This window comes from Ammodytes marinus (assembly GCF_949987685.1).
Source record: "Ammodytes marinus genome assembly, chromosome: 23".
NCBI classification, from domain to species: Eukaryota; Metazoa; Chordata; class Actinopteri; order Uranoscopiformes; family Ammodytidae; genus Ammodytes; species Ammodytes marinus.
This window is the reverse complement of record NC_137227.1, coordinates 14,553,505-14,625,593: the sequence shown is the minus strand read 5'-3', so window position 1 is coordinate 14,625,593 and position 72,089 is coordinate 14,553,505. Positions and strand designations below refer to the sequence as shown.

At 39.6% G+C, this 72,089-nt stretch overlaps 2 protein-coding genes across 5 annotated transcripts; both read right to left on the bottom strand.

Annotated features, from left to right (window-relative positions):
* Positions 1-4,510: 4,510 nt before the first annotated feature.
* vax2 (ventral anterior homeobox 2) lies at positions 4,511-24,928 on the bottom strand (the record flags this gene model as incomplete). Its single annotated transcript, XM_080051757.1, has 3 exons — positions 4,511-4,984; positions 19,893-20,080; positions 24,688-24,928. The coding sequence occupies 3 exons, from the start codon at positions 24,926-24,928 to the stop codon at positions 4,511-4,513; spliced, it is 903 nt and encodes a 300-aa protein (XP_079907883.1).
* An 8,334-nt stretch (positions 24,929-33,262) lies between these two features.
* adisspb (adipose secreted signaling protein b) lies at positions 33,263-71,876 on the bottom strand. 4 transcript variants are annotated; one of them, XM_080052513.1, is made up of 6 exons: positions 71,760-71,876; positions 62,357-62,460; positions 51,792-51,931; positions 41,183-41,321; positions 38,396-38,521; positions 33,263-35,652 (listed from the first exon to the last, which is right to left on the bottom strand). In XM_080052513.1, the coding sequence occupies exons 2-6, from the start codon at positions 62,373-62,375 to the stop codon at positions 35,552-35,554; spliced, it is 525 nt and encodes a 174-aa protein (XP_079908639.1). In that variant the 5' UTR covers positions 62,376-62,460; positions 71,760-71,876; the 3' UTR covers positions 33,263-35,551. The 4 variants fall into 4 exon arrangements, with proteins under 4 accessions (XP_079908639.1, XP_079908636.1, XP_079908638.1 ...); XM_080052510.1 differs by lacking the exon at positions 71,760-71,876 and adding an exon at positions 70,915-71,218; XM_080052512.1 differs by lacking the exon at positions 71,760-71,876 and adding an exon at positions 70,920-71,218.
* Positions 71,877-72,089: the final 213 nt, after the last annotated feature.

Sequence of the window (72,089 nt, the reverse complement as noted above, 5' to 3'; positions counted from 1 at the left end):
TTGGATACATTGTTGCATTTTACAAAGGGCAACATCAAAACTTTGAACTTTGAATGAATATTGTTTTGAGTTGCCAAAGACTGTCTCCACACTCACTTTTCTAAATTCAAAGTGTCTGTTCAGAAATGAGGCCTCAAACTATAGGATCACTTTTAAGTCTTTTCCACTACAGGTGCGCATTAAACACAACATCTGGAATATGTACAACTATTTAATTTAAGAGACAAAAGAAGAAACTGATGACTTTATATGGAGTGAATTCAACTAGTATTTCCTCCAGCAGACCTTTATTTTTAAAATAAAAAATGTGTCAAATATGTATTCCATGAAAATGCCTGATTTATTTCTTATAAAGAGAGAGCACAATGGTCTGGTTCATTCCACAGTTTGTGAAGTATATTCTCATATTTTCTTCCAATTTATGCCCCAAGGGCGCGTCAATTCAATCTGTGTGCGCCACCATACAAATCAAAAAAGAATTTAAAAATGGCAAGGAATTTTTAAAAGGCACCACCTCCACGGAAAGACCTGAAAAGGTGAAATGTCGACTGCCTTGATGTTATTTTGCCACAATGATGGGAACAAAGCAGCCAAGGTTTTTGAATAAAGCAACAAGCGAGCGAACTTACCGCCCCAAAACCCTCAGAGTGAATACAGAGAGCTCAGATATGCAGATGTCAGTCATGCTTGTGGACTTTTGTTGACTGAATACAAAAATCCATTAATTTTTAGTGAATAGTCCATCTGAAAGGAGATTTCTTTTCAAACTTGCTTTTCTCAAATAGTTTTCTGAATCATATTAAACACATACATTTTAATATATTTTCTTAGTCTAGAAAAAATCTCAAGTTTGAGTTCCTGTGGCCTTGAAGAAGGGGAGGAAATGAAGAACACAGGAGGCAAATTACATAGACATATATTTATATGCATATGAATAAAAATACATATACATATTGTACAATATCTCGGCCGAGCGTGAAAACAGCTCTGTCAGCCCAGACACAGAAGTAAGCCTCTTTAAATAAGTGCAAAATGTTAATGAGACAAAGAATTGTAAAGCATATATAAAGTCTTTTTTCTGTATTTTTCCTCTCGCATTTTGTTTTTTCCTGTTGGAATTACACGGAGCATACATGGAGACTTGTGCAAAGACCCATTTATATATATTCATATATAAATTTATATACATGTACATAGAGTTTTGTTCATCATAAGTAGTAGCTGGTGCCATTAGCTTGGACATTAAGTAAGTTTTTACTGCCTGGAAAGAAAAGAGGTTATGGTCTCTGCAGGACCTTGGCTGTGCATAAAGACAGAAAGAAAAATTCATTTTCAAAATAAAGGAGCATTTCCACACAATCTCAAAAGGACTTTTTTACCCATCAGAAAAATCACAATGCAGTAGCTTCTGAGACGGTGGTGACCTAGACAAGTGCAAGATGTCACAGATTGCACACAACAAAAAGCAACACTTTTTCCACTCAGGGAAGAGAAGAAAACTGCCTGAAAAAAACTGCAGAACCAGAAAGAAGAAAAAAATAAAAGGCTTTGTTCATCTGATGCAAGGCTTTACAAAGGTTATTTCTGTTGCCTGCAGGAGAAGTGGCATCTCCCCTTGAAGCGTAAAACGTTCATCTAGTAGCTGCTTGTCCTGGCGGAGCGTACAATACAGTGACTGCAGATTTACATTACAAAACACCACCGTACAGTGACAGAATATGGATTCAGTGCAGATTCTGAATGTCCAGGGAAATGTGGAGTGCGAGAAGATTTTTTTTTGTCTTTCTTAAATGCCTTTTCATGTCTACACTGGCTGGCAAATAACTCAAATCAAGATCAATTCAGAGTTTTAAGAGCATTTTTAAGAGCTCTATTTTAATATTTCAACTAACAACGAAAGGGGAACAGAAACTATTTAGCTTACAACGCAGCAGGAAAGCAACTTAGCAAAGAAAAGGAAAAACGACCGTGTTGTAGTAAAGAAAAAAAAGTGGGGGTTTCTGAAAGGACACAACAGGCCTCACACGATAAAGCTTGCGTCCTGACCTCTCAGCTCCATCTCTCTGCTCAATATTTGATGTCAGCGGCGTGTGAATTATGTATGGTGCTTATAGAAAATAATACAGTGTTCAACAACAGCACGGGTGCACTGCTGCAAAGAGCCATGAATGTATAACAGGGTTTTTTTTTTTTTTTTACTCTGAACACAACAAAACAACATTAAATCACCTGCTGCCAAACGGCGCTACATGGGTGCAAAAAGGCCTGGCGAGCCGACAGACTGGGTGCTGAGGTCTGAACCTTTCCACTAGGAATGTATCTGCAGTTGAAAACCTGCTTGGCTGACTTAAGACGTAGCCTGGCCTTAACTCTTGAGCAGCTTATTTTTATAGCCTTATTTTCTTAATAGATCTGGAGTCACCTTTGAGCAAGTGTGAGAGGGAAAAAAAGGGTTAGGTAAAAATGTATTCAACTTCACAATGAAATGAAAAAACCTAGGATGATTGGATATGCAGAGGAAATAGAGGTGGAAATGGGAAGCGGCGTATACGGATGAGTGACGGAAGTTATGAATAGGAGGCGATAACGCATCTGACACCAACAAATTGAGGGCAAATTGCAAGTTCTCGCTGTTGAGTTCTGATTCAAGGAAACCTGGACAAATGGCTTCATAAATGGGGAGGGGGAGATAAAAATGGAAAATACTGTACTACAGCTGGTGCTTTTTTATCTTCCATCCTTCAACCAGTCCTGCGTGAATTTTAAGTATGTTATGTCTCAAACTGGGCAAATTTTCTGATCTTGAGGTCAATTTAAGCTCAAATCCATTTCAAATGTAGCTGAAACAAATAAGTAAAGGGGGTATTTCTGACTTTCATTTTAAAAATAACCATACTAGGATAGGATAAGGATAACAGGGGAGAATGGATTCAAAAGCAAAGAAACTGGAGGAAGTGTAAAAACCTACAAACATAAAGTGCTTTCAACGAGGGGCTAGCAGAAGTCTTTCAGTTTGAGACGAGCCAAGCTACAGTGTCACAGGAGGGCGACACCAACGAGGGAAACATGGAGCAAAACACAAAAACAGTTTTTAGAGAAAAATAAAATATCCTGAAAAAGACAAACTGTCTGCGGCTTATTGCATCCTAAGCACGTTCACACACTGAACAGTTCCCTGTGTTACAATACATTACGGTTTCCTGTGATTATGGATATGACCTGATAAAAACAGTACTTCTGATAGTTATGACATTGTTAAAAATCTTCAAAAAAATCGCAAAAGGTAAACAAGAATGAAAATGACAGCAGCGACTTCTACAGGTGACGTCTGTTAAACCCTTGGGTCTTAATGACAAAGAAAAACAGCAAAATGGTTACGTACGGAACCAGACTATGTTTGGTATTTATGCTGGACAAAAAATTATTATTGTAGATTAACTTTGACTAATGGTTGCAGCTCTAGTACGAACACACCGATAAACTAAATGCAAGACAGTAATAATCTCTGGATTGAGTGTTGACTCACGGACTCCTCCTGCACACATTTGGTTCTGTAAATGAAAAACAATTTTTTTTCCCCCAAAACTGTCAGATGTTTAACTTTAAATGTTGTGTTTCAGAACTATTTCATTGAGTTGTATGTAACTTTCTCAAAGACGGAAACTGCAATATCATTGGGAAGTGAATGGCGGGTTCAGAAGGCCATCTCTGTGTCTGTGTGTGTGACCCTTGGCTGGCTTCAGTGAAAGGAGGACACAGGCCTCCAAAGCTTAATCCATAAATGCTTTGGCAGAGTCCAATCAGCTCTCTCACGCAACTCTTCTTCTTTGTTATTTTTATATTAAACTATCAGATCTAGATATGTGACGTTTTTTCACCATTTCTCCAGATCCTACCACAGATTATTTCATACACAAACACAACCAAATAAAGAATTAACAAAAAAAAAAACTACTGCTGGACACCAAAAACAGACTGATATTAAAATGCTACAATTCTTTTTTTTTGTTGTGTTTTCTTCCATATTGTGATTGAACATTAACTAAAATCAAACATGACTTCTTATTCAGACGCTGATTCAGTCTGACTACCCATGTCAAGTATTTTTTTCTTTTCTTCTGAAGGCCTGAAATATAGAGAGAAACCACACACACACAAACTCACTGGACACAAAAGTCACTTTAAACCACTGCGAAGAGAGTGGCGATAAAAACGTCTGCCTGTCAGGGTTCACGCAACATACACACATGGCATTTTTTCAAAAATTCACAAGTTTTTTTGTTTTTTTTTATGTGGGAATGTCTCCGTCACTTTATGTCCTTTTCACCATTTTGTGTCAGGGTGCCCAAGGTGTGTGGCACAAAATGGTGCCGCGGGGCAAACGACCTGGTCTCTTTCTTTAACACATTTCTCACCATCCAGAGGGCTTTCTACCAAATGTCAAAACAGATGGACGACTGAGGAGAAAGGACAGGTCCCCCGGTTGTCCGAAAAGAGGGGACACCTAACTTTAAGAAACTGTCTTCTTCCCTCCATGATCTGCCTCCTTCCTGTCCAGCCGCATGTACGGCTCAAAAGCTGAGGAGCCGCAGCCGTAGGCGGATGTCAGTTCATGGTGAGCGCCCCCCAGCAGCGGCATGGAGAAGCACAGGGAGTGTGGTGGAGGGATGCCCAGCCGAGGTGAGGGAGGGGTGCCTCCCAGTGAGGGCAGCGACAGCCCGAACGGCCCCCCTGCGAGGGAGTTAGGAGGGGTGCTGCTGCTGATGCCAGAGGAGCACCCACCCGGGCTGCTGAGTAGGGAGCCGTTTGGGCCTAGGAGGGAGTTAGACGGTGGGACAGGGCCCGACAGCAGGCGGCCCTGCTCCAGGAGACGCAGGATGTTGCACGTGGCCAGGGACTCGTTGGAGGAGGACGAGCGCTTGTCTGAATCCTTGGTGGTGTCCTTCTTCTGTTTGGTCCGGCGGTTTTGGAACCACACCTTGACCTGTAACAACACAATCAAGAAGAAACACTTTTAGCCCCTGTAACCCGAATCCACAAAATCCTTCTCACTATGTTATTCGGAGAGTTAGTTGCACGATAGTAAGCATGTGAAAAGAGGTAGGCATATTAATCAATCCAAATATGTTGTCATTTAAGTTTGATAAACTTTACAGAAGTTTGGTTTAGATGAGGTGGGCTATACCTATGCTCTGGTTGTTATGACTCATAAGAACACAGTGACACTTATGTCATAAATCAACTGAATCCTTCTGATTCTACCAGTATGCGTCTGTAATAACCCACAAAACCTCTTCAAACATCAACTCACCCTGCAGAAAAAGTTGAACCTATGTGTGACTGACTTCTCTGTGACCTCGGCTCTATGCATATCCATGCCATAGCATGTTCTGTGCCTAGTGTTTGCGAGCGGTGAGAGCACGCAACACCTTAGCGGTACACCAGCCCACACACGCAGAAATCCGTGCAGAACAAGTGGAGATGCTGTAATCCCCTGGCACCAGCCATTGGATCAACTCTGTTGTTATCCTGCGCACATTTGATCATGGTTGGTCCCATGCACTTTAGCTTCCTCTCACACTTCAACACGCTAACAGGCTGCAAATGCACATATGGGAACGGCCAGTGATATCAAAGCGCAGTGTGAATATTAGCTCAAGCACAGAAAAATACAGAAAAAAGAATAATACTTATATCCATATGTGCAAAGGTCTAAATATAGCTTTAGAAAATGGAGAGCAGATTGGACAAAGTATGCAAATGCACCCAAACTAAGCTGTCGTACAGATTTAACGGGCTCTACAGGGAAAATAAAATGTTGAATTTAAAAAAACAAAAATTATAATCGTTGCCATCGCCATCTGCACCGCCATCTCTCTCTCACGGCAGCTGAATTTTCGCCACATGCGCCATCACGCCACCCGCAGCCGCTCGAGAGAAGCTCGCTGAACTCTGACTGTCCTTGTCCGCCATGTTTAATTGATGGAGCGCAGCGCAGCTTTAATGTATAGCGTGTGGAAAAGTTGGCGCTGATTGGGGGCCACGGTGGGGTCACAGGAGATACAAGCACGGAGAGAGAGAAAGAAAGAGAGAGAGAGAGAGAGAGAGAGAGAGAGGGGAATCACACACATTAAAAATGTAGAAGATCCTCCTGACCGAGCTACAACACACACTCAGTGTGACATGCAGGGTGGTGGATAATATTCTACATCATTATAATGTTGCGATGAACCTATTGTCACCCAAACCTACAGCTACCTTTGGCTTTACACATTCGACTGAGGAGGTTGATTTCTGCGAAAAAGCCAAAACACACAAAGTGGGTAACAACCTGGTGAACATGGTGGAGCATTTAGAATCTAAGGAGCCAGATTTCTTCCTGAAAATAAATATTTTCTTATTTAATTGAACTAATTACTCTAGGGAACTCTCCCTAGGATAAAGGCATCTTCTATGTTCAACTATTCTAAAGCTCCCGAGTGATTCTTCTTATCTCTTCTAGTCTGTGACGTGTTACCATTAGATACCAGCTGGCACCAGTTAGCATTGGTCTTCTAAATCACAAAGTCTAAATGTCCAAACTGGTCGGCATGAGTTCTTAGCTAAGTGTATAGTGGTGGATGTTGTGGAGGCTGGTGTTAACTACAGTATCACTCCACTCACCAGGCAGCCGGGTCAAATGATATTACAGTTTCAGCTACTGACCACGACACAAATAATGGGATCGGAGAGGATCCCTCGGCTCAGAGGGACACACTTACACCAGCACGTCTTACTGTAAAGACCCAACGGAGAAGGGACAGAGGGAAGAGAGGAGATCAGAGCAGGGAGGGAGGGATAAGCAGAAGAAATGATCTCTGCGTAGTTCCTTGCAAGTCTTTTTTTAGTTTAGCTCACACACTGCCTCTCTAAGATCCCTTTAGATTTACGTCTTCTGCGCAACCTGCTGCTATCAAACCACTGATGAAAGTACTAGCCAATACCTCCGTTCTATTACCAATACTTCGCTGCTATTTAGTATGGTAGAAAAATATGTCCCGGATGTCCTAATACATTCGGTCGGGATTTTTAGTGTGGAAATCAGCAGCTTTTTGGGCAATTGTGACTCACATCTCAACCAGTGATTATGACGGAGCTGTAGTATGTAGAATAGTAAACAAACAAAAAAAAAGCATGCTATTTGGAACGCAGCCATTCTCTCTGCCTTATGCCCATGCTGTGGGCGTGGCCTAGTCTACTGTTCACATCGCAGTCCTAATATCCATCGCTGGGAAAGAAGGGGATAATAAAAAAAGAAAAAAGGAAAAGAAAAGCTTTCTGGTATTTTACATTAGAGTGAGAGAATGATGAGAAGCTTTCAGTACATCTACACTATTGGATGTAAATCCTTTTTAATGGGATCCCGGGTTCAGAGCTGGGGCAGAGATTACCGAGGGAGATCTGGATCTAACGTGACCTGCGTTTGCCCCGGCCGTGCCCTCTGCACCGGGCCAATGCACTCCGGCCCACGGGGCGCAGGAGGTGAGGAGGTTAAGGTGGCAAAACCAAGACCGGACAGAAACAGGAAGTCTGTCAGCATGGATGTGTTAATAGGCCGGTTAAAGGGACTGAAAAATTACAAAAGATTCAAGAAAAAAAGTCAAGAAAAATCATAGGCATACTACATATCAAAATAACACATTTTTGAAAAACAAAAAAACTCTCAATTCTACACCTAAAAAGAAGAAGAATCACTTCATCTGATTCGATTATTCTGTAAAAAAAAAATCCCTCCCATCGTGTTTCCCTGTATATGGCCCTATTACCAGGAAATACATCACGATCAGGAAGTAAGACGCAGCTGTAGCGCTTACTGTACAGAGCACCAGACCGGAAAGTTGTGATGTCACTGGAGTAGATGAAGGCAAAGGGATCAAAACCAAAAGGATGGGAGTTAATGTAGCCGGGCGGGGTAAACTCAAGGTCAGGCAGAGATGATCCGGCCGCTATGCATGACTACACAGGCCAGTCGAGCAGAGGTCAGCCAATAGGAGGCCTGCGCTGTAGACTCCAGACAGCTGTATAATAGAGAACGGCAAGTAAACTGGGCTAGAGGTAGAAAGGTTAAGCCAGATCAAGACCCTGTATACAGATCAACTACGTATCCATATGTGTACGTTCCATAAAGCGGCTAAGCTCTGCCGTTTACAAAACGTGCACCTTGTGAAAGACCAGAAAATCGCAATTAAGTTAAGTAAAAAAGTGTTTGTTTATGTTTTTATTTTTTATCAGAATGGTCTCATTTGTTCCAACTCATTTCTCCTGATTATATATGTATCTGCTTTTAATCACTTGACTGGTGTTAGCTTTAGCCACCTGAGCTGTACGGCGATTGGGCAGCATAACCATAAAGGTCCACGTGATTAACCACTCTCTCTATAATGCCCATAATGCAAAGAGAAAATACAGGATTTTTTTTCCAGAGTAAAGTCTTTAAGAAGGTCGGTAGGTGATTGTCTTTCACACTTTGCGTGACCCCTGCCTCAGCCCGGTGCTCCCAGCCTGACCTTACTGATCCCAGGCATGTGATGATCCACCGCAGAACACAATGAAAACACAGTTTCCACGGAGACTGTACCAGGCGGTCCAGCGGCCATTCAACTGTACATAACACAAATGTATGGAATGAAATGGACCAATGGCAGCTTACTACTCAGCTCTACTGTATATGAGGCAGTAGAGAGTTAAAAATTATTAAATGATACCAGAAGCAAATTAAAATGAATGGGTTTTAGAATGAAAACTGCTTGGAAAAAATGCTAGTCTTGCTGGTCTCCAGAGAAGTTTGTTTGGGTGGTGTGTCGGCACAGTGGGAATTTGGACTCTGTGTTTCTAAAACCACTGGCTACAGTCCAACCTAAATCCCTACTTAATTATATCATGGCTATGACGCTACAACCAAACCAAACAAGATTTGCAGACGGTTAAAAAAACAACGGCATTAATCTATTCTGAATAGTGGTAAAGTCGTGTGTTATTTCAAAAGGGAATCTATGGCAAACACTTCTCTCAGGGAAGTTTTTCTGCATAGCAGTAAAAAAAATAAAAAATAATGTTGACGTCGGCATTTAGATAACAAAGTCATGGTTTAAAAAAGCACCCACTGGCCCATCTTTGACTTCAACTTCATCTTAATTTATACAGCCCATTTAAAAACAACCACAGAGTGCTCTACAATCTCAAAAACAAAATGCATAAAGTACACATACAAGTCAAGACAAACAGCAAGAGGACAGGTGTCGGAATGAGAACAGGTGGGTCTTTAGCAATGACTTGAAAGTGTCGGGGGCCTGAGCAGTTCTAATTTGTAAATAAGGTTAAACTATTCCACAGATTAGGAGCAACTTCTGAAAAGGCTCGGTCACCTTTATTTTTTAGTCTGGATCTAGGAACATCCAGGAACAGTCTGACTTGACAACCTTTAAGTGGAGTGTGAACATGTAAAAGCTCAAATAAACAAGCAGGCGCAGACAGCGACCCACACAAAACCTTAAAAAGAATCCTAAAGCAGACAGGAAGCCAGTGGAGCAAGTCTTAAACTGGAGCAATGTGCTCACGCCTTCTAGTCCCAGTTAAGGACATAAGTAAGTGTATTTGTCATTGTATTGCTACTACAACATTTGTGTTGGCACTCTCATAAGAACATCAATACACAAACAGTTGGAAGCCGAGCTGCTGCATTCTGCATTCCTCCATCACGCTGACCTCACATCTTACGCTGCACCCTTCAAACCTGCGACAACATCATCACCACCACCAATCACATTTTACCTGACCCCGCCCCCTCTACACACACACACACACACACAGAATCACCTAACACATGTCTAGCCAGGTTCAGCCAGGGGTTAACCCCGTTTTACAGAATCGCTGGTAGATATGGCTGCCTAATCCTCCTTAGCCTGAAAGCACTTGGGATTGTTCTGAGGCCCACATCTCTCTCTCTCTCTGCCCCTCCCTTCTTCCCGTCCTCTGTCCATTCACTGTACTCTCTCCCCCCCACCAGGTTTAGAGAGCAGTTGCTACCTCCTCCCTTCACATCCTGTAATGTTAGAGATGAGCTTCACTCATTGGCCAAAGGAACCAGCGGGCGTTTGAATGTGGTCCATGACTTCTCTTGCATGTCACCCCGCAGTCACTAGAATCATTGTCTGCATTGTAGGTGGTTTCTGTTTCCTAAATCATATTAAATGTTTTTGTGGCAGCTGCCAAAAAGCAAGACACAGGGAGTTTACAGCAGGGGACAGTTTCACAATTTAGCCGCCTCATGGATGTCACTCTTTTATCCTTAAAGAGATCCTATTATACTACTTTTCTGGTCTTAATTTCTTGTTAAAAACTGCTATAGAGCAACCTGACACAAATCACATCACAAAAAACTATGTAGATTTTCGGGACACTCTTCCTCTTACCGTTGCCAGCACAGCAGTCTCTCTCTACACACTGCTTTGAGCTTCTCCGCCCCTCCCCCCCTGCTGCAAACCCCACTCCGTTGTGATTGGTTACCTTCCTTCCAGCAGCGAGAGATTTTCAGGAAGGTGGGGGCATGCAGCCGGAGCTTGCCTGAGCAGCATTACCATATATGGAAACATCCGGGAGCGTGACAGAAACTACCCGGAAATTTGAACAAGTTATTTCTCGACCGGCTGCCATAGTGTTTTGTGCTCTGCATAGCCACCCCAGACGGTCAGCAGGGAATACGTCAAAATGCATGTACGTAATTATTTGATATGCTAGTATGGTTAAACATGACTATAAATCATTATAACAACGTTTATAGGCCATAAAAGTCGAAAAGTATCATAGGTCCTCTTTAATTTATGTCTGTCCTCAGGACATCCATTGCATGTGTGACAGTCATGAAACAGGGATCCCTACTCTGTTGATCTTTATGACATTTTTTTTATGAGTTATTCCTTAAATAAAGGACAGATGTTGTATGCTACACAGATTGTTAACACCCTTAGAGACAGTAGGCCTATAAGAGATTTTAGTATTATTATTTCCTGAAAGTGTATACTTCTAAATTTACATTCAATTTCAAATAGAAATACCATATTTTTTGAACCACTGACTGAATTTATCTGGCAGTTATAGTTTTTTTTCAGATTAGAATGAGTTTATAAAACATTTGGTTAATAAGTTAAACTACAAATCAAATAGCTCCTTCACAACCCAGTAACATATAAAGAGCTTACCCTCTGGAGTCCGTCTATTCATCTGTGAAAGATTTGAATATTTTATTGATTTCAATTTCATGCTTGTATTATGTAAATACTAGGGCTGTCAAATTAACGCGTTAATTTCGATCACAGAAAAATTAACGCGATTAAAAAAATTAACGCAGATTAATCGCACTTCTATAGTGCCCTTTGACCCGGTGCAAAAGTGTTGCGCAGCTCGGTGAGCTGCACCGAGCTGCACCTGTAGCTTGTGGACACGGCCCGCACGGGTGAAAGGGAGAAAAGTGAAGAGAGAAGCAGAGGAAAGGGCGGGGCCCAGGGCTCTATGGACGGTTTATGGGATGCTTTGGGCAAATAAGCATGAAGGTAGGAAGACATCTTACTTTATTCTCCGCAGTGTCTGTGCATTATTGATTTAGTGGGTGCAACAATATAGGTTCAAATCAGTATCTCTCAATCTTCCTCCGTGTATGAATTTTGTTTGCTAGCTGTCTCGTCTCCCGCGTAAACGGACACCCGCCCCGTGTGTGTGTGTGTGTATGTGTGTGTGTGTGTGTGTGTGTGTGTGTGTGTGTGTGTGTGTGTGTGTGTGTGTGTGTCAATATTTTTGCCTATGAGTACGACGATGGTGAGTGAATCGGCATAGGCATCTGTGGAAGTGCAGCGCTGTCTGTTGTGGAGACAGAAGTTGAGAGAGAGAGAGAGAGAGAGAGAGAGAGAGAGAGAGAGAGAGAGAGAGAGAGAAACAAACTGTAGCAGGCTATACAGCTGTTTATAAACAGGTATAAAAGTGTCATAAAAGTATGCGATTAATTTAGATTAATTAATCACAGAGCCTGTAATTAATTAGATTAATTGTTTTAATCGCTTGACAGCCCTAGTAAATACATTTGCGTTACATTTGTGTGTATGAAAAGTGCTATATAAATTAAGTTTGATTTGATTTAATTTAAAGTGCAATTGGGATATTTGAGGTAAATGTAGCTAAAAATACTACTAGTATATATTTACTTTCACGGTACGGTACATGTTGATTTGTGAACACGTGGTTGGGATTGGGCATTCCCTTTCTCCTGGCAGGTGTCTGTAAACTCTATCGCAGGTAATCTGGCCGACTAATTGCACCCCACGGTTACCTGGCGAATGATACAAAAAGATTGCACGGACGACCTTTGACCGTGTTGACTGCTCTAATTCTTGGTATTCAGATTTGAGGCACTCAGTGTGTGTGTGTGTGTGTGCCTCCAATTTAGCTGATTTTCCTTTTTTAACATCAGTTGAAAGAATCCTCCATATGTTTGGACAATTGCACAGACACACACACACGCTGATGAGACAAGTCAATTCAATCTGCTATAAAGGACAGAGGCAAATAGGACTTAATTGCTAGGTTCAGCTGATTATCTAATCAGCTGATTAGATAATCAGCGGGTTGAGGGTTTCTTGCTGACCATCAGTGTGACAGACAAATTCTTTACGTCAGTACAAAGTTAAAGAAGAACACACAGCGTAAATATTTGAACTGAAAGCACAAAGGCAGCAAGTGTCCGTCTGTGTGTCTGTCTGCGTCCCCTTCCTATCTCTTTCTCTATTCTAAAGTGTTGGGACAATCCCTGTACTGTGCGCCCGTCTCTGGGCTACATCTGCGCGGCTGTAACGTCATGGCCGGCTCCTCGACGCTCCAGACAAGTGGCCGGACACCCGTCTGTCTGGGTCGTCATGGAGAACAATACACACAACGAGCACATTCACTCAACGCAGACGCACAGACAAGACTAGTCATCTTGTCCCTAGCTCGCCTTGGCCTGCACAGGGAAACACAGATGGATGGATCTAGGAGATTTTTTATAGTTTTTACTTCTTTAACTAGTAACCACAGGTATGAATAAAGCAACTTGAATTTGAACTTGTAGTATTTGGAACTCCATCAAGAGTCTTAAAGTCTTTGAGATAACAAAAAACAGAAATGACAGTAGTCATACCAACAATGCCTGAATATTGATAGTTTTCTCTTATACTATTAAAAGAACGCTTGTAGATGTTTTTCAAAGACCAGTTGCATGAGCAGGTACAACATTAGATCTAGGCCTGCCAGGTTTCACAAGAGGTCACACTAAAGGTCACTTTGTTTTTTAAGTGCTGCCTCTCTAAAGTTCTACACCCCTGCCAACGTGCTCATGATGATAATAATAATAATAATAAAAATAATTATGTTATGTTATTTATAGGTTGCTTTCCAGGAACTGTTAAAAAAGTTCCTAAATTAACTACATATACATTGAGGGTGTGAGGAGCTCCAGAGGGACTGCACTGTGGCCAGCAGTGACCTCTGACCTCCCTAACAGAGCCACAAGGCAAAAATACAAAGACAGCACCAAGAAGCATCATCTAAAAAAAAATGTAAATAAAGTTTTCACAGCCATCACTAAACTGTGCTCGGGGCAGTTTGATATTGAAGAATTGTCCGTGTGAGAGAACAGACAGCAGCCGGCAGAGGATGAGAGGGAGTGTGACACTGACCTCACATGACTAACACACCTGTCAGGGGGTCGGGTGCTTCACGTTGAGGTAGGTGCTGCTGCTTTAAATCATACCTGGTATTTGATACACAACCTAAAAACAGTAAAGCTCATCCGCAAATTACAACAATGTGTAAACTTTGGGACAGTAACAATATTCCAATAAAATGTCAAAACAGCAGATACATCATGTTCAGTTTACTATTTCTTCAATCAGACACTGAAACTAACATCTTTTTAACCAGAGTTTATGTCGAATGAACTTTAAATGTTAGGGATTGGGATCTAAACTCAACTTTTCCACATCCACCTGTAAATAGATCTAGAATAACCTGAAAGCCTAGAAAGGTGGTGTTGGGAGAAAAGTGTAAAAGCCTATTATGTGTTCATCTCCACCAGAGTCTGAAACAACTAAAGGTGGATGTCAAAGACACATCTTTAACCAACCGTGGGAGCAAACACACACACACACACACACACACACACACACACACACACACACACACACACACACACACAAACCTCCAAGCTGTAAATGCAGGTTGATGCACTCTGTGAAAGTATGTGTCTTGTATGCTTCCACAATATGTTGTCTTAATCACAATCAGAGAAACACTTCCTCATATGTTTCAGAAATTCTAATTATTTGTGAAAAATGCATTAAAATAAATAAAAAATTACCAATTTTCTTTAACAAATTTCCTAAATGACCATCTTTTTATAATAAATAATTACAGTGTATTTATAAACTCACATTATGTTGCAAGATCATTTTACGTCCTAGTTAGATCCAGTAGGTACAGTATGAATAAAACAAAAATATTAATAGAAATCTGTCTCCACTTATCACCGTGTCACAATTTTTAGACAACAAAATGACAACAAGGTTGAGGTTTTCAATTCCGAAAAACACCTATGCTGGCTGAATTATTTTATTCTACACATTTTTACATGAGTGACAGCTAAAATAGTTCACGTGAGGCGTTTTTGACATTTTAAAACACATTTAAACTGTCCTTCCTATATTACACTCTGCCCAGACATCCACTTTACGTCAAATCAAAATCCAGTTTGTGACCAAGACATGGAAAACAAATGCAAATATTTGCCCGTCAGCACATCTGTGCTTTGTTCATCCAGCTTTTACATTAAAGATTAAACATGATTCCATCAGTGAGCTCACTGCCATTTGCTGCAGGATTAGACCATTTTAAAGCAGCGCAGAGACCATTAAATCCATAGCTTCTCCACGGTCGGCCTGCCCATAACAATGGACTGATACAATGGCGTTGGCCTGTACGTCAGCTGCACTCAACTCTGGAGGAATGAGGAAGAGCTTAAAGTGACCACACGGCATGGGGTCCCAAAATAAACTCCTCAAGTCACACTGTCACAACCAGCTGGAGCAGGCAGGACAAGGAGAAGAATGTGGCAAGATTGTATCTCCCTCATGCAAAAAAGTAAATACAAAAATTAGTTTGCAGAAAGTGTAGTTAAGACGACCAAGAAGGTTTGGTCTGTGTAATTGAGGTAAATGTGAACAAAAGACTCTAAAATGGTCATATAATGATTTTAAGATACATTTTAAGAGTCATATAGAGCTTAAAAAATAATAAATTTCAAAGTATATTTTATTTTGTTTCTTTTTGTTGTTAGTCCTCTTCTTCCACATTCACAGGACTCAAAAAAACGGAACATTACAATAAAAGCATCCCTGAAGAGAGGACCATATAATCTGAGATCATCCATGAGTAAACGATCATAAAAAGATAACTAGGTTTTCCATGTTTTTTGTTTTTGAAAGAGTCTGTGGTACACACCCTCTCACTCTCTCTTAGCCACACACACACACACACACACACACACACACACACACACACACACACACACACACACCGGGATGATGGCAGACTCTACGAACGAATTACTCGGTAACGCGTTACAGCAATGCGGAGTTTCCTCTGACGATGCTGCAGCTTCTTTGAATTTCTGAACACGAGCGGACGCAACACATATTTAACCAGAAGCCGCAATTCCTTCCAGACAAATTTAAATTGGATTTGAAGTATGATGAAGAAAAGTGGCCGTTTTTCTTTTTCTCCACAGGTGGAACCACTTTGAAATATGTGGGTTTTGCTCGAGAAAATTCGAGAATATTAAAGTTGAATAAGAATTCTGTGCCGTTTTGGAAGATGAACAAGAAAAGTAAAGACCTACAGGCTCACGTCGACTAATGTTGTTAATGTTCGTGTTAGTTCTGAAGCAGATAATCAGCAGTAGATCGATGTTTTTCCACAACAGCTGCACTGCCTTCGATACCATGCTCCACTCGGTGACATGCTTTTATTATGGTAAATTATTTAATGGGATTGGATTTCGTTTTTCGGACGAAAATTTCCCAAGAAAAATGTTTTTGGAGAAGAAATGGTGCGCAATGCTTAGCGTTCCAGTGCAGTAAGAGAACCACTTGTTTGTCAAGTTTGAGACGAAAATAACAAATACAAATTACCTCTAAATGGTCAGAAATACATTTAAAGGCCGAGATTTAAAACTAGTTTTTAAATAACTTTTGAAACTTTTTCAGAGTTTTATAACTAATCCAAGTGCGCACTGGAGAAATTGGACAAATCTAAACATTTAAATAATCGTAAAATTGTGTGTGTGTGTGTGTGTGTGTGTGTGTGTGTGTGTGTGTGTGTGTGTGTGTGTGTGTGTGTGTGTGTGTGTGTGTGTGTGTGTGTGTGTGTGTGTGTGTGTGTGTGTGTGTGTGTGTGTGTGTGTGTGTGTGTGTGTGTGTGTGTGGCCTTGTTGCGTGATCAGTATGAATACCTGAACAAACTAATTGGAGTTACTCCATGGCTCAATGACCAAATCCCTAAACATTGTTTAAAAAAACACCAGGATCCAACCTCCTATATTACCGTAATTAGTAGACTATGTGTGTTTCAGCCAAGCATGTTGCGTATAAAATGTAGGCTACAAAAAAGGGTAAAGCGTAATATCTAAATAAATAAAAAAGAAGTAAGCTAGTGATTTATGTCGAACATAATTTCCTGCTAGAATCCGATATAAAACTAAAAAATTCAGCAAGTAACATTTTCGATTAAAAACGAAGTTTCCTCAAAAAATGTAAAAAATGTATGCTCGAAGAAAGATAACACTCTTTAAAAAAAAGCTCAAATCTCGATTTGTGGTGAGCCTAAAGACACAGCTTCTTTCAAGTTATTCGGAGAACAGGAGCGGAAGGCATGTGGAGCATGAATAATGGAAAGGTTATCAATAAAAACACTTTAAGAACTAAATAGATAAATAAAATAGATAGATAGATAGATAGATAGATAGATAGATAGATAGATAGATAGATAGATAGATAGATAGATAGATAGATAGATAGATAGATAGATAGATAGATAGATAGATAGATAGATAGATAGATAGATAGATAGATAGATAGATAGATAGATAGATAGATAGATAGATAGATAGATAGATAGATAGACCAACTTTAGGAGCTTCCATCACGGGAAAAATAAAGTTCTTTGAATTGAATTGTGATTTTACAAGATTAGCCTTGAATGGTGCAATTGCTTAAAAGTAGGCCTATGCAAACGCAACGGACAGTAATAATCAAAGAATACGTCACTAATGCCAACTAAAAGCCTTTCGATCACGTGTAAAAGCTGCTTCAATGGCACAAAGCATTAAGGAAATTCAATGCAATGGGGTTAATATTCCACAGACACTTTTTATTATCTACATTTTGTTCTCGTTTGAAGGTCAGGCAGTTTTTTCAGACGGTTTTCGTTCCAGCCAATCAGGTGCTGCCCCATCGTCTCCTCAGCAGCAGCAGGACGCTAAGGCCCCGCCCATTAACACCCCGAGTGTCAGCACTAATGAGGGACACAGTGGCTGCTCTGTCTGTGTTCACACACACACACACACACACACACACACACACACACACACACACACACACACACACACACACACACACACACACACACACACACACACACACACACACACACACACACACACACACACACACACACACACACACACACACACACACACACCTCTATGTTTGAGAGCGTTTCGTTTTGTCTGGTTAGATATTAATGTGCAAAGTCTAGATGCGTAAAGCTCCTGCAACAAGTGAATTATTATTTTATTTATTTTTTATATACACATTACTGGATTTAAAGTCCTCGACCACAACAGAGCCTTGGTGTTAATTCTCCACAGATCTAAAATAAATATGCTACATTTTAAGCATACTTCAATTTCATTTTATTATATTTTATTTCGTGGAGTCGTTTTCGAGTTTTTTTTCGTTGTGAACACTCTCACCATCTCCAATAATCCATTCTCACACATGTTTTCGTTTATTTTTCGTTGTCCATAACCTCCCCTTTACATTTTACGTTTTATTTTGAGACTTATCGATTTTGAGGGTTCTTTACTGATGGGAAGAGTGCCCGCATAGGCCCATCCAGTGCAGGACGCAGACGTTAATGAGCCGTTAACTTTGATTATTTAAGACAACGGCAACAATAGCAGAAGGTGAACTGTCGATAACAAGAGTTCAGGGGATTGTGCATAACAAATTGGATAAAATGTGATCATATCACAATTAATTTCGCAAGATTTGTGTTTTCTGCCTAAATCAGCCTAATCTGAATTTGGAGGATACAACACTAACCCGCATAGGGCTATCTACAAACCTACAGTGTGGTAAAATTAAAAATTAAAACATTAAATAAGCCATTTTTTGGGAAGTGGCATCCTAAAAAACATTACTTTGTTGACTTGTTGGTTAATAATAAAAAATATTACAGTTTGTCCAGAAACAATCCATTCTGCTAAATAAGAAAGAAAACGCAGTGTTGCAGTTCCCTAGGCTATGTGTGCATGTTTGTGTGTTTGAGTCAGTGGTGATGCCTATGATAAACACACACAGGGGGGTTGGGCTTTGTGGCGATGCAGGGACATTTGAATGTAGCGCGCGGCGGTCACTGAACCGAATGTAATGAAATGTGTGCAGTGTTCAGAGGAGCCCAGATGAAACGAGAGCAGCGACAATATATTGACCGATTTATTTTTTCTTTTTTTTCTTTTTACGTTACAGACAAACACAAAGCAGCAAAAAGCGACATATGATTCTAATTTTCAAAACAAACCACACGTTTTTATTTGTATTTCTCTGTGAAGCCAGATTAGTGAATAGCTTATTGATGAGTAAAATGAGTTTTTCTATTCGGGATTTGCAACGAAATCAGACGCAGCCATTATCTGCATGAAGAGGGCTCCTTCTGTCACACACATGGACGCTATTTAATCCCATAGTGCTCTAATGAAAACTTCATTTTTCATTGCTCTGGAAATGCTCTTGTGTCGCGATGTGCCGTCTAGTTTTGAAGATTTGTTGTTGCATTTATAAATTATAACAGTCGTTGAATTTTTTATGCAAATCTGGAAAAACATTTATATCTAAAAATAAAATGTCATGCTACATAAATTACCAGGCATATTTAAAGATACACAGACGACTATCAGGCTTATCATTTCGCTGCATATAAGCTTCATGCTCATTAAAGGCCTTCATTGGCGCGTGCACACATCCCCTGGGGCCTATTTAGGGATGACTTTCTGGTCTGTTTGTGTCAAACTATAGGCTAGTTCATCTGAATTAAATCTATAGTGCCTTATAAGAAGCCCAGCCTGACAGGGTTGTGGGCGGGGCAGCACTTCTACTCCTCCCCTTTTGATTGGCCACGAACCAATTAAATGGCATAGTTTTAAATATCAAGTTAATTTCTAACAAAATGACCTGAAACATTGACTTTGGCCATAATAATAAATCAAATAAATTTATAAGATACAGATAGCCTACTCTATTAGCATAATAAAATGTGCTTCAGGCTATGCTAAGGCCTTTACAAGCAGGTGGCTAGGCTGCTAGCTTAGCCAAACAAATAGGCAGGCATTGTTTTGTCTATTTAAAAAAAATATATATTTATCAAACAGTCAGTTTAATTAAGACTCTTATTCCCACAAAATCATGTTTTCCCACCGTTTTTTCGCCGAACATTCGCATTTCCGTACTTGTTTTAGCTACCTTTAGAATGTAGGCCTAAATAAAAGTTCTTACCTGTGTTTCGGAGAGGTTGAGCTGCCTGGCGAGCTCGGTGCGCTCGCGGCCCACCACGTACTGGCAGCGCTGGAACTCTAGCTCAAGCCGGTACAGCTGCTCGGCCGTGAAGGAGGTGCGCGTGCGCTTGGGCCGGTCCAAGTCCAGGCCCTTCGGCAGCACGATCTCCCGGATGGTGCCTTTGGCGTCTGTCCAGAAAATAAAGAAAAAAACACAGCGAAAAAGAGTTTAGTATCAGATATTATTATATTGTCAAATCTAGCAGACATTTTTAGTAGTTTTCAGATAAAAACAACAACTACATGTTAACAACTTTAACTAAGGCTGGAGTGCATCTACAGGACAAAGTGTAATATTCATGAGTAGAGTTTTAGGCTAATGGCTTTATAGAATGAGAATATAAATGGAGGGGCGTCTGGGAGTAAAAAAAAGCAAGAGAGTGTTATTAACACACTGTCGTGCTCTGTGAAGAGTGGACCGATTAAAATGTGTGCAGGCTATAGCATAGAATTTATCTGAGGTCAGGTGTTTTGAAAAATAACAGCAAACACTTTCTTGTGCTTAAGGATAGTCTTTTGTGCGAGTGCTCATAATAACAGCACAGTGACCTTGCACACCGCGGTCTATAGGCTACTATATTAAGTCATTATATGTTAGGAGAGGTCAAGGTTTGACGATGGAGATTTTCCTCGTGAATTTATGTCCACAACTCAAACGTGTAAATCTCCCTCTGCTTGTAATGTCAGTCCAGGCCACTTCTGTTTTGCCTGCCTTAAAATAAAAACGGTAGTAGCCTACTGTGCTTTTTATTTACTTTGAAATCAGTTTCATACCCATCACGTCGAAATGTTTGCAGAAAAAAAATGGCCTGCTCCATTCTAGACTTTATCACAAATAAATGGGTGACGAAAATACCCCACACGCATCGTGAAATACTCAGTTCGTGTACATCAGAAGAAGCATGCCTGACTATGAGCAGTGAGTATCTGCCCTGATTATAAAGAGTGGGCTGTTAAGTGTTTTCAAAAGTAGACATTGTTTTTTTCCCTCTGCGTCCAGAGAGGTAGAGATAACCAAAAGCGTCACCCCCACCTGTTTACACGTAGACTGTGAGTCTTGGAACATTCTTGAAAAAAATGATATTTATATAGCCCTATAATATTGTCTGGCTTATTATTATATTTTTGGTTGAGTCGTTTGTTCCACCTAATTGACATTGATGATTTATTTATGGCTGCGTAGATATTTACACCTGGTGTTATTGCCAGAGATTGTCTTCAGAAGTGGAACTATTTGAAATACAAGAGAAAAAATATTGAAATAACAACCAACCTATACTCAAAAAAGGTAATTTATAGTTAATAAATAAATAGTAAACTGATGTCCTGGTAGAAAAGGCTGAGTCAGTGAGACATTGGCTACACCCCGTACGGACACCAGATGCCTTCAATATATATTGTACAATGTTTCAAAAATAAAAATATGTATTTTTATTTTTATTTAAAAAAATTAAATAAACCACAATGAGTAACTTTAGCTTTGCTGTAAATTAAAAACCTGGGAAGTTTTAAAGACCCTCCCACAGTAAATCCTTGTATATTCGTCTGTAGCCGGGAATATTTGTTAGTATGGGAATATGTGTTAGTATTTATCACATTCAATGGAAGCACAGGCCAGACAAGACCCTCTCTTTGTCCAGGGGTTTTGAAATCATTAAATATGCAATCCAATAAAATATGAAAAGCCTTGAATTAAATATGATACAAACTGATTGAACCGGGCTTCCATAGTATTCCTATAGCAAGGACAGCGGCCAGAGCAACCAAATACCAAGAATAGAAACTTAAGTTTAATTATTTTTATCATTAAAATCTATTTATTTTTCAGTTTTAAAGGCAAATTTTTACTTCCTGTAAATGCGTATTGCATTTGAATGAACGTAATCTAAAACGCGGTAATAAAGTGTAGAACAACAAAAAATATGGGTAAATTAAAAACGGCATCTGTGTTGGAAAAGCAGAAGACTTAAATAAGTTGAGAATGAAACATAGTAAATACGTCATTTATGGGCGTCCTGATCTGTTTATGTCAATCATACTGTTGTAGGCGGATATTCTGAAGTGCTTGGTTAGCCTACAGGCCCATAGCTATGCAACAAGCCTGAGAGGTCAGGTCACCATCTTTACGCACGCGTAATGACTTTGCGTAAAGTGTCTCCAGGCAAATTAGACCCGGCACCAGAGACGCTGCAAACCCTCCTAAGATATTGACACACAGGGGCAAACATTTACGCATTTGATTTTCGGGCCCCAGAGCCAAAAACAGCAGCAGCAGCCCACGCTGTGATGGAAACGCTAGTGAACAGAGGATGGGGAAACCAGAGGCATTACGCTACGCAGACGTGCTGACCTCATCGTGACCCCGGCCGAGATCTGTGCGGAAAACGGGAGCGTCCAGAAAAACACATCCTGACACTGCAGGCAACGTTTGCCCAGCGCGAACATGTACAAACCCCCCACCCACCCCACAGCCCTACTGCAGGCCACTTCCTCCTCCGATGGACACCGTTAACCAGCAACACACGCACACACACACACACACACACACACACACACACACACACACGACTGTATGTTGAACTGAGTACTGAGGTTTCGCCGGCTTTAACACAGAATATGAACACAAACATAAGGAGGCTACTATGACCGGTAGTGAAGTGCAATACAAAATGCTACATGACAGTTTATTATTAGTATATTATCTATATTTTTAAATGGGTAAAAAATAGAACAGCAGACGCTGCTCTGAAGAAGCATAATGCTTGAATTTTATTTATTTATATATATATATTTATTAATTTATTTATTTATTTGCATCCATGTCCTGAATTTCTCCTTATTTGTCCATTTTCCCTCCTGTCGCCTTAGCGGTGTCGTTTTACTATTTTGAATGTCTCGTCGACTCGTTACTACAATATTTGCACTATTCTCGAGCTAAACAAGCTGCTACTGCACGACCAGGCGTTCAATAAGAAAAAACTAGCCATCCGGCAAACATAACACACACAAGCATTCGCCTGTAACCGAGAGCTGATAGGCCGACATGTTGAGTCTGTTCACAGCACACGGTCACACGCCACTGCACACACACACGCACACAGACGAGAAAAGAAAAAAGAAAGAACTGGCAGCAAAATACCGGTAGCAAAATCATTCTGAATGCAAGCAACCGTGCAATCTGCAGACTTCTTCTTGCAAGGCATTTGAAAAATAAAAATATCCAACATGCAGGAAACTTCACTGTTTATTTTATATTGCTCACATATGCTATAATAATATATCTAACTTCCTCCTTCGGGGTTATAGCAGTATTTTTGTTTACATGGTGAAATCATAATTTTAAATGGCCCTCAATGCAAATTCACATCAACGATATACATGTCTACAGATATAGAGGTTGAGTTGTTATTGTTTTGATTGGAGCCTGGTGCCCTTTAAGCTTCCCCCCAAAGCATTATGACATTTACATAGGCCTACTGTACAGTTTTATTTTTACATTATTCAATGTGCAAAAATAAATGAAATACAAATGTTCTGGGCTATATACTAAAACTTAAAATAGTATTATAAAACCACATTTAAATTAAACAATATTTTGGTGTGTGTTTGCTGGCTGCAGTGATTTTGTCGTCATTGTTTAAACTGATTTATATATTATTTAAGTTTTTCTATTAGAGGCTGCTGGCCTGCTATAGCCTGCAGGAGGGCGTGGACACTTGAATCAAATATTAGTCTGATGTTCATTAACTTAACGTTGGCACACAAAGGCGATCAACGAGACACAGACACACAAACACAAACACACAGTCAGATAGAGATAGAGAACTTTATAATGGTTGTTGATTTTTTTTAAACTATAAGTCCTTCCTTGATGAAAGCAACACAATAGCCCCCAGGAATGAATTTCACCTAAATATCCTAGACCATTTCCTCCTACTTTTCTTTCTATTATTTTATTCTATTTTTGTGGAAACGAGTTAAAGACCATTATGTACTAGGGAAAATAATTAGGCAAAACATTCAAATAAGTCCTTGTTATGACTATTGATCACACCCAAAACAATTGGTATATTTTCAAAATGAACAAAAGCACTTGACATGGGGTTTTATTTTACATGTTGTATTGTGCTACAATCATTTTGGTATCCTGGAATTGAATTTGGCCTTGTGGTAAAACTCTGCATTATTGTTGACCACTTTGTTTAGAAAATGAAAGTCCTTTCTTTGAGCATTAGCCCATAGTTTAAGACACACATTTTCATTTAAATTGACTTGCATCTGCGCTCTTTCTTTTGCACCACTTGAACTTAATACAACTGTTGTATATGTATATAATTAATGTATAAAATCGTTTATAACTGCTGTTTACAAGCCCACATAATTTCTTTGCAATGTATACTTGTTGTAATGACAATAAGGTGAATCTAATATTTCCATTCGTGATATTTTACAGTGACATTATTAACTAGAGAAGCACAAAACAACATCAACATTTAGGTCGGATTTTTAATAATAGTTTGGCCCAATACGTTTTAGACCATTATTTATTTATTTTAATGTTGTAGCCTTATTGCTGTCACTATCCTTGTTCTATGTTTGAGGATACATAGTCTGGAGTGAAGCCTATGATTGCTGTACATTCCAAAATTGTGTAAAATAATACTTGTATCTACGTCTGTATGCACGTTTTACGCACAAAATATACATGTGTTTATTTGGTGTTGTCGTCCACTCACCTCTAACTAATATCCTCCGGCAGTAGTCAGGGTCCACTCCCAAAAGTTTGTCGTGTCCGTCTTCGCTGGAGGACGTCGGGGTGGACGCTGACGTGCCCGGTGTGTCAGTAGAGCTCTGCACCGGGGACCGGCTCCCAATCTCGGCGCGGCACTTCGTCGACTCCATCCGGTCCGGACACAGCGGGTTGGGTCCACAACGGTGGTTCCCATCGCCCATAGTCGCCGTGGCCTGATCGAACATCTAAAGTAAAGTCACGTAAAGTCACCTTCTTTAAGACGACCTCTCCTTACGTCTGTCTAGCGCTGCTGTTCACCCTCTTTCTACTTCTCCTCTTTGCAAGTGTTCTCCAGAGACGAAGGGGATAGCATGCCCTCAAATCACTCCAACAAATACAAAAAAAGTAGATCCAGTTACAAGGGAACCATGCGGTCCTGCAACGGAACCGGTGTGTCCTTAAGGTGCAGCGGCATGACGCGCAGGTCCACAGTCCAGAAACCAAAGGCAGGGAGAGAGGGATCCCGCACTAAACTATAGCAGCCACAAGAAATGCATGGTGCAGCCCTATGAGGTACAAGGGGGCAACCAGATCTATGGAGGAGCGGGGAGGTGCCACACACACACACGAACACAAGTACACACTGCTCACCCACGTAGAAATAAAGTAAGAGGACACACACATATAGACACAAAAGAAAAGCCACACAGCAGCGGTCACAGTTCAGCGTGCACAAGCTCAAGGAAGAGGAAAGTTTTCTGCTGTTTTTTCTCCAAAGCAGCGACAGCCTGTTACTTCAGCCCACGGCCACATCAACTGCGTATCCTTGATTGAAATGTTGTTGGATGGATGGCCACGTAAAAAAGGGGGTCGGTGGTCTTCGGAAAGCCCCACACGGAAAAGATGTCTGTGTTGAGAGAGACCCTGCAGGAGGGGGGAAGTGTCTGGAAAATGGGAAAATGGTTCACAATTTGATCACACAACTAAAGCCTCATGTCAGATTGGTTATAATTCGCTTTGCAGCTAAAACATCACGTCCGCGCGCGGGCGGCTTGCTGGTTGCACCCTGCCTATACTGACAGAGGAGAGATGTTGGTGTGTGGATAATATTTGTGGTGACACGGTACACTTTACAGAGGCAGTAACCCCGCGCGTCACTTCCTGCCCACGCAAGGGCGTCGCTGATTGGTCGGTTGGGCAAGGGCACGTCTGAGCGACGCTGCAGACCAGGATCAGGCGCAGGAGACATGAGACGATGGAAAGAGCCAAACGCAGCGCTGATCCCGGCCGGGCTTCCCCCGCTGTACTCTGTCTCACTCTCACATTGTTTGTGTTTCCCGGTTAGAACTCTCTGTGTATGGAGCTGGGCAGGAAAAAAACTATGTGAGTGTTAAAAGTGGCGCTATTCCAAGAGGCAGAAATATAGGCTTTATTTGTGACCTAGTGAGGTAAAACTTCAATTACATTTAAAATAAGCTATAACACAGTTTACGTAGGATAGATCTCACACACGCACGGGCCTCACTATTCCAAACATGAAAATAGGATCTTATAAACTGAATTTATAATAATGATAATTACAAACTTTATTTGTATAACATTTGTATATCACTTTTCATATATTTACAGTATAGAAAATGCATGCATGCATTACAAAAGTGCTTTAGGCCAACATTGAAACAGAAATGGAATGAACATTAAACAGGAATATATACCATGAAAATAAAAATTAGATCCAAATGAAAACGCACTTGATAAAAAAAGCAAATAAGAACAATAACATTAAATAAAGTTTAGAAAAAATAAAAACATTAGGTAAAATAATGTAAGAAGTATCACTTTTTCTGGTAATTACTTTCACTTCAGTATCTTCAATGTAATAAATATGCAAAGCCCTTATAGGCCTGTATAGACTATTTATATACACACGTAAATGCCTTTATATCAAGGTCAGTATTTTATTTAATATTGTATAAACATGTCAGTTGATCCAAACAGAAAGCCTGCATGCAGTCACATTTAATTGTTTTTTACAGCCTCATTAAGTGTTTCTCTAAATGTATTCAGTGTTCAAATGCTGATGTAACACAGGGTTTACTTTTTCTAATATGAAACAAGGGTCTACAACAGCCTGTGATGGTGACGAGTCATATTACACATTGAAGTAGTAGTATTGCACATGTCAGTGACTATAATATCTTCTTCATAATACTTAACGTTATACTGAAGTTAAAAGTAGCTACTAATTGTTGCACATAGTAATAACAAACTAAATATTGTACATGAAATTAAAGGACATTATCCTAATATGAACCTAATATTGCACATGACAGTGACCAGTATATCTCCTACATAGTATAAACCATGATATTGAAGTTAAAAGTACTGATTGCACATAGCAATGAATGTAATGCTGCTTCAGAGGCCCATTCAACCTTTTGGATAAACATCTAAATAAGTCATCATTTAGGAGAAGGAAGTAAATTTATATATAGTTTTATAGTCAATGTTTAAAAAGAGAAATAAGATATAACCCTTCAACAACCCATGTTGGTCACACAGACATCATATTATATATTCTGCGGGCGGAAGATACACACACACACACACACACACACACACACACACACACACACACACACACACACACACACACACAAACAAATAAAATCACAAACATAAGGCTGAAAATGTTCAAATAGTGGAATCTAGACACAAGTTATTGGATTCAACAGGTCTTATTTTATCCACCCCGTCTCCTTCACAACCAGATAAGCTTTTAACACCTGATCTGTCAGAAGAAGCCCTGGTCTGCATGGTGAAATGCACATGGAGTGAGGTTACTATTTGTTTTCCCCCTCATTTGCAGTCATTTACAGTATCTATGCGGAGACATCTGTACACAACCACTGGGCCATTTTCTTGTGCCAGCTTGATGTTGATGTTGCAGCCTGTAGTTTGTTGTGATTGTGAGATAATTTCGGTCGCAGGAATGACTGAAACACTGGGCTGGAATTTCCTCTTTACAGGTGAAAAAACACATAAAAAAATGGAAGAAAGAAAATAGATTTTTTTCTTTTTGTTGGGATTATATAATTATAGTTTTGCCTTGTGTGTTTTTTCTTATTTTTCCTATCCGAGGCCGTAATTACTGCTCACAGCCATGGGTCGTTACTCCTTTCAGCTGGCCTAATCTCACACAGGATGAATAGAAACTGTCAATCAGACGCTGCACTCAGCAGCGAGACAAGAGGGGACTGATTGCTGCTGCTGTGCTCTGAAACACACACACACACACACACACGCACACACGCACACACACACACACACACACACACACACACACACACACACACACACACACAGACAGACAGACAGACAGACACACACACACACACACGCACCTCCTTCTCTCCAGTGTTTTCACCCTATCTACCTTCACTGATGCACAACCAAAAAAAAGAACTCCAAAAATCATATTTATTTTTATTATACTGTTTGACTTCACTGAAAACGCTTCATATTTTCATGATTATTTTAAAGGATCGTAGGGACACTTTTGGCTGCTCTTTTTACTAGGGAATATTTCATACAGGATGTTTGCTGCACGGACTGACACACCATCTAATTTAGTCTGTGTATCAATTTAACATACCTGAAATGATTGATAGATAGATAGATAGATAGATAGATAGATAGATAGATAGATAGATAGATAGATAGATAGATAGATAGATAGATAGATAGATAGATAGATAGATAGATAGATAGATAGATAGATAGATAGATAGATAGATAGATAGATAGATATTATACAATATACTTGCCAGAATTAAACTTCCATTAAATAAGTGGTATGTCAAGTATACTGCATTGAAGCAGTATTTGTTTGAGCATTACCATACTGTGCGTTTTACTCCACTATATTGAATTCATTATTATTGTGTGTTGTCCAGAAGATTCCCCACTGTTCATGAGTGTACACAATTAAACATTGGACAGTAAAAAGTATATATAATAAACAATATATAGATAAAAAACATTGGGACAAATGTCTGATTCAATCACTTTGAATTTATGACCTGAAGATAACTTTGTTGTCTTGTTTTTATTGTTTTCTATATAGTGTATACTGATGTGGCCTGTGTGTATAAAATAAAGTTGAAATGAATTGAATTGAATGTAATAAAATAAAAGTTTAAAATAAGAGAATGAGATGTTTATAATCATTAAACCATATTGATACTGTATATTTTATTTGCATAAAAAGCGGTGCATTGCTATGGATTTTACCCAACAGTAAATGTAGTAAAATTAGCTACAACATTAAAATATGCATCAACACTCCTGCATGAATACTACTGATATTATTTGCTGATAATACTTCTGTCATAGCCTGGTCCAACCAGACCATCGTACTTCATTTGAAGGGAAAATGAAATTTGGCCGGATGTAGGTAGGCGGGCGGAGCCAGGCTACTTCTGTCATGCAATAACATTTAAAAACAGGAGTTTTACTTATTACACATTATTGTATTATTGTTTTTACTTCATTAAATAAAATGACATCATATTTATCACTTCTCATTAATCCCATGTCATGTTTCTTTTCAAATAACTTGTCTAAATAACCATGTTTCTCTTCCTTAGGAAAAGTTATGTACAATGATGCCCCCAGGAGATTTCTTTACAGTGTAATCATTGCATTATTGTATGGGCATATGGATGCACTTCCAGTTTGTAACTAATGCAATCACCAATCAGGGGTCTGCATATGTCTTTTTCCCAGCGATTAAGGCGATCAAATCTCAATTCATTTCTCTCAAACTTCTAACCCTGATTGTATTAGAATCAGATTTCTGCGATATACTCAAAATCCCAATTACAGTGCACGGCATTGGCTCGCAGATGCGGGCGCTGCATATTTCCTGGCACATGATCCTGATGCCTATAAAACCTCCCCGCCTGTGTATGTATGCCCACGGGCGAGCAGGAAAAGGGGTTGAGTGGGAGAGGGGGGGAGAAAGAAAGATTGTTTATTTGCACCACGCACCGACTGGCTCATCTGCAACCCCCCCCCCCCCCCCCCCCCCCTCGTGTGCGGCTGGATTGCGGCCTCGTGGGGATGAATCTGATCAATCAGATCAATCAACAGAGATTACTGTAATCCCGGAGGTCAGAGCGAGGGCACCGGGCCACTCAGAGTTCACACTCCACAAGCAGCACAAGGTCTCCGGGCAAATCTCTGCAGGAATGGCAGACATTTGGCCCCGCGCGAGAAGAAACTGCGTTTTTTTTAATGTGTCGCCTAAATAGATATTCATCAGTGCTTCTGCTAGCGATTCTATCACGAGAAATCCATATTCTAAATGTTTTCACAAGTCTTTATAAGAAGCAGAAATCATTCAAGTGCCTCGGAAAAGTCTGTAATGTGTCCGTTTTAATAAATGGAGCATGTAAAGCATTTTGGAGGGTTCGTGCGTAAAATAAGATGTTGTTGGAAACGCGCAGTTTAGCAGCTGGACGCAGCCACTGCAAGGTTATTTGTTGGACACTGGAGATAAATAAATAAATAATAAAAATTAATAAATAATGAGCCATGATGTCGGAGCGTTCATGGAACTTTGGAAGGAGTGGAGAAAATGTGGCGCAGAAGTGACCGTTAATGCAGCCCTTTACGCACTATTTATACGAGTTTATAGCCACAATAAGACTGGCCTCGGCGTTATGGTTTATGATACAATCTCAGTGGCTGAAGTCAAGTCAGAATTTAACCTCTTTAAAGGAAGATCAATAAAAATATATTTTTTTCTCGGTCTCTGGTTTGTTCACTTCTCTCTCGGAAGGTCATTCACTTTTATTTCTTTTTTTGGGCCATGTGGTCAAGGAATGACACCTAGAGTGGTTGTTGAAGTCTTACTAATGTTGCACAATTCACGCACAGTTGATTGTGTTACACGGAAGAAAAAAATAAACGAGTTCGAAAACTTCAGAACCTGTTGAATGAATCTATCTGTTCGTTCATAAACAGAGTTGCGCAGAAGGTTAATTTGAACGAAATTTCGGCCCCTTTTTAACACATGTCATTGTTAGAATATTAAAGATAAGTTGATACTAAAAATATAGCTTTGTTTTTTGTTTTTTAAAGCGTAGGCCTACCTACTAAATCTGACAATAATAATAAAGACTCGATTATAGTGTTGTTTTTACATTGGGTGACTGTCATTAAAGTCTTCCATTTAATGATTTATTATTCCATTAACAAAAATTAAACTAGTTATTAAACACTTTTTGACACTTTTAATTCTTAAGTATGAAAAGTAATTAAATAATATAAAGTAATGTTAAAATATGCAGCTAGGGCAGACATGTTGCATGCATTAGTTTTCTGCGCATGGAAGGGACTGGTTTCAGATTATGGTGGAATTTAAATTGTAAAATAAAGTTTAATTCATATGTATAAGAAATAAAATCTGCATAGACTTTAAACGACGTTTATTACCTACATGTAGCTTATGGACACGTGAACCATTTAGACGCACACCAACACTAACACTAGCCCTTAAAACATTTGTTTTTGGCTTATTATAGACTACAAAAAATCCTTTAAAATCACAAATATTTGAAATGGATTTTTGTAAATGCACACATTCTGTTGTTCGAATAAAATCTCACACATTAATATAAAGCAAAAGCTAGACTTCACGTGTTCATAATAAGAATGAGAAAAATGACAAATTTAACAGCATTTCTCCTTCTTTTCCAACTAAACTGTCTCCCTGCACCTTTATTTGCCCCGTTCCCAGCCTCTTCTATAAATGGTCACATCTGCCTCCGTTTGGAGTTCTTTTGATCCTGTTTTCTGTCCTAAAAAATTGGGTTCGTGCAGCAGCCGCAGCGGTGCTCCTGTTGCCCGGGGTTTGACTCGGGACACTCTCTGTCCCACAGGAGAACCAAGGATCGCTCTGTAATCAAGTGAACACGCTCCAAACACGTTCGGTCAGTCTCGTGCTTAAATCTTTCCAAATCTACGTCGAAAAAACTAAAATCTTATTACTATATAAAAGTGTAATGGAGGCAATTTAGAACTCATTCAAAATTAAACAAGGCGTAAGTTTAGAGTTACTGATGAATAATAAAGGATATGTGCCAGCCGCACTGCAGCATTGAATGTTTCATTTGCATTTTACAGTATTAACAGCCATTTTCATTGGGTATAATGGAAAACGCTTGTTTTTTTGTTTTACATTTTTTGTAATAGGCCTATAATTTGTTGGTCATGTAACTGAAGTTTTACACAAGTCTTTGCAAGCCAAATGCAGCACAGCACGAACTGTAAAACCTCCTGTTGCACTTTCTTTGGCCCAAAATATTCATGGTCATTTTTATAATGCGGGACATCTCGAATTGATCTCAACTCACTCCTTATCAGAGGAAAAATGAGACCGTTTCAGAAATATTTAAAAGTTCCTTAATATCTGCGCTTATACACATGGAAAGAGCAATTTTGAATTGTGGTTTTAGTGGAAATAAAATGGACTTTGAGTGTGTCGTTGCACGGTGTTCAGTTATGAGGCTGTTGTAAGGTCATAGTTTTGTACCAGTTTAAATAAAAATCGACAGATTTCAGCGATTCATTTTCTGTATGTTCTGATGTTAGACATCATAGGCTACTGGAAGCCCTTTGAATTCCTCTAAATCAATAGTTGCGACTACATTTTTAAAAGTGTACATATTATATAAGGTATCTTATAAGCCTTTGATGCAATTATTCACATGAAGTATTTCTTAATCATTTTAGATTAACAGATAAAAGAAAATTATGCAATACATCCAGATATTTGAAGCGAAACAAAGACTTTGACAGGCTGATAGACTTGGACTTAAATGGTCAAGCTCTAAGTATCACGTTTATTATTTTCTTTTATGTGAATCAATCTCTAAAAGTATTAAGCACCAAAGGAAAAATCTAGAAATTAGAAGAAAATGTAAAAACAAAAAAATAGATTTCTATCTCTGATATTTGTTGTAAGCTAACAAGATTTTTTTTAGTTAAAGTGATTTCAAATAAGGTTTGTATTTTGGGTGATATTTCTGATTTAATAATAAAAAGTAACAAGCTAAAAAAATAGACTTGTTATATTATCTCAATCGGGTACAGGGACTGAAAAGTAGTTTTAGGAAACAAAAGTGCTATAGTCTTAAAACTACATGTTGAATATTAAAAACTGTTTTATTTTCACATCTCTTGAGGCTTTTGGTCTAGTTAAGAATGCATGACAGGTGAAATACAGTTTTTCCAACATTTACATTAAGATTTTGCTTTTTAAACACAAAACGACTTCATATTCTTGAGGTAAAACTACACAAACACGTCATCCTGTAATAAATCCTAAATTAGACTTTCTGAAATGTTAATGTATATACTTTAAAGGAAACCCATTCATCCAAATATTTTTTTAAATGTCTGCATTATTGAAAAACAATATATTTAGTGTAACAAAGGTGAGATGAGTGTAGCGGTGCAGACTGCCACCATGTGTTCCTCCAGTGAAGGACAGTTACAAAACTCAGACATAATCACACATTTTTTATTTTATTTGTTTGTTGACATGACAAATTACAAACCACATGCACAGGGAGCAGATGCTGTAACATTCTTGAAACAGAAAAGTATTGAGCACTTCAGTTTCACGCTAAGAAGAAAAAAAACAGAGTTTGACCTATATTACATGCAAGCAAACATTGAATAAATCTGTTTAGTCTGTACTACACCAAATGGCTGTGAAATTAGACACAGAATAGTTTCCTTTAAGGCTGATGCATTGATAAGGGTGTGGCAAGAACACAACAAACAAACAAAAAATGGTGGAAACACAAAGAGGGGTCGTATAGGGAGAGTACACTTAAGCCAGATGGTAGAACTTGCTCCAAAAGCGCAAATGTCAATGAAGCAGAGATGATTGACGCCTGTCACCCTATAGTGTGACTAGAGTTATAGGGCTGATACACCTGTTTGAGGGAAGACGGTGGGAGAAGTAGGATTTAAAGGTGGAATCAGTGATTCCGAGATCGCGGACTCCACCTTTAACACTGTAAGGACGACAAACAGGCATCCGTTAACGTCCAGTGTGCAAGCGGCGAAATACACAAATGAATGAGAAACAGGACGGTTCAATGAAAGGCACTTGTGTCGCATGCGTGTTTGAAGACTTAAGTTCAAAATAAAGGAAATTAAACCTTCCCGAACTCTTCTGGACTCTGGACTGGCTACAGGAGGCTTTTATTAAAGAAAAAATCCATTAAAACACTACAATGTTATTTACATTGTTGATATATTTAATGATTCTTTTTATTAATTAGTGGATGGACAGTTTGGTATATTCAATGAAACTTGTCTTTGGGAATTGGAAATCTTCCCAGAGCCCGAGGTGACCTAACTAAAAGGTTGTGTTTTAAAAGTCCAAAACCTTAGGATAATGAATTAAATGTTGAATGGATAAATACTATTTTCAAAGCTGGAATCAGAGAATCTTTGGCTTTTCTGCTAACAAAATCTGTTGATTAACTAATTTAAGCGATTAATTTTGTCCACTGTATTTAATAACCTTAAACACAACGAGGCAAAACGTAACACCATGTGGAAATATTAGCAGCTAAATAACAAATGTTTGGAAGCAGAAAAATGTTTTAAAGATCAAAAACACAAGCACCGGGGCGCTCTGTAGCCTAGTGGGTACCTTATTCGCTCAGGCCTTGTCGAAGTGGTAGCAGGTTCGAATTCGGTCCGCAGACCTTCACTGTTTTTTGGGTGTCAATTCCTCATAATAATAAAAAAAAAATCATAATCAGGTAGGGAGATCATTCACAAAAAAAAAAAAAACTCAATTGAAAAATGCCAAATAGCTTGAAAGCCTGTTTTACCTTGTTAAATTTTCACGGATTTTGGGAGATTTCCTAGGATAATGCAACAAAAAAAAACTTTGGTTGTAGCCGTCGGGGCAGGGTTGAGAACAGAAAATTAAATTGGACATTTATGAATTGCATTGAACCTCAGATATGTTTGAAGTGTATATAGATAGATTTTACCTTTAAAAGTAGAAATTAATGTATGCACACTGTTAGTCCAAAAAACCTTCAGATTGGAGGAGTATTACATACAGTGGTCTGCACTGCCCCCTTGTGGTTGAACAGAGACATTACAAGCTAAGCAATATATCAGTTCAACTTTCTCATGAAAACGTTCTTAGTTTCTTAACCATTCGTTAGTTATTATAGGTCAGTTTCAAGCAACTTAATCAATAAAATAGCCCTTGTCAGCTCCCTCAATTATAAATCCACGTGGGATACCGTTTGTACATGTTTCGCATCAGGAAGAGAGTAAACTGGAGCACAAGAGGCCGTGAATATGGGGCAAGAAAGGCTGCAATGACTAGTGGAGCGCTGCTGCCCTTTAGGGGATGAGAAAGGAAGACACATGTTAACAGAATACACCGTGATGAACGATAGGGGAGTAGAGGGAGTTGCAGAAAAACGAAGCAAATTGACAAACTGTCCGTTCAGATGCTGCTGCTGTAGTGGAGAGGCAGCAGTCAGTTTTTGTGAGTATATGTCCTCTGAGTCCAAAACAGAACACTGATTCGCCGCTCAAAATGCTAAACAGTATGTGGCACCAAGTAATGTATTATATGTGTACACTTTTTCTACTTGGGGAAATGGCTTGTGTGTGTTCAGTTTGGTAAGGATGGCAAGTGGGTGTGTGTGTGTGTGTGTGTGTGTGTGTGCGTGCGTGCGTGCGTGCGTGTGTGTGTGTGTGTGTGTGTGTGTGTGTGTGTACTTCAAGAGGAATGAGGAGCAGAAGCTAAAGCTTTAGTCGAATCCCTGCCAGTCGCTCTGTTCAGAGTCGTACTCTAACTCCACCCCGACACAACGCACCCCCTCTAGCAGCATGGGGGTGCCGTGGTGACGATCTAGAAAAGAGAGAGAAGAGAAAGTATTTACAGTCAAATGCCTTATCATCTGTGTGATAATGTGTGTATATGCATGTATAATGAATGTATTATTCTATTAGAAGAACCTAATAGTCATTCTGATTGTTCATGTTATTATCTGTAATCTCTCTTTTTTTAATATAATAACTATAATCTTTTTTGAATTGAATTGAGAAATACAAATCCCGGGAGGATTTCATAATGTTACGCTCAGTTCTTCAGATAAACAGTCAAATAAATATTTGTGTGGAGAATGAAATAGGAGAGCTAAGTAGAGAGGAATGAAAACCCAAACTAGTCCTAGGTTAAAGTCAAATATCAGCTCCAAACTGTGAGAATGTGACCCATGCACACAACGTGAGAGAGAGAGAGCGAGATGACTCAAAAGCTCTGTTTACGGCAGCCCTTCCCCCTCAACCCCCCCTCCTTAGAGAAGTGTCTGCTTTGCATGCGGCTCAAGGCTCAATACCCTCCCCATGTGGGCCACGCAGGAAATGATTTATGACATGAATCACTGAATTTAACACATAACATGAGGTTTTCTTAACCAAATTTTAAAGGAAATTTAAGTGTAAACGTATATTTAAATATAAACAATTAGAATTATAGAAAAAAAAAACACGTTTTAAATTGACTCTCTTGGAACTCAGCTCCCCCAAAACAACTACCATAGAGAATGAATGGTAAAAATTAAGGGCGCTAGCAGGGGAAACAGCGCCCCCAATCCAGCCTGTGGCCAAAAATATATTACATCCGTAGTGGTTTAGCACTACCATAGGGAATGAATGGGAAACGGTTTAGGGAGTTTTATTTTAAGAATACATGAGTGCCAAGATTCCCGGATTCAAGGCAAATGCAAAATCCACCCCTATATTGTGTTCAGGGGAAAACTCTGTGGACATTTGCATTTTGTAACAGTGTATGAACCTACATTTTAATAAAATAAAAACAAAAAGAGAGATAATCAAATGTTTTTTTTTTTTTTTACTCTTTAAACCTCAACAATGCATTCCTGGACCACAAGGAAAACCGGAGAGCGTAGGGGTTCAGGACAGCTAAGCATTGGTGGTTCAGTGGTAGAATTCTCGCCTGCCACGCGGGAGGCCCGGGTTCGATTCCCGGCCAATGCAAGCTCCCTTTTTGTTTCTCATCCCCCTGTCATGTCGCATGAGTCATTCTGATGAATTAAAAGCATTTCTTATAATTACATCTATAACAATTTATTTAGGCATTATTTTTCGATTTTATCTTTAATCTTTGATGTGTCAAATTTAATCTCCTTTTACAATTTCCCAGGTCTGGAACCGGCAAAACACATACATTTCCATTCCTGCCTTGATGAAGGACTTGAACGCACTGCCATATTGCATTTCACTTAATATGTGACTGATCTAAAAGCAGCAGTAAAGCTAAGACTAACAGCAGAGGAAGAGCTTAATCCTTTGATCTCATCCAGGCCTCAGTTACACACAGACATCTGGACAGATGTTCATGCCGCGCTTTGAGAGTAAAAATAGACCCCAACCAAAACATCTCCACTCAATCCTCAAACACACTAATGCGACATAGAAACAGATAAACACACACTAGCTGTACTAATTTACACATTTGATGCAAGGGCACATATGGCGCCTTTACCTCATTGTACATCTGTTGACATGAATTACAGTGTCTAACTCCGCCTCACTGATTAAATTGGAGAAAGGAGATTCAGTACAGGCTCTTTGTTGCCACGGAGAGTCCAGAACAATTTTGATACAGTGTAAGAGAGCCGTTTTGTTATTTTAATTTCATGAACTCTACTCTAAGGATTTGATACTCCCCATGGTGTATTAAAGAAATTGTCCACTCAGTATATATTCTTAAGATTTTAAAAACACACTTTTAACATGTAGTTCTATTGTAAAAACCAGATGTAAACCACATTTGGATTCCTGTTTTAAAATGTTTTAAGGTTTTCAGGTTAAAGTGACGCTGATGCAGAGCGCAGAGTCACCAGCAGGGGGCAGCAGCAGCACACAGTAAAACTAATGACAGATCAACCTTCTTTTTATCTGTCAACTTCCAATTTAAAACCAAAAGTGAAATAAATAAGAGACTGGGTTAGGAGTCAGTAAACTAGATGGGATTCAAAATGCTGATTTTAGTCACACATGATTAGTCAGTTCACAGAATATATATAGGCAGCTATTTCCATTTGGCAATACATTGTTCAATAATTTTTTCAAGAAAATGTGACAACCATTTTCTCGTTCCAACTTCTCATTAGGATTTTGGATGGTCAGTTGTATATATTATAGATTTTGTGGTTTCACAGAAAGCGTCTTTGGGATTTCTCCTGATCACTTAGTAGGTTTTACAAGTAGACATTCTAGATAAACTAATCAGCGTAACCTCTGTAGGTATATTCCAAACAAATAATGTTTTTCTAATAGGTTCTCTGAGGAAAAGATAAACAGTCTGAGAGATAAAGGATCATCAGTCCAGGGAGTTGCTGATATCAATACACCAAGTTCTCAACCTCAACCAAGAGTAAAGATTTTGTTTTGCAATATTTCCACTTTTCTTTTCAAACTGTGGCATTTCCAGTCAGGTTTTTAATATGTAACCTGAACATACATATAAAAACCAGGTGGATATTAACTTTCAGTTCCTCTACTGTCAAACAAACGAGTGTGTTGTCAGAGTGACCTACAGTACAGTGTGTGGAGAGTGACCTCACCCATGACTCTGGCGTGGACTTTGACTTTCACACACACGTCCTCGTTGGTCTCGCTCAGCAGAAGCACCTCCTCACACAGGACGCCCTCCTGCTGGGCCATGTACTCACAGGTCACCTTCAGTCCGCCTGGAGAGAGGGAGAGAGGTAGGGAGAGAGAGAGAGAAAGGAAAGGAAAGGAGAGAAAAGGGTGATTATATTCAGTGGTAAAACTCTTGCTTGCAAAAAGACAGCAAGTCGTCTATAGTAGTAGTAATTAAGATTAAATATCTAGACCAGGTTCGAATCCCAGTTCGGACAAAATATATAATTTAGGACCTTAGAATAAATAACTCAAATTCAGTGAGTGGACAAAAAATACTAAACCCAAACTACACTTGACATTTAAACCTGCAGTGTGTAGAATTTTGGGTTTTATTTCCTAGCAGATTTTGTAGAAAGTAATTATAATATCCATAAGTACATTTAATTTAGTGCACAATAGCTGAAAAAAATGTTTTGAATTATTTTTTTTTCCCTTAGAAAGGGTCTCATATGTCCATATTTCTGCATATTTTGGACCAAGGCCTAGTGCCGCCATCTTGAAAGTATCATAGCTGGAATGTCATCAGGTGCATCTTTTAAAATGTAGAATTGTTCTTGTCAATTACAAGATGATTCAAGCACTAAGTAAATGCATTGAACAAATCAATGACTGGATGTGCCAAAACTTTCTTCAATTAAACAGCGACAAAACTGAAGTAATTGTCTTTGGTGCCAGGGATGAACAATCAAAAGTCAGCGCACAGCTTAAATCTGTTATGTTAGAAAGCACACACCAAGCTAGAAATCTTGGAGTAGTGATAGATTCCGACTTGAATTTCAAAAAACACATTAAATCAATTACTAAGTCAGCCTACTACCACCTTAAAAATATATCGAGAATTAAAGGGCTAATATCTCAGCAGGACTTAGAAAAACTTGTCCATGCATTTATTTTTAGTAGACTTGACTACTGTAATAGTGTCTTTGAAGGCCTTCCTAAAAAATCAATCAGACAGCTTCAGCTAATTCAGAACGCTGCTGCTCGAGTCCTCACTAGGACCAAAAAAGTAGATCACATTACCCCAGTTCTTAGGTCTTTACACTGGCTTCCTGTCACTCAAAGAATTGATTTTAAAATATCGATGATGGTCTACAAAGCCTTAAATGGTTTAGGGCCAAAATACATTACTGATCTGCTGATACGTTATGAGCCGCCCAGAGCCCTTAGGTCGTCTGGGACAGGTCTTTTAAAAGTCCCCAGAGCTAGGACTAAACAGGGAGAGGCGGCATTCAGCGTTTATGCGCCCAATGTCTGGAACGGACTGCCAGAGAGTCTGAGGTCCGCTGAGACTCTCAGCTCTTTTAAATCGGGTCTCAAAACGTTCTTGTTTCCCTTTTAACCTGTAATTTTTTTTTTTTTTTTTTTGGTAAAATGTTTTAATTCTTTTATTTAAATGTTGTATTTTTATCCATGTTTTAAATTTGTTCATTTTTTTTTTTTTTGTATTTGTATTCTTTATTTGATTTTAACCCTGTGAAGCACCTTGAGTGACCCTGTGCCTGAAATGTGCTCTATAAATAAAATTGCCTTGCCTTGCCTTGCCTTGTCCTTGAAGGCCACTGTAGCTTCTGTTATTATTCTAAAGGGTTGGGGTTACCCAGGGAGCGTTGCATTCTAGAACTTTCTAGAACTTTCTTGATGATGTCATATTACACACTGCACCTTTAATTGCAGCATTACATCAAGGCTATTAACCTATAATATTACAAACCTTTCATTTTCAGTGAAACATGTTTAAAATACAGCTACTTTTTTACAAACCAATGCATTTAATGATCCGTAAACATTATTCACTTATTAAAATGACACATAGACATTAATGGATCAAATTTGTTGTTTATTAAATAATCTTCACAACAATGACAGCTGGATATTCAACGAACACAGAGTCACACAATAAAAAATATAAATTGAGAGAGTAGAGCTGAGCTCCCCCAAAACAACTACCATAGACCATGAATGGTAAAAGTTAAGGAAGATAGCGGGGGAATCAGCGCCCCCAATCCAGTTTGTGGCCAAAAGTATATTACATCCGTAGTGGTTTAGTACTACTTTAGGGAATGAATGGGAAACGGTTTAGGGAGTTTTAGCTAAAGAATACATGAGGGCCAAGATTCCCGGATTCAAGGCAAATGCAAAATCCACCCCTATATTGTGTTCAGGGGAAAACTCTGTGGACATTTGCATTTTGTAACAATGTGTGAACTTAAATTTAAATAAAATAAAATAAAAAGAGAGAAAATCATAAATCTTTTTTTTTTACTCTTTAAACCTCAACAATGCATTCCTGGACCACGAGGAAAACCGGAGAGCGTAGTGATTCAGGACAGCTAAGCATTGGTGGTTCAGTGGTAGAATTCTCGCCTGCCACGCGGGAGGCCCGGGTTCGATTCCCGGCCAATGCAAGCTCCCTTTTCGTTTTTCTTCTCCCCTTCCATTTCCTTCATGTGCAACACACACACACTAGTACTTCTAATAAATTAAAACTATGTATTATCTATGTATTATCATTAAAACTGCAAAAAAAGGGATTATTTCAGTATTATTTGCATAATCTTCTGGGTTCGATTCCCGGGCCAATGCAGAATCCTTTACTGCCCCATTTTCTATGGTATAATATCAGTATTTCTTGTCTTCAACAACTATGCAGACAAACCCAAGTGTTTCTGATGTACATAATACAAATATGCCTCTTATGGTCTTACCCTCTGTTGCCGGGGTGATATCAGTGATCCGGAGGTGTGGACTGGGGACCGGTGCGGGACACACATCCTTCCCCAGAGCCGGGACGTCCGGTAAGGTGAACACTATTTCATACCGGTGCTGCGTCTTTAGGAAGCCAACCTACAACATGGCAGAGATATATTCAGTTAGATAGATTGTGTTTGACATGGACATCACAATACCATTAGATGAACCAAATGCATTGTTTAACTGCAATTAGCATACATGCTAGTAGAGTTGTTAGGCAAAGAGTCAAAAGTGACGAAAACGAAAAACAATGGCTGTCTTTTTCTCCCACAAACTTTGGACTAATCTGACCGTCACATGGGGAGAGAATGGTTGGCAAAGAAGAGAATCATGTAGAGAGGGATTTTGACGGCTTTGTCTTGGGCTAACATTGCAAATTATAAATCCATTACAGCTCAATTTATTTTTACGAGTAACGATAAGTCATTCTCATAAGCACTACAGTTTTGGCCTGGGTTTTCCTTGAGGCAGTCCTCTAATAATTGAAATCATTAGTATTGCTCCGGCGATCTTAATACCTCTCAACTCTGCCAGATTAGCACATTTTAGCCTGATGGGAAATAAAACTGAATCAGCTTCTGGATTTCAGTCAACTCCAAAATCTTCCATCAATATTAAGCCCATTTGAATAGATTTGGCAGTAATTCAAGCCTAATCTGTTCCTTTGTTACACCTTCCAGCTCAGTTCGGAGCCTTGGAAGGTTTGAGCGCCTAAATGTGAAGGTCAACAAAGGAAGGTTTCTTTAAAAGATAGCAATACTTTAGTTTTTTAATAAAATTTAAAATTTTAATTTAAAAAAAATGTTCTGTGTGACATCAAACAATAAGTTGAGTATCACTGACCTTTGCCCATTTTTAGCCTTGACAGAGTTACAGTTATGATTAAAGCAATGAAAGCTGAAGATTCAACGATTTTAGCTTCTCCAGTTTAATAATTGTATGCTATACTCTGCATTATATCATTATAACCCGATAGCTTTAGGTCTGGGACTGTTGCTCTGACAAAACAGTAAATTTGAAGATATCAAAAGAGCGTGATGGACATTTTTATTGTTGCATGCATAACTCATGAAACAGAACGCTCACATGTGCCACTCCGTTTTGTCTCCTGTCGCTGCTATATAAAAATTTCCACATTTTTAATTCATACATTTACATTTTACTTTCTGTTTATTTTAGCAGATAAAAGCGTTAATTATTTTTAACAACACCAGCGCCCGAGCGTGTGCCGGCGACGTGTGCATTTGTGTAGGAAGCAAGTTAATACGTCCATGAAGAGAGACAGCAGATGTGATGTGATGAGGTAATGTATTTATATGTGACTATTACATTTTTAAATTTGGTACTTGATGAAGGTGATGCAGATTAAACTTTGATTAAGTACCATTCATGAATCATAGGCTGTTCCAGTCCGTGTGCCGTAAATCGTTCCCTGGGAACATTCGACCCTTGCAAATGCATAAATAAAAACTCTATAAAAATAGCGTTTTTATGGCTAATGGTCTAGTTTACTGTTGCAGGTCATTTACGGTCAACAGACAAAAAATAAGACTGTTTGATTAACATTTTGAAAGCTCTATGTAGGAGGTTTGAATAAGGGGGTATACGGTGGTAGAGAGAGGGGAGTGATGCGGAGGAAGCGACCTGATATAAAGCAAAGAGAAAAATTCATGAGGGAATATTCCCTGAGTGAAGAGAGAGCCTCACTGAAGAGACGAGACGGGTACAAAGAGAGAGAGACAGAGCGAGATGGAGAGAGACAGAGAGAGATGGAGAGAGAGAGAGATGGAGATGGAGAGAGAGAGAGATAGAGGTCCGCAGGGAAGTGCAGGCAAGGAGAGATACGCCTAAAGCCCTGGCAGCTAAAGCAGCAAACGGCGGCTACAACCCAACACGACCCCTGGTTAAAGCAGAGACTGCAAACAGCATGCAGTGAGAGAGGGAACCGTGAAGGAGCACAATCATCTTATTCTATGAGTATGGTACCAACCATTGCCTACAGACTGAACTGGGTCTGAAAAATGGATTTAGTTCGAATTTTATGCCGCAGGTTTGGACAAAAAGGAGAGGTTGTAGAATGATGGAGGTCAAAAACATTTCTAGTGGTATGTACAGCATGCACTACTTAGGGAGGATAATAACATGTCACTTGTAAAGACGTACTATAAAGTGTGAAACAATAGGAGTTGGACACAGCCCAAGACACAAACGACCCACGTTCATATAAAACAATGGTGCAATTCTTAAGTGAAATCGAAGGCGAATACCACATATTTTATGAACTTGCATGCCCAGTTCTTTGAGATAATTCAGTCAGTATCTATGAACATAAAAGCTGTTTTACTCACAAAAAACTGGAGATCCTCAAAGAAAGAACTAACAATCTTCTTCCACAGGCAGTGAATAAGGTTTATTTGTGTGCTATTTAAAAATATTGTTTACAGCTTTTGGCAATGCTAGAATATAAAATTATTTATGGTGTGACTCAATACGCTCACTCAGTATAGTTATTTTAATTTATCTAGAGTGCTGGCATGCAGGTTGAGCAGTCTATCGGACTTGAATCAAAGCAATGAGCAGGGTAAGCATAACGTGAAAACTAAACTTCACACACATTTATTGTGGTGTGTAAATGTTTCAGTCTGTTAACACAACACAGTATAGTCCCTTGATTAGGGATGCACCGATGCACTATTTTTAGTTCCGATCCGATTCTGATATCTGGGTTTTGGATATCGGCCGATACCGATACTGTCCGATACGATATCATAATTGTTATACATTTTTTTGTTGGTGGTGATGTTATGTATTAGGCTAGGAAGGCTTAAGCAATTCTAATTTAAAAGAGCAAGAAATATACACAAATGCATATAGGTTTATCTTAAAGGCAGAATATAGAGTCATACAAAAAAAACAGTCTTCCTCTCTCTGGCTGTATTTTACATAGTAGAATGTGTCAGTGCAGAAGCCTCTCCACTTCCTTGACTTGGATTAGCTTTGGTTAGCTCCATAGATGGTAAATAATATGGATGTAGCATCCGGGCTGACCTCAGTTATTCACACGGCATCCAAAAATCCTGGTTTGTGCGCGTCGCCATTTTGTGAGATTTTTACTCCGCCTCACATCGGGGGGAGGGAGATAGCTGAGGTATACCTCCGAGGCAAAGGGAAGGACAACGGGCGGAGAGCTGTCACTCAAGAGATCGCGCCAATACATTTTAACCTCTGATAAAATAAAAACTAGCATGGTCCAAAAAAATTCACCCCCCTCAGTGTTGTCATGGAGATATGACCTAAACATACATACTAAAATGGTTTTGTGGACCAGGCTGTAAATAGGTTTAATAAGACTTTGAAAACGGCCTGTCTAACAAGTGAGTCAAAGAAAAACTGCTCGTTCTTGGTACCACCCCCCAGTGGCACTTCCGGGTTACTACAGTTGTGGTCACTTCCTTATTGGATGCTGGTAAAAATCGCTGAGGTTGGGGCTTGGTTAGCTCACTGGCTAACAAACTGATATGTACTGTATGTCAAATTAGAACGTGGTGTCCTCTCTCCCTCCACCGAACGTCGGCGCATGCTCGCACGGCTCGTTCGCTCTTTCATAGTAAAAAAAAAATATATATATATATATATATAGGGGAAGGTGGGGTGAATTGTGCATTTTGGAAGTTGCAAAACCCCTTGTTTCTAGAAAACCGTGGAAGAAATTGGAAATGTGACCACATATTTAAGAAGAGCCATCCATTTGACTCATCCTGTAAAGAAGGGAGACACAAGGAATAAGATATAAGCACATTTAAGCTCAAAAAACTGTGTTTTGCCTTTCAAAGTAAAATTTCCATGATCAAGGTTTTTTGATTATTGTGTCTGAACAATTATAGACACGTTTGAAAACATTTGACACATGTTTTAGTGCTTTGGTATGCTACACTTTGAGTCTATATAGTTAGCACAATGTCAACCCTAAATTGCTGCATCATGCCTATTATCCAAAATTCTGGGGATGGGGTGATTTGTGCGCAAGGGCCTGGGTGAGTTATAAGTAAGTAAGTAAGTAAAATGTATTTATAAAAGCACATTTATGACAGTTTGCACTGTCCAAAGTGCTGTACATAGTGCATTCAGTAGGTAAACAATGAAGGTACAATAACAATAACCAAAATAAAAGACGTAAAGCCCATACATCCACATAAACACAGATAGTAGTGCAGAGGTAAGATAGTTAATGGGGAGGAAACACCAGGGTGTACATATGGGTTTTGAGCCTTGATTTAAAGGCAGAAATGTACGGGGAATCACATTTGTCAGGTGGCAGTTGGTTCCACAAGCACGGAGCAACTAGTGCAAAGTACATTTCTGAGAGTCGTGCCAGTGGCATGGCTGTATACGCTGGTCACCAAAAGAAAGTGATTGTCTACAGTAGCTCAGAAGAGAGTGATATCTCAATTCCACTTAACGACACCACTGATGAGAGTTCAGATGGCCAGAAAGATGATGATGGTGACTTTGTCATTGTGACACAATGACGCACAAATCACCCCACATAGTGGGGTGATTTGTGCGTCAAGACAACTTTTTTTCCGAAAGCTATATTTCTTAAACAGTTTATTCCAGATCCAAAGTTTTTATTGCCAGGGATGCACAACATCCTGAAATATATGTACATATTTGAGTTGGAGACATAACTGTCAAGGCCTCACTTTAAAATCACTTTGAGTAAAAAGTTGCACAAATCACCCCACCTTCCCCTATATATATTTTATATATCGGAGCTGTCAGTCCGATATCCGATACGCAGATTTCGGCCATATCGGACCCGATACCAATACTGGATCTGCCCCATTCCTACCCTTGATAAAGTTGTTTTAGGGAACTTACAAATCTATTTCAAATCTAGAAAAGCGGAGTAACTTTAGCATTTATTTAAGATAAGATAAACCTTTATTAGTCCCAGAGTGGGGACATTTTCAGTGATACAGCAGTAAAAGAGGAAAGTGCAAATAACAAAAGCATCGGTAGAGATGCTAAATATAATAGTCTATTAGCTTTCTATTGTTTACATAGACTGGCACTTAATAGTTAACTGTAAGAAATGCAAGTTAACAGTTATAAATAACTAAAACAGTAAAAAAAGCGAAGTGACTGTTCATCAGTTGTTTGTCAACAGTGCTGATTGTACAGTCTGATCTGCTGTATCTTTCCCTCACACACCACAGGCGTATCAGTTTACCACTGAAGGTGCTGCTCATATCAGTGATGCAACTATCTGATGGATGGAAGAGAGGGGTGGGAGGTGTAGTCCAACATGTTGTCCCTTTAACTCTGTTTTGGTCTCCACTCGCTGAGGAAAATATATTTGGCTCTTAAACTTGTTAATGCTCCATTATATTCACCAGTTTGGTGCTTGGCAGGCAACACACAGGTTTACCAGATCTCGTTTCTCTGAAAACTGCCTATTGTGCAAGTATATGATATATGAGACTTAACCAAACTAGTTAAAGCCACTACGAGTAACATTGTCCGTTGGCGGCCCCTTTGAACAAAAGCGTTAGTATTTTTACGACGCCAGCTGTCGTGAAGCTGTTTTATAGCTTGTGCCGGGCGTGCAAGATTCAAATGATCAGGAAGCAATATAGTGCATGTTCGTGTTTTGAAAGTGTGAGGGCACCGGACTCTTTTCGGCTCCGTGAGAGTGGTTAGTGACACAGCATCAACTAATGCCAGTCAGTGCTACACACACCTGATTGCAATGAGTTGATGCAGTGTCACCTAACTACTCTCACAGAGCTGAAAGATTCCGTGTCTTCACAGAAAGTGAATGAACGAGAGACGGCAGTTAGTATGGATCACGATGAGGTAATGTGTTTTGTTGTTGTAAATAATGACTATTTCAGATGAATAATGGTCATCTGATAATGCCGAGGCAAAGTAAACTTTGTTTTAGTAGGCTACCACTCATTAATTTAGGAATAAACACTGCAGTCTAGTTCGCTCCCGTGAAAGTGTGTATTTTAGCTTTTCTTCATTGCATTTTCTTTTTTTTCTTTGATGGTTCAGCCCCGTTATCAGTCATTATGACGACAAATAACTGTCTCAAACAAGGCTCCCGCTCCCCTTCCCTCACCTGGAGGGATAGGCTTCTCAAATCGCGTTGCTGTGCCACACTGAAATCTGCGACCAATATGTGACCATAGAGGCTGCACGCGCAAACCGAAAATCAGACTGGGTGCGCGACCAGAGCAAACGCAGTAATAAAAACTATATAAAACGTCTTTCTTTGCTGTTAAAGGTAATTTATGATTATCAGAGGAAACATGAGGCTGTTTAAAAGATATTTAAATGTTACTCGTAGCTGCTTTAAGTTGCGTGCACAAAATTCAAAACCAAGAGACGAAGGATGCTCAAACACTGGGGGTAACTACTACTGAGTCAGGTGATAACTTTCGATGGGCTTGTCAGTCAGAGATCCACCTATCTAATGAAATAAAGTTACTTGATCTGTTTTTAATATAGAGATATTGCTTAGAGCTGCTTAAAAAACTAAGAAAAACAACAAGTATAGCCTCTTCCTTCCTTCCTTTCCTTCTCCTATTTTACTGCAAAGTTTTCTGTAAACAACCACGCACTGTTGCAGTCATGAACCCTTAATCTTGTTACTCAAAGTAATAGGCTTATAGTTACTGTGACAAAGTTCTGAAAACTTTTTCGGTTTTCCTATGTCAGATATAAACAAACAATTTGAATTAAAAAAATTAGTGGCCTCTGCAGCAATACTTTTCCAGATGTTCTCTTTAGCACAGACAGCTGCTTATTTCCATATCCTGCTTCACCATGAAAACCAGAAAAAAAAGAACAAGGATAATGTATGGTTTGAAAGGCTAGCCCGCCTGCCGCATGGAAATACAGAGTTTGTGAAATTCAAATGACATTTATCAAAACTGGCATTCACACAGCTATATAGTATGCATGCCGCTTCCATCCCACACTCACTCCCACCTCATCTTTGGTCTGTCTGCGAGGATCGTCAACCGCCCCTGGTCATTTCCATAGCAACAACCCCCCCTCACTAGCTCCACAATGAGACATGACGACGGGCTGACAGTAGTCTGTGCCCACTCGCAAGCACGCCTAAAAAGCTTTGAGTTAAGCACACACACACACACACACACACACACACACACACACACACACACACACACACACACACACACACACACACACACACACACACACACACACACACACACACACACACACACACACACACACACACACACACACACACACACACACACACACACACACACACACACACACCATTGCTTTTGAACTGCTACCAGATTAGGGAGTTATTATTCCTCTGTGGACAATGTTCTTATTGTTAAACTGTTTAGTGTCATTGTCCAACATCTAACACACAAACCAAAAGTCTAATGGCTCTGTGAGGGCTAGCCATGCTTGAGCTAATTGCTAACATTGTAATATTTACCGTACTTTTCGGACTATAAGCCGCGACTTTTTCCCCGTTTTTCGACCCTGTTATTACACAGCACAGTATATGTTCTGTAGCTACTAGGGATGGGCGTTAGTAATCGAGTACTCCATGTTTCAAATGATCTCGATTGGTGGATGAGGAAAATAGTTTTTTTTTTTTTAGTGTTTGTAGCCTTTAGGCCGGCCGGCGGGCCACCCCTATTTTAAAATGTTATATACGTGTACAAAACGGCACAAAACGGATAAAATAAAGTTAACAAAATTAAATATTTTGATCCAAGTTAAATAAACTAAGCGTTGTGTCAAACAGCAACCGCAAATAACTGCCACCTCCGTGCAGCGCAGCCAGTGTGTGGTCTCCACAGCACCGCGGAGCTGAATGCGGTGCTGGAAAACTTGGAAAGTCACGTAAAGAAGCCAGGCTGACTTCGGGCACATTCGAGCAAACAACAGTTAAGAAGCCTTTATTATGGAATATAGGATTGAGATTCAAAAGCCGACCGGTGTAACGTTCCGTTAACGAGGAATTAGTCGTGGTAATTAGTCACGGACACGGAGTGAGCATTACGCGGTTGGATATACAACTACTACTTCTACTGCTTTGGTGAGTTATTTAGCCTATCTATGTGTTTAAATTGTAGGACAATAATTTTATTGTATTTGCTGCCCTTCTTATTTTAAATGGTGTCTATTTTGATTGTTAGCCAACTACAGCCCATGCTTTTTTTCTCTCTCTTTTTTCTCTCTCCACCGCAGACCTACTCGATTGGTTTAAATTGTGGCCCGCTTATTTAATTACTTTCAGTTAGGAAAATGTGTTTTAAACTTGTGGAAAATAAATCCTTACAATCATATGGTAACTGTGACTGTTTGACAAGAAGCATTAAGCGCAGGTTATTGGCTTTATTGCGATGCACCGTTATTCTGCAGACAGATGCGCTGCGTTCTAAAAATTTAAAAAAGTTTAACGAGGAATCGATTGATCCTCGAGGAATGCAAGCGATCACACGAGTAGTGAAAACACTCGTGTCCATCCCTAGTAGCTATTGCACTAAATGGTAACACTTGAATACGTTATGCAAATATGCAACTTGTTTGTTGAAATGTTAATAAATGGGAGCTTCCTCAAGCAGCCATCTCTTTCCCGACAATCCCCTCTGTGCACGAATTCTTACATAAGGTAATTAAACATTATAACACCTGCGGCTTATAGTCCAGTGCGGCTTATAGTGCGGAAAGTACGGTAAACAGGCAAAATGTTTACCGTGGTTAACATCTTAGTTTAGTGTATTCGTATGCTAACCTTTGCTAATAAAGCCTAATTCAAAAAGTCAGAGATTCACACAAAAGTTATTCCAATTCATTCTGAGGAGGAAATTAATATTTTATCAAAATTCATGTAACAGTTGCTGGGACATTTACATCAAAACCACCAATGTCAACCAACCCTTGTGTTTCTCTGTATAATTTCACCTCTGAAAATAGGCCGTAATAGAAGAATTTGTAATAGTACATGGAAAGACTTTAAAAACAACTCAGCTAGGTAAATACGAGCTAGGTTTATCTAATGTGATGTTTAAAACCCTTCATTAGCGCCATGATCATCAACAGCTTCAATTTTAACTGAATCCGGACAAATGAAATAAGATAATGGTCGCTGATTGTCAAATTTAAGTCACAGGATTAAGTTTTTTATTATCGTTTTTTTAAAGTTTTGGAGCCAATGTCATCGTCTGCTGCTGTTGCTAGGCTCCTGAGTGGAACACCTCCAGGGTTAAAGAGCTGACAGCAGAGAACCGATGAGGAGTCTGATATCATTGGTCTGGGCCTTTATCGCCAACAGAGGAGCTTAACGGTGATGAGAAAATACTTTAATCTTCTCCGAGAGGTTTTTTTGTAGATAAAAACCTATTAAGGCTCGTAGAAACTAAGGACACTGCACCTCGAGGACAAACAGTTACAATCTAATCCAATATTTGGAGAAAAAAACAGGCATCCAGGGAAGTCAAGCCCTCAATTATTACCAATTGCAAGACTTCAGGGCCAGTGGGCTATACAGAAAATACACATTGCAACTATTTGATTTAAAAGGTCACCTTTTATTAAAAAGGAACTTTTTCATGGTTTTTCAACATTATTATAGGTCCCCACTGTCACTACACATTTACACAGTAAAAGAAAATTCTACCCTCTCACCTTTCTCTCACCTTATGACATCATAAGGCCACGACATAATGTTGTGTCCGTGCTGTATTATCGTGCTGTATTATTTTGTGTTTGCAACCAATATCTAATCAAACTTGACGTTGTGCTACCCGCTCCTATCAACTTATATTTTATACAGTATGCCAGGTGTTTTAACCACCTGTTTTATTGTCAATCTGATCCACAGAGACATAATTAAAGGACAATTAACTTGGACTAAGATGAAGGTATCTGCGCTGCACATTGTGTCCTTGGAGCAGATGGAGACTGAATAGTCTGGGGGCTCGGCAGTAAAACGACAGCAGACCATTTTTTGATCCAACACAGCGTTTGATGATGCCAGCTGATAACTGAGCCGGGTAGAAACTGCTGATTGTTATCAAAGTGCCTGCAAACATTTCCAGTATTTCAGAGCAAGTCCCTGAAACTGAATTGATTCTTGTCAGATTCTCATGCGATTGCATTTCTGGTTTCATCTTAATATTAGTATTCACGTAATTACTTTTAGACTAAAGCAGTGGAGCACAATAAGACTATCTCTGAATGTTACCATCATTCTTGGGTTGATAAGTCTGATTTGCCTTGGGATCGCATCACACAACTGACGCAAACACAGAAAACAAACAAGATTGACAATACATTTTGAAGTCCTCCAAGCAAGTCACAGAGGACCAACTGTGAGATGTGATAAAGGATAATGCTGATGGTTAGGGGGTCAATAAAGTTCTACAGTATTTTGTGAAAATCCCAAAGTATTCCTACATCGGAAACTGATTCTTCTAAGGTTTTGGTTGAGATAAAAACTTTTAAGATTTAAATTGTGTCAACTTGTCCACTGTAGCTGTCAACAATAATACACACCTTGACCATGAAGTTGCCGTCATCCTCCGGCGTCACCATGACAACAGAGTCATGCAGCTTCTCGTCAAAGTGAACATGTGATGGGGTGGCGGTCGCGGATGGTGCCTCTGAGAAACGCACGCCGCCCGTCTTACCACAACCTGAGAGACAGAGGGAAGGGTTAGAGTTAGAATCTAAAGGACAGACACAGACCCACAACTCAACTTCAATAAAAGGCTGGGAAGTCATTTGTCTGACACAGTGGAGCGGGCAGTGGAGCATTTCTCAAAGGCAATCACTGAAAACTGCAGTCTGAATGCTCAGGGAGCTGTAAAAGCCTTGAAAACAAAACACACACATGGACACACACACAATCACGGACAAACACACACACGGACACACACAAACACACACACAATTGGACACATTTATACACATGCAATATCAGAGTTGGCAGGACTGAAGAAGAAAGTAAGAGAAAATAGAGATAAAAGGGAAAGGGAAAAAGCAAAAGCAAAACGATTAAAACAAACAGCTGAAGCAGAAAAAAAGTTAAGTTGGTGAAGAAATACAGAGAAATTGAGTTGGACAAAGTGCTTGGTCAAAATGTGGCCGTCACTGGAAAGCTTGTGGAAAAAATGTACAGCACAGACTAACAGAAGAATATGATCCTTTATTATTAATCCCTGCATGACATCCTCTAAGGTCAGAGGTCAGAGTCACCTGGAGAAAAACAACACTGCTCTACAGCATGGGGCTGGAACATATGGGAGAAATATCGCTGTCAGAACTAACATGATAGAAAAACGCTGTGGAAAATGTGATGGAAATATGACATCTGAGTTTGTTTAATGGAGTAATTTCAGGAACAGTTACACTCTCCTCTGATGTAAGTCATGAAATTGGTTTCTGGTTATTTCGATGAATCATATTTGAGTGGTTTAAGGTTATATAATACAATAAAGGAGTTTCCGTGATTTTCAACAATTGTTTTTATTGAATTTCTTCTTTGCAACTGCTTCTAAAATGTATTACCAACGCGAGAATCTGATGCTGCATCGACTGCAGGCTTCTGGAAGCTCTAACAGAGTTTGAACCCTCAGGACAGACATAATGAAGATGGCCTTTTACTCATCCATTTATTAAGGTGAACTTATACAATGTGCCACCAAACATCCATTTTCAGAGAAAATTACTTTACAGCCGGTCTCCAGTGGATCTGTGACGCACTTTAAGGGAGTTAAAGACGTTAACCTTTACAATCTAAACATATTCATTCCCCCTTAGCTCTCCCTTTGCTCTATCTGAAAACACTGTATCTCACTGATAATATTGTTTCTCCTGCCCAGGCATTCAACCCCAGTGTGAGCGAATGGAAACTTCTACTTCAAATAAACCCCACTCCTCCTTTACAAAAGCAATACTTCTCTAAAGGCAACAAACAATATGTCTGCATTTGTGCTCAAAGGGCTTCAGGGTTCTGCTTATAGAGCATCGCTTTCTCAGACCTTAACGTGGGGTTAATCATGTACAGAAGCTTAACAACTACAGCAAAATAAACAGTGCACTTAACTGCTTTATTTAACCAATACATGTTTATTAAAATGTTCTATTAATAGGTGGAGCTTTAAGAGCCTTTTGTAACCATTCTTCACTTGAATCTATCTTGAAAACCATTTCCCATAGAAACTCTTCAGAAAATGGTTGTTGTTGTTGTAGTGTGTGTGTGTGTGTGTGTGTGTGTGTGTGTGTGTGTGTGTGTGTGTGTGTGTGTGTGTGTGTGTGTGTGTGTGTGTGTGTGTGTGTGTGTGTGTGTGTGTGTGTGTGTGTGTGTGTGTGTGTGTGTGTGTGATTACCATATCTGGCATCACCCTGTCTTTCTCTCAAACACTTCCCGGGCACCATGTTTCCTTATTACCATCTTTCGAATTATTTCCAATTTATTCAGAATCTTCAAAAAGGTTCTTCAATCAGTGATGTGACCCACGTGCCTAGCTCTGATTTAAAGTTGCTAATCATTTTTATAAATCAAAATTCACTTTTTAACTCTGGAACTACAGTGTGTCTATTGACTTGCTTGTGTGTATTTATATCCAGACTCCCAGGACGTCATAAGCCCCTTTTACACAGAGATTGCGGCATATTGACGAAACGAAAGAGCGGCAATTTGCCGGCTCTCCTTGGTTAAGTGTTATTTACACAGAACCAAGCAAAGGCAGCGTGTTGTGTCCCTTTTACACAGCGTTCCGGAGTGAAAGCACAGAGCTCCACATTCCGTAACGAGGGGAGTGGGGGGAGTGTCATGTGTGACACAACAGCGTAAGCAGCGTCAGGTGTGACGTAAACATTTAGCGCCGCGCCGGTCAGCTGCTTATTCAACAACAACACTGGCTGGTGAATTGAGAGCAGAAGTGCTGGAGCTTGCTGTAAGAGGGCCGTATTTTACTGTCCCCACGATGTGCCGGTTGATCTCGCTACGCGCTGAGTCCAACATCACTGGGACTGTTAACCAAACTGACAAAATCAATCCGCTTCACCTCTTCACGTCTTGAGTTGTGTTAGCAAAACAGTAGCTCTGTGGCTAACAGCTGAGCCGGAGCCTTCAGTCAGCTGAAGCAGACAGTCTAGCGGGGCGAGCAGACTATTCCCCCGTTACTAGGTCAAGTTGAACAAGAGCCCTCCGCTGCGCGTCGTGCTCCTGCTTCAGCTTGTCGGTCTTTATTTCTAGCAAGTGACCCGTTCGCTATACTTTATCCCTTACTTAGCCTAGCCTAGCTTTCCCATTGTACAACTTATCCTGGGCAGAAATAGACTCATACACTCTGCAAAATGAAGCGTGGGGGTTTGGATTGAGCAACGGACCTCATGATCAGATAGATTATACGCCGTTCCTTTTATTTGGTGTTTTTTACGGGACATCAGGCCGCCGTGATTAATGTTAAACACACGTCCTTCAACTGCTAACATGGTCGCATGTTTACAACATAGGCTATGGAATGTCAAACGCCCCCCCTGTTCCGCAACAACAAGCTGGAGCATTTAAACAGAGAGGCGGAACTGATAGTGTCGGGAATCTTACTACCCCCCGAGGTAGTAAAATTCCCGGAACAATTTCTCGCACCTTTCTTCCCTCGTTCCGCAACTGTCGCATTTAAACAGCAGGGCGGAGGGCCGACAGGCCGGCATATTCCCGGCTTTCACTGGCTGTGTAAAAGGGGCTATAGAGAACACACCTAGGGGACACTTCACACAGGTATCTGAATTCAACATTATTTATGCAGTGAGCTGGGTGTTGGCTTAATTAACACTGGCTACAAAACAAGCCCGGTGCACTGCAGTCACGCTGCAGATGAAAGATTTTCAATATTTAACGACAGAGTGACGACTGGATTAAATGGTGGTTGAACAACAAACACACACTTAAATGATCACTTGTGTTTCATTTACAATGACTTTAAATGAATATTGATTGAAAATGTTTTTTCCGAGTGCCTATTGCTCCAACACATTTACGCTCTGCCAATGCATTTAATTGAATTCATATGTTGTATAATGTTCTTATGTTACATAGTGCACAGCCTGTTACTGTCTCACTTGGGCCCAGTTCCATTAAACTTTCATACAGACTCATATCAGAGATTAGAAATCCTACCTACCAGCAATCTGGGTTACAATAATGAGTTCAAGAGGAGTTACACAATACACCATATGTGCAGGATGGCTATAATGAAGGTGGAGGGTGGTGTATTGAAATGTGGTTTAATATCTGAAGTTGTGATATTAACAGTATATCAGCTGTAAAAACCAACCAGAAACAGACCTTATGTGGCGTGTTTCTGTCACTCTAGACAGCACAGTCTCTCCCAAATCCAGATAAAGCACAGTTGGAGTCTGGCAGGTTAATGTCTGAAAATGAGTTTTTCTCATCTGACCTTGTGCCTACATGAAAGATTCATAAATAATATAAAATATTGATGCATCTCTTTCGAAGCTTCCACCATTTCAAAAAAGTGAAATTTTGGTTTTTAAAGATGCTGAAGAACGCTGATAAGAAATATGAGATATGAGTATTTGCAGTTTTTCATTAATTTTTCAAATATATCATTCTTCGATTCTCTTTAGCTTTTCAACTGCTGATTGGACAAAACTTTATATAAATTCTTATAATGCATTTCACTAATTTCTGATATTTTTACAGACCCGAGTATAAATTGTATGAATCAATATTGAATATGATATATCAATTGCTATGATTTGTTTTTTCAGTTAGAATTTAAATCCAACTGCTATCCTACAGCACAGAATACATATGAAAAGTACTTGTACTTAAAGATGAAGTAAGCGGTTTATTTATGTTAATATAAGTGTAAAATCGCTCTTTATTCATACAGTGATCACTTACATAATGTGCACGTTTCATAAAGCCGATCTCTCAGTCAGCTGCTTTGCATGTAATCGGCAAATAAACTTATTGGAGTATCCCGAAATTTTTATCCAATCAGAAGAGAGAACGCTACAAACCGACATTCGTCTCACTCATACTGTATATAGTATATACACTCCATGGTCTCACTGCCGGTGCACGCCAGAGCAACAGATGGGTGAATGTGTATGCGCCTACAATGGCGGAGTAGGTAAAAATCCTTCCCAATGTCTGTTTTGATGGTTTTTATCATGTTTTATCACACTTATGGATCTGAGATGATGCTAGATAACTTGCTGCTTGAAGACCGCAGTGCATTAATGTGGTGACGTAGGGACGAGCGAGGGGACTGCTAACTGCAGTAACTGACAGGAAGTTAGCTAAAAGAACCATTCCGCTTACAGCACCTTTAAGGAGGTACCACCATAGTTTTTTTTGACTCTTTTTCCTATACTACCTACATGTTACTATGTTCTCATCCAACCGAGTCAAGAGACCAAGACTTAAGCTGTTCATCATCATCAAATCACATGATGTGGGCTATTATTTAAGGTCAGCGCTTCTGCTATAAGAGGCTTTTAAGCTTGAAGCCTATAACTTCGTACAATAGGGCTCCATGACTGTAATTACGTTCACAGACTCGGCTACATAATGGCGGGCTTTCATACAGTGAGCCAGCCTATCACAGTTAAGAGTTAAAAGGATGAGTATAGCCGTTGGAGGTTGGAACGTATAAAAAGAGCAGGCTTTCATTTGAGTCAACTGAACTTTCTCTCCAAAGTGAAAAATATTGCAACTATAAATGCAAAAACTATCCGTGGCATAAATGTAAGAATTACTATTCAACACTGCTGGTTTATAGTGCTTTCTTAAAAAGGGGGAATTGGCAGTTATGTGTGTTACAAATTGAGCATTAGCATATAACATGGGCCAAAACATATAGAGAACCGAACACAGTCAACCTTACAGAACATACCAGCTACAATGTGGCTGGATAAAGCTGTTGTCCTCATGTTTGCTTATTAACATTTGCCAAATGTCATCCAAAGCTGAACCGAATCAGAAATGATGATTCAAAGAAACTGCAAATGATGTTATTTGTTTTTGAAAACGGTAGTCTTAAAGGTGGAGTCAGCGATTCGGGAGAACGTTTGTTGTCAAAATATGTTTTGGGTCAAAAGGGGGCCCACCGTAACATGGTCGTTTACAGAGCATAGGCTGTGTGCAGACAGGCATAGCGGATCATGACGAGACATTCACTGATTTTGACAAAAAGTGATTTTGACCAGAATTGCTGACTCCACCTTTAAGTTAAAGCTTATTTTCTCTTTGTAAATGGCACTCATAACTAAGTTTTAAGCTCAGCCGTTGGATGTTTCTCCCCTAACTGCACCTTAAGTTGTTGTCAGTTTCTCTACTTGTGTTAATATGTACACAGACCAAACATTTTTTATTCTTTTTCTAGGATGCCAAGGTTCTGTATTGATGATTACAATCCAACAAGAGTTTCATGAAGTGCTACGGTTATCACCTGACAGTCTCCAGTAAATAAACAGCGCTTTCATGTCCAAATGAAGTCCTCCCACTTCACAACTCATTGTTCATTGTACAACAGCTCCACTCATCGTGTCCTCAGGAGTTCTATCTCGGCACAGCCTCATTAATTACTTGCCTCATAAAACGCACTCTAAGCCTCGAGTGCAGAGCAATGAACGTGGTTCTTGTTCTCAACACATGCTAGATTATTCAGAACTTTACAATGTTAATGTTCAACTACATAATGTTTGGGTGATCACCCATGTGTCACACTAATGTGCTACTTATTCCCTAAAAGGGCCAACAAGTAATTTAAAAGGTGCAGTGTGTATGTAAGGGAATTGGTGTTTTTCAGATTTGGTATAATATTCAGAGATAGAATAAATAACTAAATACATCTTCACCTCATCACTCAAAATTGTTGCAAGACTTGAGGCAGTGGTGGATGATGCCATCTCTAGTAACTAGTTTCACATCCTTGAAGGCCACCGTAGTGTCTATAAATTCTCCAACCGGGAAGTTCGTAGACAGAGCATTACAATGAAGAACTTTCACCACTCGATGATGCCAAAATACAGCGATATTACACACTGTAGGGCTGGGCGATATGACCAAAATCTCATATCCCGATATAGGAATTTCATATCCCGATAACGATACATTTGACGATATAGCATATTTTCTGTAAATTCAATTAGTAAATATAAAAATTTCATATAAATTATTAAATTCTCAACAAATAAAGTATTTACCCATATTCGATTATTTTCTGCTTTAATTCACATGCAAATTGTCAAGCATTCAACAAAATAGAAAATGCAAATGTGACTTTTGAGTAGTTTTGGGCCGTGTGGGGTTTAAGGGCACAGAATTGACCTTCTTGGCCAGGTCATTCTTGAAAAAGAGATTTTAATCTCAATGAATTTTACCTGGTTAAATAAAGGATATTGATTGATTGATTGATTGATTGATTGATAGCCTAATGGAGCTATCCTCTTTAGCTGAGGCGGCTTGTAAATTCACCCCGCAGAGAGGGTGACCGCCCCGGGAAGCGCAGGAGCTTCTCACCGCTGAGAGAGCAGCCGAGCATTCTTGGAACTTTACACTGCGAGCTGGGCAGCGCTTGAGAGCCCGCGGGGACCGCAGCCGAACTGCCCTGCTAGCTCGGCTGCTAACCCCGCGGCCTGTCAAGCACTGCCCGGGTAACGCCGGCTCGACTGCTCTGTCAGTGGGGATATAATATGATCCTCCCCCCATGGTGCAAACACAGACAGGTCTGTTACCGATGGGTTTCAGCGTCCGAAATGAACTTTGATTATCACACAAGCGAGAAAAAGCCTGGTGCGGTCAGGCGGAAATAGTGTGATGGAAGCGCAGCGGGGCTAGGAACTAGGAAGCGCTTAGTGTTTCTGCTTCAAAATAAATGTCAAAGTTGACTTTAATTCCTCACATTTCACCAGTTAAAGGCTTTCAATGTAAAGTTACGCTGAGGGAAATCTTCGGTTTGAATAATAGTAATTTAACTGCGAGCTACATGTATAGTTTGTGTCCTAAAGAGTGGGATTGGCAACATAACAAAATAAACGATATTGCATAAAATGAAACGATAAGACGTTTTTGTTTCGTCCGACGATATATATATCGCCATATCGCACAGCCCTACACTGTATCTTTAACTGTACATGCTTTAATACACCACAGTTGGGCCCTAATACCGCTACAGTTCTCATCTCCACCGTCATCACTATGGATATTAATTTGATGGGCAGCTGGCGGCTACTTGGTCTGTGCAGTATAAACACATCTGTCACTGGCCCAATTTACTGGTTTGTGTGTGATCGTGTCTTTCGTTTGCAAACTACACTCTCTAAGCTCTGACTTTTGGCCTTTTTCACCGTTCATTTACACCAACAAATGTAGGGAACAGCCTAAAAGCAGCAGTAGAAGGCCCGGGCCAAGGGTCTGGTTCAGGCTCATTATCACAATACTGAGATCTGTGGCCTCTCTGATGGCTCGGATAATCCCAGACAAAGCCAGGGCGCAGACACACACACACACTTGCCCTCTCGGCAGCAGCAGCAGCAGCAGCAGCAGACCCATACACACACACAGTTGCATGTGCACACACAAATTAATAGGCATGCCCCACTGAACTGGCTTATTGTAGATTAATCTCCATCTACCTCAGTCCCTCCTCTAATCTGTCTGTCATTGTATCTGCTTTTGCTCTGCTGCATATTATATGACAGTGCTCTTGGAGCCTGCCATGTTTTTATCTGAACTCTGTTTTTATCAAAGTGTCACAACGCTCCAAATAAAAACAAAATAATTGAGTTTGATCATGGAAAAAAAGCAGATTTAGGACCAAAAAGATACACCACATTTGGTTTTAAATCAATGCAGCGTGTGTAGGCTTGGCAGCAGCTGTACTTGTCAAGTCCTCCCACTGTACAATCACAAGCCGCTCCAGCCGCCAAAGCCATTGATTAATAAACACACCTGGGAGTCCAGCATTTGTAAAACACCAATTTAATTATGTTTTAATTACTCCGCTTGCCAGCAACCTCTGTCTAGCCTTCTTCTTTTGCAACCCTTTCTCCTTCTCAGTGCTTCGTTTGTCACTACAGTGCCTTTCAGAAAGTAACACAAATGTACATCAATAATCACACCCATACAGTATGGTCAGCTACATTTACAAAATAAGTGATTGGGACACAGGATTGGGGGGGTTTCAGAAAGCAATGATACATTTGTGTTCACATTTTCACAAACTCTCCTGGTTCTCTAGATAGGCTTGCCTGATGTAAAAAATTGTTTTAAGGAAACAAGAGCAAACAGAACACAATTAAAGTGTCATATCTCCCAGAGGTGCCAAAACATTCCAAAGGGAAAGAATCACTCTTCAAGTGACATTTCAGTCCGTCCCCAAACACATGAAAATTACATTGAGGAAAAAACAGGAAGTCAATAGAGAGACTCCCTTTGCACCACCCTTCATTCACTGACCTTCTCAAAAAACAAAAGGCTGGCAGAGTGGTCGCCGGGGACAACAAGTACCCACACTCCACCGGGGTGCTGTTTATACGAAAACAGAAAACGGTGCATCCGCGAAAATATTTTCGTGGATGCACGATGCACAACATTTCCATGATCAAGGTTTTTTGATTATTGTGTCCGAACAATTATAGACAAGTTTGAAAACATTTGACACATGTTTTAGTGCTTTAGTATGCTACACTTTGAGTCTATACAGTTAGCACAATGTCAGCCCATAACTGCTGCATCATGCTTATTATCCAAAATTCTGGGGTTGGGGTGATTTGTACCAAAGGGCCTAGGTGAGTTATAAGTAAGTAAGTAAGTAAAATGTATTTATAAAAGCACATTTATGACAGTTTGCACTGTCCAAAGTGCTGTACATAGTGCATTCAGAAGGTAAACAATGAAGGTAAAATAACAATAACAAAAATAAAAGACATAAAGCACATACATCCACAAATATAAACAAAGATAGTAGTGCAGAGGTAAGATAGTTAATGGGGACGAAAAACCAGGGTGTACAGATGGGTTTTGAGCCTTGATTTAAAGGCAGAAATGGAGGGGGAATCATTTTCATTTCATTTTCCTTTATTTATTCTCGAAAGATCAATTGAGGGTTACCCTCTTTTACAATGACGTCGAGACAATTACAGATACACAATATACAATGAGAATACACAAAAAGCTTACAAAGAGACAACAACAATTAAAACATTCAGATCAATTGAATAAAACAGAACAATAGCCTAAATAAAACAGTTACAATTGGAGTGGGGCTGATTAAAAATAATAACTTTAAATTGGTTAACAGTTATGAGTGTATTTGTTTTAATTTGATGTTGTAGGCTGTTCCAGGAGTCAGGGGCACTGTGGCTAAAAGCAGTTTTACCAAGGTCAGACCGGGCGTATGGAACATATAACATGAGCATTTCAGTTGAGCGGGTATGATCACATAATCGCATTTGTCAGGTGGCAGTCACATTTCTGAGAGTTGTGCCAGTGGCATGGCTGTATACGCTTGTCACCAAAAAGAAAGTGATTGTCTACAGTAGCTCAGAAGAGACCGACATCTCCATTCCACTTAACGACACCACTGACAAAAGTTCAGATGGCCAGAAAGATGATGATGGTGACTTTGTCATTGTGAGCTTTGCAGGCAAACCACCTAGATCTGCTAGGCCTTGTTTAAGAAAATTGACCTTCAATCTTTGTAAAATATTTACTTTATTTACTTTAAATAAACCTTAAATAAGTAATTGTCTTATGGATTTGTCTTGCATTACAGTTTATGAGATATATATCAATGGCACAATTTACCCCATGGTATTCTTTCTTGTGGCACAATTTACACCACACCGGGGGCAAGTTGTGCCACAAGACAACTTTTTTTCCGAAAGCTATATTTCTTAAACAGTTTATTTCAGATCCAAAGTTTTTATTGCCAGGGATGCACAACATCCTGAAATGTATGTACATATTTGAGTTGGAGACATAACTGTCAAGGCCTCACTTTAAAATAACTTTGAGTAAAAAGTGGCACAACTTAGGCCACTCTCCCTATACAAAATAATAATAAAATTAAACTCACTCTTCTTCGCAGTAGCCATGGCACAGAAATGGGTCCAGCACAGACACACTTTGACACACACTGTCACAGCCTTGTCATGTCAGCCGGCTGACCCCAGAACAACCCTGCAAAACAAGTCACAGAGAACAGAATAAGCATTTAGCAATACAAAGAGATCGGGTGGGAGAGAGGCACAGACAGCGGGCAATGATTAGATTAAGAGAACAGTGCTGGAAGATAAGAGGGAAGTTAAAGCGGCTACGAGTAACATTTAAATATCAGTATATAATATCAATATAAACAGCCTCATGTTTCCTCTGGTAATCATAAATTACCTTTAACAGCAAACGAGACCATCAGTGCAAAGAAAGATGTTTTTATATAGTTTTTATTACTGCTTTTGGTCTGGTCGCACACCCAGTCCGATTTTCGGTTCGCTCGTGCAGGCTCTATGGTCACATATCCGTATTGGTCGCAGATTTCAGTGTGGCGCTGCAACGCGATTTGAGAAGCCTATCCCTCCAGGTGAGGGAAGGGGAGCGGGAGCCTTGTTTGAGACAGTTATTTGTCGTAATAATGACTGATAACGGGGCTGAACCATCAAAGAAAAAAAAAGAGAATGCAATGAAGAAAAGCTAAAAGGGAGAGTGATATAGGCTACGGGCGGGACGAAGGCGTTGCCAAGCAACGTGTATACAATTTCACGAGAGAGAAACTAGACTGCAGTGTTTACTCCTAAATTAATGAGCGGTTGGTACTAACATCATCAGATAACCATTATCTGAAATAGTCATTATTTACATCAACAACACAAACACATTACCTCATTGTGATCCATACTAACTGCCATCTCTCATTCATTCGCTTTCTGTGAGGACACGTAATCTTTCAGCTCCGTGAGAGAGAGTAGTTAGGTGACGCTGCTGCATCAACTCATTGCAATCAGGTGTGTAGCACTGACTGGCATTAGTTGATGCAGTGTCAAAACCACTCTCACGGAGTCTAAAAGAGTCCTCACACTTTCAACACACGGACATGCACTATATTGCGCCCTTCTCAGTTCACACTCGCACGCCTGGCACGAGCTAGTAAACAGCTTTGCGACAGCGGGCGTCGTAAAAATACTACCGCTTTTGTCCAAAGGGGACGCCAACGTGCCATGTTACTCGTAGTGGCTTTAATGGTTGTGCATGACAGATCCACAAAACAGAGTTAGCTTCCAAGGGTGTTTTTCAATTCTTGAATGCTTAACCCAAAGTGTGCCAGTAGCGTTTCAGCTCGGTAGCACAGCTGGGCCGCAGTACAGTAGTCAGAGCCAGGAGTAGCAGAGACTCCCAACAGAGACTTCAATTAAAGGGAAAAAACACAACAGCCTAAGAGGATTAGCACAGAAGCTGGACCTGCTGTTTGAGGGCTTCAAACATCTCAGGGAGGCGCTTCTTATGAATGGAAATGAATAATAAAATGCTGGGTATATTTGTACACAGCGTAGTGCAATATAACAATGTAATGGCAGCACATGAGGGAAAGGAACAGTTGGCAGGTTTATTCATTACATCTAATGCTGCTAAACAATACTCAAGAGATCAGCCTTATTTTTAGGGCATTACTGCTAGATCCTACACATGCACTATATGTCACGTTTCTCCAAAGAAGGGACTTAACATCACATTAAAACCAAGTGAGAGCTTTACATGGACACATTTACATTACAGCACAACCTTTATGTAATCAGAAGAGGCTAATCTAGTTGGTGCAGTGCTACTAGTAATCATAGCAGTAGTATTTGCAGTAGTAAAGAACAAGAAAGTTTGCTAAGTCCTTACACGGTTACCAAAAGAGCTCGACCAGGAACTAATGCTATTATTAGTTCAGAAGCAGTCCTACTGGTTCTTTCTTTGTGAACATAAACTTCAAGGGCATTTCTAACCAATCAGGCGGCACCAATGGCACCAACATAACAAAGTGACAAGTTTATAAAAGGAAACAACACTGTTAAACCAGTCCTGTTTTACATGTTTTCATTTTGTTTGACAGAGATAGAACAAAGATTTTCAGTCACACACACCCCCCCACCCCCCACACACACGCAACAGATCTTTCCACACGATGGTCAAGATTTATTGACTTTGTATATGAAAGGAGGACACGGGAGGATTTTCTTTCGTTAAGAGTTTGGGTTTTTTCTCAGAAAGCAAAACATCTGGCAGCTAAACATTTGTAGTGTCTTCCCCACACAGCTGTATTGCTTAGTGAATATGAATAGTTTGAGCTGTGATGACTTTTATCTATTGGGTGCAAAGATGCTCTCTCTCACCATTTGTGGCAAGTTACTTACTGTATGCCTGATATAAACAACCATAGATAGTTTGACAGATGAGGCTCACACATGCAGCCACATTATATGTGAATATAAACCCCTTCTGCAGACTTGATAAAACGCAATTTTCTTCCAAACTGAACAGATAAATATCAGGCGCAAATTTTCTTAAATAAAAGCACAAAAAAGCATTGAAAATACTTTTTCAAACAGTCCAACCTTGTTCATAGAATTTGTTCACATCCTTTTTGGCGGGTAGTATTTCAATGTGCTAGCCCATTATTATTTCTTTGAACATCTCAAGGTTGGAAACGAAGATGAGAATCAGGGTCTTTGCTGCAATAGGGGGAGGGAAAGTTGTTTCATCACGGAAAAGAGAACTTACAATGTCACACCCAGAGAGAATAGTTTGAAATCAGTGGATGATCTACTTTTAAATAGTGTGAAACACAGTGCTGTTTCAGGCGCCTAAATGGGTCGCTATGATTAGAAAACCACTGATGAGATTCAAATGTGCACAGCCCCAGCTGTGAGAGCAAATTTATTGATTGAATGGAAGCTTTGCCATAAGGTTTTACATAAATTAGGCAGAGGATTGTTGTCAAATCAGATACATACACTACAGCTAGAACATTTCTTTAACAATATAAGTCTAGAATATGTTTGCAGACTGTAGTGGCAGTTTTTGCATATGATATATCTCTGGACTCAAATGTTGGAATACTTATTAATGCAATAGGAAACATTTGTTATTATCTTGTAGAGACTTATAAGTGTAATGATATGTATTGAATGTTGTTTAATTGTAAACTGAAATGTAGATTCCTCAAATGCGTATCCAACAAACTACTCAGACGGGCCACACCTCTCCTATTGTACTATGCTCAGAACTCCCCCGGTGCCATCTTCAAACTGTCCCCCCCACCATTCCCCCTCACATGACTGGCCAAATTGAGAACATTGCATTGTTGTTATGGTGAACTGAAGCCATTGTTGTATCTTAAACCTGTCTGTCTCCCAACCGTCTCCCCCTCCTTTCTCCCACCCAGCTTACCTGTCTCCTACCCCTCCCCCCCTTGCCTGTTCCTCCAACTCAGATCAACCTGACCCCTCCCATGTTTTACAATAACAATTAGGGGTGTAACGGTACACGTATTTGTACCGTACCGTGACGGTACAGGCACGTATTTGGTGTTACAGAGGTGGACCGCGGTCCGTTCGTGGCGTACATAACGTTATTATATGGCGAATGTACAGGCTTGTTTTGCGGTGTGGAACTTAAAACTTGTCGTCAGAGTTCCCCCCGGACCATTTAGCCTCCGACTCGGCTCGCACGTGCGCAGTAGCAGCCAGCGATTGAGTCTATTAGCTCCATGGTGAGCATGAGGGTCAGGCAGTGTTAGCAACTTAGTCGCAATATTCAGCGACTTTTCAGATCCCTCTGGCGACTCTTTTTTTTTTTAAAGCGACCAGCGACCAATCTAGCTACTTTTTCTGGTGTTATTGGTGACTTTTGGAGACCCTGTGCTGTCGCTAAAGCATGTATCGCTCTTAACACTTCTAAACGAGCAGCGGGTGCTCAACGGCCACTCCCCCGTTCCCAGAGCACTGACAGGCGGCCGAGTCCTCACGCAGCAGTCCCTCTCAACTGCAGTCAGAGCAAGAGATACACACCTCTCCGCTCTAGTGTTCCGTTTGCATCACTATTAGCAGTTGTAGTAGCAGCGTTCCCCCCTCTTTTACTGTCTATGAGTAGTGCAAATCAAAATGTTATACAGTGCTATCAAACAGAGCGAAATGCATGGCGAAAGACAACAGGAAACCGGAGCGCGCAGGCGCCCCCCTGTCATTCAAATCCCGTTTGAGGGATAACTTCGGATTCCAGGTGAATTATGAAAACAGTGATAGACGTGTCGGCACACAGGTTATTGTTTCACCGCGATCGCTTATGTAGGAGGCAACACGTCGAACATGCATGCGCATTTGAAAAGGCACCATCAGGTGTTTGGCTACTCTCACCATTACTGTGAAGAAAAACGAGCTGGGCAAAACCCAGACATTATTTTCTTTTTTATACTGAATATAAACAATCTGTCATTTAATTAATGCTGCAGTAGCACTTTTATTTGATATTTTTTATATATAAGAGCACTTTAGAGTTTAAGAGAGCTGCAGCAATATTTTATTTTTTTAAAGTAAAAAAGACCCTTAAATATGACATACCCTTTGTTTACACCAGCTTACAGAGCCTGCTGAGCATTAACACTATATTTTTTTCATTGCAATTTTAGTTTATGCTGCACCTACACTAGTATTTAATAAGTATTTTATTTATTGGAGAATTGCAGCAGTATTTTTATATTTGTTATGCATTTTATTTATATCAATCAATCAAACTTTATTTATATAGCACTTTTCATAGAATCAAATGTAACACAAAGTGCTTAATATAACTCCCCCCCCCCACACCCCCCACCCAGAGATATGCATACATGCAAAAACATTCCCCCTCCCACCCATCCATACCCCAAAATAAGAAATTCATTAAAAACAGGAAGTGCGCTGAGGAAACGCCATCATCAGAGAGAAAACACTAGAGACTGTAAAACTAAAACAATTCAAAATAAATATATGTTACTGTCAGCAGTTACTGACAGCTAAAGCTGTTCATTCTCCGTTAACTATGAACCATACCGTACTGTACCGTACCGTGACTTCAAAACCAAGGTACGTACCGAACCGTGACTTTAGTGTACCGTTACACCCCTAATAACAATGTATGTATATTAGAACTGTCTGCCTCTCAGCCTGTCTCCCCTCCAAAACCACTGCCTCCCAAATGTCCTTAAATATGTCATGACTTTAAGAGAACGTCGTCATTCTTTGCAACAAACTACATGTGTTGGAACTAGTGACCACTCCGCGGAGTTTTCTTGCTATATTGATTGAAAATAAACCTTTTGCTACTACACACGTATCGCTCTGCTTTGTTTTCCCACCACACAGACAAAACTGAGGGCCCTGCTGCTGTAAACAACAACAGTGAAACAGTAACTTTTCAGGAATCTTCTCTGACACACCCAAAGTTACTTGGGGCACCTTTAAGGATAATTCCTGTTTATGACACATTGGGTCTTGTTTGTGTAGTCATGTTCAAACTTGCCCCCAGTAATGATAGAGTCGCTTACATTTACTGATGAGAACTTGAAATGCAAAAACATAATTGAGAAGAAGCAATCCAACTGGGTTAGACAGATAATCAGACAGGATTAGAAACAACACTCCCAGGGTTAGTCAAATGTATATGGAAGAAAGAGTGAAAGATAAATAAACCAAACTGAAAAGTGCACTGCATTCCAGTGCACTTTTCAGTTTCACATCCATATTAACCCATTGATGACTATGGCAATCTAGGATGCATGTCCTTAATGCCTGAGGGTTTTCTGAAAAAATAGTACGAATTGTCAAGTCTACCAAAACCTTAATATCTAAGCCTGTGTAGAACATAGAGACATGAAATAAAATACATTTATAATTTTTTCACCGCAAGCTGTCATCGACACAGAGCAGCAGCACACAGACAGCCTGCCGCTGTGTAGGCGCGGGTGTGTGAGTGTGTGCGTTACCTCCGGTTACCTCCCGTTGCTGAATCTTCAACAGTTTGCAGACTACCTCGTTTAGCCTACGTTTTCAGGTTCCCTAGTAATAGGGTTTCATCAAAAATATTGCCAAATATATACTCACACTCACAAACAAACACACACACACACAAACACTGCATTCTACACTCCTTCCACAGTGACCTTCACGGGGGTGTGAGTAATCATTGAACTTACTTTACATGCATGACCAGTTGACCACCTTATTCAAATCCTAAAGCCCCACACAGGCTTTGTAACTGACATCTCAACCTTCGCTCTGTGCCACAGATGACTAATTAAAAATGTGCAGATGCCCAAGAGAGCAGCAACAGGTACCCTAGTGTTTTAATCCAATCTATGTAAAGCAGACACACACAGAGTGGCCGGAAAACCTAACATTTACTGGAAAGCCCTTGCCAAATGCCATGAAATTCCCTGGCTCCAGCTTCTTAAATGTGAATATTTGCATATTTTCTACATCTATAAAGATAGTAAACTGAATGTATTTGCCTATGGACAAAATAAGCTATTTGATTGGGTCAACTAGGGCTTTAAAGAAAACTTTTGTTTGACAATTTAACTATTTTCTGACATTTCATAGACTAAACAATTACTCAAGAGAATAATGGATGGATTAATTGTAGATAAAAATAGTTGTGAGTGCCAGCCTCAATTCGCTATAATGTTAGATAGATACCTCCTGACACTGTTAACGCTGCATACAGTTCACAGAAGCTTTATTGACACTCACTGATTTGCAGCTGGACTATTGACACTCACTGATTTGCAGCTGGACTATTGCCCTCTGCAACGATCTAATATTAGATAAACGATATAATGTGTTTATTATCTGTTTACAATGTTTGACCCTCCGCTTACACCCAGATAGGATAAGTGCCTTCTAAAACAAGAGCCATATAATAAACTCTTACTTAACAAAGATTATAAGGTGATTTGTTTCCCTTTAAACAGATTAAGTTATCTTAATCTGTTGGTTCAATAATGTGGTCATTTGAAAGGTTAAACTGGCAGTGAGTGTGCCACCATTAACAAACGCATTAGTGGTAAACTTTAGCAGCATATTACAGCCTAATGCCACTTTGAAGTCATTTGTTTAATTTGTATCAATTTAAACTCTCCAGGCATGTAATTATACCTTGTTGTAAGTTATTAATTGTGCATCTTAAACCTGCAGTGTGTAGAATTTTGGGTTTTATTTCCTAGCAGATTTTGTAGAAAGTAATTATAATATCCATAAGTACATTTAATTTAGTGCATAATAGCTGAAAAAAAAGTTTTTAATAATTTTTTTTCCCTTAGAAAGGGTCTCATATATGTCCATATTTCTGCATATTTTGGACCAAGGCCTAGTGCCGCCATCTTGAAAGTGTCATAGTTGGAATGTCATCAGGTGCATTGTTTAAAGGTGCAGTGTGTAATATGACATCATCAAGAAAGTTCTAGAAAGTTCTAGAATGCAACGCTCCCTGGGTAACCCCACCCCTTTAGAATAATAACAGAAGCTACAGTGGCCTTCAAGGACAAGAACAATTCTAAATTTTAAACAATGCACCTGAAGACATTCCAAAAACATGGATTCCTCCATAAGACTTGCCTGCTTAATGTACAAAATGTAATATTAATATTTGCAATTCTCCGCTCAGGAAGATAATTCAGATTATTGGCAGAGGTGATTTTACACCAATGAGGACATATTTATGAATGAGGATGTTGATTTTAGCTAATACATTACTTAAAATGTTACACAGTGTCCCTTTAAAATTTAGAATTGTTCTTGTCCTTGAAGGCCACTGTAGCTTCTGTTATTATTCGAAAGGGGTGGGGTTACCCAGGGAGCGTTGCATTCTAGAACTTTCTAGAACTTACTTGATGATGTCATACTTGATGATGTCATACACACTGCACCTTTAAAGGTGCAGTGTGTAATATGACATCATCAAGAAAGTTCTTGAAAGTCATAGAAAGTTCTAGAATGCATCGCTCCCTGGGTAACCCCAACCCTTTTGAATAATAACAGAAGCTACAGTGGCCTTCAAGGACAAGAACAATTCTAAATTTTAAACAATGCACCTGATGACATTCCAACTATGACACTTCCAAAATGGCAGCGACTGGTTTTGGTCCTAGAAATGGAGAAATATGAACATATATGAGACCCTTTCTAAGGGAAAAAACTATAATTCTAAAAAAATGTTCAGCTATTATGCACTAAATTAAATGTACTTATGGATATTATAATTACTTTCTACAAAATCTGCTAGGAAATAAAACCCAAAATTCTACACACTGCAGGTTTAATAAAAAATAATTCAAACATTTTAAACGAGACTGTTATTGAGGTGGAAATATACATAAGAAAGGTCAAAAGTAACAATAATAGCACCAATATCATGCAGTAGAGCAGTAATGACGTTACAATACCAAGAAACGCGGATATTAACATCATCAATTGGTATCTCAGAAACATTAACATTGCTCTACATGTTAGCTGACTCATGTTTTGTCCCTTTTGATAATTTCGCTTCAAAAGTTACCGCGTGCACACAAACTGTGAAACCCCCATGTTGTTTGTTGTGTTTTGCCCTCAAGCTGCGTACCTCACTTTACTCACAGTAGACGAGTCTCGTGCGCAGTTAAACGTGACAGTCTTCGTCTCTTCAGTGTTGTTATGAGCGGGGCGTCCGGCTACAAACCACCAGCAGCAGCTTACAAAAAATACAAACCGACGCCAAAACCTGTGCACAACCCTCTTTCTACCTATCGGACAATTTCCGCATTTGATCACATGGCCTCCGCGCGCCTCCTCGTGTGGGGTTACTGCCCGTTTATTATTATTATTATTTTTTTTTTAATAGAGATTTTATCGACGATTTTATCGACGTTAGAATAAAACACCTGCACGGCTCGTCTCTACTATTAAAGTGAGGATCAAAACTGGATGCAATGCAGCAGTTGGCCGCTCGCTCGTCTCCAGCCACCACTGATTTATTGAAATGCAATGGCGCCCCTTGGTGGTGGTTTTGCGAATAGGTCGAGTGAAATATGGCAATGTTATATTTATTTTATTCTTTTATTATTCAACTGTTTTAATTATAAATAGTCAGGCAGACGATGTATTCATTGCATTATTGTATTCACATCCATTTTAACACCTGTACATAAATGATCACATACCGTTTAGATATGTTTATAAAAGCCTTCCATTATCCTACATTATTTAAGGTTGTAAAATGTTTCGTTTTTATTGAAAAAGGTGTTGATTCAATATTTTGGTCAATGTCATTATCGAATCTTGTTTTTTTCCCCCTCTGAACATGTTTTATGACGTAGGCCGCAATTATCTGGCGGCACGAGGCCTTGGTAGCATGATTAGCATACACGTTTTCTCTTCATTTTATAAAATACATAGTTACATTTAAATTCAAGATAAAACTTTGCTTACATTTTCTTGACCGTCTTGACGCGTTTTTCTTTTCTTAGACACATCTTGGAATTTAGAACAGCTTTCAGGAAAGTTGTAAAAAATATTTTAATATTCAGAGTCCTTTATGCTAGAATTAGCCTTCTCAGACGTACTCCGAAGGCCAGAGGCTTATTAATTCACCTGAATGACCTTTAACCTTGCTTTTTGTCTTAGTTTGACTCCTTACAACATTCTTGATAGGTCAAACAGATCCATCAATCATGATCCCAAAATGTTTGTTAGACCGTTTTTGATTGGTCCGTTTATAAATCCCGCCCCCTATATAAGCTCCACCGCCCGGCTAGCTCA

Excerpts from the sequence above, each read along its gene's own strand:
- adisspb (XM_080052513.1), bottom strand. Across the intron at positions 38,522-41,182 it reads TATCACCCCGGCAACAGAGG|GCGGACTGAAGGTGACCTGT; the intron begins GTAAGACCATAA and ends CCCTCTCTCCAG. Across the intron at positions 35,653-38,395 it reads AGTCCACGCCAGAGTCATGG|ATCGTCACCACGGCACCCCC; the intron begins GTGAGGTCACTC and ends TCTCTTTTCTAG.